At 42.3% G+C, this 61,201-nt stretch overlaps 1 protein-coding gene and 1 pseudogene across 1 annotated transcript; both read right to left on the bottom strand.

Annotated features, from left to right (window-relative positions):
• Positions 1-10,801: 10,801 nt before the first annotated feature.
• On the bottom strand, positions 10,802-34,163 carry LOC120318210 (zinc finger protein 721-like). The gene is made up of 3 exons (XM_039365620.1): positions 33,932-34,163; positions 25,815-28,267; positions 10,802-15,649 (listed from the first exon to the last, which is right to left on the bottom strand). The coding sequence occupies exons 2-3, from the start codon at positions 27,420-27,422 to the stop codon at positions 12,215-12,217; spliced, it is 5,043 nt and encodes a 1,680-aa protein (XP_039221554.1). The 5' UTR covers positions 27,423-28,267; positions 33,932-34,163; the 3' UTR covers positions 10,802-12,214.
• Positions 34,164-37,007: 2,844 nt separating this feature from the next.
• Positions 37,008-56,372, bottom strand: LOC120318209 (annotated as a pseudogene).
• Positions 56,373-61,201: the final 4,829 nt, after the last annotated feature.

Here is a 61,201-nt window from a genome sequence, read left to right as displayed (position 1 = left end):
ATTAGGCCCTGGTACCAACACTGGTCCTGCCTGCCCCCTCTGCTGGAGACCCCAGGATCCCCCCACCCCACCCAAGGGCCCTCTGACATGAGCTGGCCATGCCAAGTTGGCCACATCCACCCGAGCCACGCCCACTCTCCCAGGGCAACCACAATGCTAATGCGGCCCTCAATGAAATCGAGTTTGACACCCCTGTGTTAGAGTCTTCCTGTGTTGTTGATTTCTTCGTCTGGTCTATCAAGTGGGGTTGAGCCTGAGAGATCTTTCATGGCTGAGGAGAGGCTGGAACTTGGGTGTCCCCACTTGTAGCCCAGCAATGGCACTTCACCCCTGCAGCACCCCAGCTCTCTAATAGGAAAACTATCCAGAGAGACCCCCTACTGCACATTGGCTTTTCCCCCATCCACTGCAGGAAGAAGCCTGAAGGGTGGTGATGAACAAACAACGGTAGTCCTCAGTTAGTGAAAAATTGTGACTGCCAATTCTGTTGCTAAGGTTCATGACTGTAAACAGGCTTTTGACCTCATTTGGCCTCTGGACATTAAATGAATCACTGTAGACATTAAGGGAGACATCACCTGACTGCTACGGGTGAGTTTATGTCTACCTTCTCCATGAACTTTGCTTGCCTTCAGCTGGTTGGGAAGCATGCTAATGAACAGCTTGCCTCCAGAAATCGTGGGCGCTCCATCACTGGAGATTTTTAAGAAGAGGCTAGACAGTCACTTGTCTGAGATGGTATAGGTCCTCCTGCTTGAGTGGGGGGGTTGGACTAGAAGACCTCCAAGGTCCCTTCCAGCTCTATTCTATTCGAATATCATATTATTGTCTTAGGACAATTTGATGGTTTAAAATGCAAGGATTGTTCACAAAGCTGGTTTTTTTTTATATCATCATAATCTTTTTTATATCATCATAATCTTACTAAACGAGGGAAATGGTAAGGGAGGACTATCTGACATCCAGAAAAAAAGCCATCTGCCATCTGGATGTCATTTGCTGGAAGCATCACAGGGAGGAAATAATTGTCGTCGTACTCAGCTGATCGATTACCCAGGATATTAAGGATCATGGTGAGAAAAAAACATTTCTGCTCTGGGAGGTCCCCTTCATCTGGGACTGATGAAGGCATTTGGGATTATGAGGACACACAAATGGAAGGCTCCCTCCCAAATGGATGGCTTGGTGAGCTGAGTTCTTCCCAAGAAGCTGCTACGGGGAGCAAAGCCACTTCTTAAAGGCCCCTTCGCCATGATTTGGAAACTGTAGGTTGGTTGTAGAAGGCTAAAGGGGATGTGGGTTCTACAGATTTTGACCGAACAGACTCAATAGGTGATGAACTAGACTTTGATGTGATGAAGTTGATGATAACTGGGGAATGGACTTCTCATATCTAATAGGAAAACCAATTTGGGCTGGACTCTTTTGGGAAAATAAATCAACAAATTTTGGGGAATAAGACACAATTGTTTTCTTATTGTTCTCAACCAAAATCTTATGAAAAAAGTTTTATTAGTAAGAATCAGACAAAGGTATTTCATTCCGGACAAATCCGAGACAACAATTATGGTGACTTATAGTAAATAAAAACCATTCTAGACTTTATAGAAGTTAATTGCAAGACTAGATTATTAACAAAGTGCTTTGATGTTTTTAACCTTGCTGTTGATTCACCCGTTAACTACTTTGCCTCTCTCTATAGTAGATAGATGAAGGTCAGATGGGTTGTAAAGAAGAGGTATAATTTTATAAATTTTGGGCCAGGTTCACAAGTGGAGGAAACTAATATTGCTGCAATATTTTTATGACTACTCAAGCAAAAGGGGGGGATAATATATGTAAATCTGCTTTTGTCTTTTTAATGGCACATTTTTTCTTTCTTTTAAAATGTTTTCTCTATCCTTGTTTTACTTTTGAAAAAATTCTTTTGGGGGGTTTTGTGCTTGATATTAGTTTCCTGAATAAAAAACCTCCACTGATGGAGCAGCCACATTACACAATGCCTGGAGGCAAGCTAGTCTAATGATTAATTGCCCTCACTGACAGAAAATTTCTCCTTACTTCTATGTTGGATCTCATTTTAATAAGCTTCCATCCATTACTATTTCTCCTGCCCTCAGGTGCCCTAGAGAATAAGTGAATCCCCTCTTCTTGGTGACAGCCCCTCAAGTACTGAAAGACAGCTATTATGTCCCTCCTAATGATTCCCTTTGATAGCCTAGATCAGGGGTAGGCAACCTCGGCTCTTTTATGACTCATAAAAGAGCCGAGGTTGCCTACCCCTGGCCTAGATATACATAGATACCACAATTGCGCATCATACGATATAGCATCCAGACCCTTTATCATCTTTGCTGCTCTTCTTTGCACACTTTCCAGGGTCTCAACAACTATTTGTATCATGGTGATCAGAACTGGACACAGTATTCTAAGTGTGGTATCACCAGCACTGTGTAAAGCAATTATCTTTTTGTTGTCTTGACACTATTCCTCTGTTGATGCAGACTACGAATGCACTGGCTTTTTTTTTTTGGCAGCTGCAGAGCAATAAAAGGACAAATTGTACTTGTCCACTTATCAAGCACCCCAGGGATACATGGCCTGCCCTTTTACAGATCTCCCAGAGGCAGCCACTATTTTCAGTACACCCACAATCCCTTAACACGGTCTACAAAATATTAAGCTAGCAAAAGAGAACAGTCTGTCCCACTCCCATGTGACAGTGACTAAGAAGCAGCCACCATTTTGACCCAGAGGCAGGCATGGCAAAATGGCAGCTGCTTCCACAAGTCCACCACAGTGAAAATAACAGTGAAAAAAACAGCCCAGGGATATTTGTCCTGCCATCATTCCCCAACCTGAGGTTGAGAGATCTTCAAAAGGTATGGAGGAGAGGGCTGTGAGGCATAGCGGGGTGAGGTCTAAAGATTTGAAGGGATCCAGTAGGAGTGGAAAAAAGCCTGTGGGAATCTATGGGGAAGGAAAAGGCCTTTGGGGACCTAAAGGTTTCGGTTGGGAGACCTTTAGAAAGGAAGCCTAATTTGTGATTATTAGAATATATATGTTAAATAGAGTAAGAATGTATTTTCTTGAATAATATGTTTATTTGTATGAAAACTATTTCGTAATGGAATGAGAATATGAAAGAGGCTTTTAGAAATTCAGATAGCTTTAACAACTAATTGAGTGTGTTAAGTTAGTAAGACAATGTTTTGTGTAATAATAGGTGTGTTCATTTTTTTTAGATTTGATAATTATTTGAATGAGATTTAAATGCTATTTGAAGTAATAAGAGAGATCTGTGATAAAATCAATGGTTTATGAGATTATGAATTAGAATATATCTGGATTAGTATTTTAAAAGGGATATCCGAAGTGATAATACATTTATCTAAGGTTAAATTGGACTATGGTAATTGTAAATTAATAAAGCTCAAAACAGGATTTATAGATACGTAATGTAGAAATGGATTATGTTAAATAGGTTATATCATTTGAGGGAAATAGAGAGGGAACATTTAATGTATTTACTTGAGTTATTATATGATTTTGTTTTTGGATGATTGACCACCTAACCACCACGGTGTGTCTTGAGCATTCTGTTGTAAAACCAATAAAATTTGTTATAAAAAAAAAAAAGAAGGGAAGCCTGGGTCTAGGCTAGGCCTCCAAGAGTTTCCAGAAACTCTGACGTAGTCACATTTCCACTTAATGAATTGCACATCTATTTAATGGCTTCATGAGGGAGAGAAGGAGGCAGGATAGTTCATGAAGGTAGTCTTACTTAATCCCTTTGCAAGATGCAACCATAATTAGCAGACCGCATTACAGCTGTAACTTGAGGATTATTTGTATGGTGGCTGGGGAATTCTGGCTCTCAAAATCTGGAGGACACCAAGGTAGAAGATTGAAGCTCCACAAGTGGGAATTCCATAATCATTATACAAATAACACTGAATGGGAAGGTTTTAGAAAAGTTTAAAATTTTCTATTCAGCAACAGGCTCACTGAGCATGTGCAAGAAAACATGAGTACGTGCCTGGAACTAAGTAGAGAATGTCCACATGTAGAGAACAAAAGAATACCCATATATGGTAAGGTAGGAGGTAAGGTAGGATAATTGTGTCGTCTGATAGGTTTGTGACCTGCCACGTCAGGAATAGCTGACGTAGGTATAGGAGGAGATAGGGAGGGGTATAACTGCTGTTACGCTTCTGTAGGAGGTGTGGCTTTTCCTTGTAACTCTTGTGAGTACGGGTTAAGTTCCACCACGCTTTGCAAACCGTCTTTTCCTGCTAAACTTGATTTTTGATAATAAAAGAAACTTTATTCTGCTACTCCGAACCTCGTCTCTGAATTTCTTTCAAGGAATTCTACAAACAAATTGGGGGCTCGACCGGGATCCAATCTGCGCTGGGACTCTGAGGGGTCCTCCTTAGGTGCACCCCTTTCCTTTTGAAAGGAGGGGAACCACCCAGAGGACTGCGGAGCTCTTGGAAAACCCGTAAAATTTTAATAAAGACGAGTATTAGGAGAAGGGTGAATAAAGTGCGGAACAGCCTGAAGACAGACCGGGTAACATCTGCGCGCAGACCCTGGTGAGTACTGGTTTGAAAACACCAGAACACAAGAGTCCAGGGCGGTCGGGATAGAGTGTGTGGATGTGAGAACTGGCAACGGGGCCGGGTGGAAGTCCTTTTGAGGGACCTCGGGGAGGTCTGCAGGACGGAGTGAGTGAAGGGGATATTATTGAATATCCGGAGACGGTGACGTGTGGAATTGAGAAGGAGTTGCTGGGAGGGACATAGGCACACATACTCAAGATAGGCTGAGCACCCATAAAAGAAATGGGGGGCAATACAGGGTCGACCAATCCGGGGAAAAAGTGTGTTAAAAGGATCCGTAAAAACCCCAAACTTAAAATCGACCCGAATGGCCCTTTGGGCAAAATATTGGCTGGATGGGGATCCCCGCCCTATAACCGGGAGATTTTGAGGTTGGGGTTGAATAAAGAAGATATGGTCAATTTATGTTGTTTTATTTGGTGGGAGGAATTGGAACCTAGCCCCAACAACAGCCAGAGAAGGAGGAAAGTGTATATTCAGAGAAAGTAAGGCAGAAAGTAAAATGATGGTAGCAACAGTACAGCAAGTGATGAAGCAGGAAAAACCTCCTAGAAGAGAGTTTGGGGATAAGAAGAGTCCCTTTGAGACAAGATATAGGGGGGATGAAAGGAACCAGTATGTTAATGGGAGTAGAGGAAGGGAATTTGGAGGATTTCAAGGTGGATACCAGAATAAGGAGACAACGTGCTTTGGATGTGGAATGAAGGGCCACTTTTAAAAAAAAAAAAAAAAAAAATTGCCCTAAACGCTCGAGAGAACAGCAAGTTTACTCAGTGTGGGAAGAAGAGGATAGTTTTTACTAGGGGAGGGAAAGGAGCTCATTGGCTTTTGAACAGCTCTTTGAAATAATAATAATAGTTATTGATTTGTCAAGAAAAAGTATGAAATGAAATATCCCTATGTGAAAGTGTTTATACAAGCAGTTTGAATGGAAGTGAATGTATGGATATGCTGATCCTGTCTCTCTCTCTCTCTCTGTGTGTGTGTGTGTGAGTGAGTTTCTCCCCCATTTAAACTGCAGGTTTTATTGTTTTAGCAAGTGTTTGCATGAGAAGAGTTCCATGGAGAATGTGAGAGAATTTATGGCAAATTCATGTGAAGGAGAGAAAGCTATTCCTCCCCCTTCGTTTTCAGCTGGCTGTGTTGCTTTAAGAGTGAGAGACAGAAAGAAAAGGGGGGGGGCTGCTCATTTTAACTTTTTTCTCCGCTTGGAATTCTGCTTTGGGAGGAAGGTGGGGTGGATGTGAAATTTAATACCCATTCTTATAGTAATGAAATATGAGAAGAACTTGAATACACCTATACTGTAGTTTTATTTTTATGTTTTTATGTCTGTGTGCAGGACACACTGATAAAAACATAATATCTAGGAGACCTGAAGGAATGGTAATTCAACCCTTGTTTAAAACGAAGGAGTTGAGAAAATGTTGGGATTATAAATGAGCTATGTTTTGAATAAAGATTTGTATGCAAACAAACTCAAGCAGAGTTGGTGAGAGCTCCTTTGTTGGCTCTTTACTAAGCAATGTGTTTGTAAATACGGATAAAAGAAATGGCTAGGGGAGGGATAATTGATACTTTTCTATGGTTAATATATGGTTGGTTATATGATATGTAGACAAATACATAAAATGCTCTATAACATCTAATGGTGAGGCTATTTCAATGCATTCAAATTGATTTTAAATCATCTCAAGTAGGAAATTCCACAATATGAAAACTAATGACATGTTTATAAAGAATTAGATACTGGGGCTGTTTTCTGCTTTGTCTTATCTCAGGAAACAAGGCTTGCTGATCTAAACACCCCCTTTGAAATTTCCTGTCCACAAGTTTGAGGTGGGACAGTGGATCCTGATCCGAACGTGAAAGGAGGAAAAACTGCAACCTAAGTGGGAAGGACCATTCCAGTGTTGCTGACCTCTGAAACGCAGTCTGGACGAAAGAAAAAGGGTGGACCCACTACACACGAGTGAAGGGACCAGTAGCTGAACCAAAAGAACAGTGGACCTGTGTTCCAAATCCAGAACCTTTAAAGCGACAGTAATCGAATGTCCAAACCAGATCTATGACTGGAGAACGATATAGGAGAGCAACAAAAACAGAAGGATGTGAAGCCTGCATTACGAATGCCACCAAAGGAAACGCAAAAAAACTGGCTATTTGATACAAACTCCTCCTCTAAGCTTCAAAGTCCACTCCATAGAAGTCGGAGACCAAGTGTGGATAAAGACGTGGAAAGATGATTCCCTCAAACCGAAGTGGGATGGACCGTTCTTGGTGTTATTGACCACAGACACTGCCATTCGAACACAAGAAAAGGGTTGGACTCATTATACCCGAGTAAAGAAGGCTAATCTTGAGGAGTCGGAAACATGGAAAACTACCAAAGAAGAAACTAGTAGGTTAAATGAAATAAAAGAAAATATTAAACTAGTGACCAAATAAGAAATGGGGGAATTGAATGGGAAGGTTTTAGAAAAGTTTAAAATTTTCTATTCAGCAACAGGCTCACTGAGCATGTGCAAGAAAACATGAGTACGTGCCTGGAACTAAGTAGAGAATGTCCACATGTAGAGAACAAAAGAATACCCATATATGGTAAGGTAGGAGGTAAGGTAGGATAATTGTGTCGTCTGATAGGTTTGTGACCTGCCACGTCAGGAATAGCTGACGTAGGTATAGGAGGAGATAGGGAGGGGTATAACTGCTGTTACGCTTCTGTAGGAGGTGTGGCTTTTCCTTGTGACTCTTGTGAGTACGGGTTAAGTTCCACCACGCTTTGCAAACCGTCTTTTCCTGCTAAACTTGATTTTTGATAATAAAAGAAACTTTATTCTGCTACTCCGAACCTCGTCTCTGAATTTCTTTCAAGGAATTCTACAAACAACACCAACCAAAAGCCTTTCTCATCTACACTCTCAATTGGAGATCAGAAATGAAATTCAAGCCTTCTCTAAATTCATCAATTTTTGCCTCATGTAGATTTTCTTGCGTTCAATAAGGGATGATTTACCCCTGAAGTAACATCTACAGATTGGACATTTGAAAGGGCTCCCCCATGGGAGTCCTCTGGTGTTTCACCAGGTTCGAATTCCGACTGAAACTTTTGCCACAAACAGGACATTCAAAGGCTTTCCCTCCTCTAATAAAACGTTTGGCATAAATATGACACCTCATATGGTTTCTCTCCTTGTGTGTCCTCTGATAACTCATGAATTGGAATTTTATTCTGAAACTATTGCCACAAGCTGGACACTTAATATGGTTTCTCATCTGTGTGAGTCCTCTGGTGGCTCACTAGGCTGGAATTGTAACTGAAACTTTTCCCACAAACTGGACACTTATACGGTTTCTCTCCCATGTGAGTCCTTAGGTAGTTAATCAGGCTGGAATTGTGACTGAATGTTTTCCCACAATCTGGACACTCATAATGGTTTATGATTTTGGGGAATAAGACACAATTGTTCTCTTATTGTGCTCAACCAAAATCTTAAGAAAAAAAATTATTAATAAGAATCAAACAAAAGTAGTTCATCCCGGACAAATCAGAGACAATGAATATGGTGACTTATTATAAATAAGAAGCCGTTTTAGATTTTTTTACAAGTTAAATGCAATATAGATTATTAACAAAGTGCTTTTATGTTTTAACTTTGCTGTTGGTTCACTTGTTAACTATATTGCCTCTCTATATAGTAGATAGATAAAGGTCAAATTGATTGCAAATAGAGGTAGTTTATAAATTTTGAACCTGCTTCACAGGGGGAGGAAAATAATATTGCTCCAATATATTTATGAGTACTTAACTGGGGGGACATAATATATAATAATAATAATAGTAGTAGTAGTAGTAGTAATAATACAGATATCCTGTGACAATATCTGTAATAACATCAAACATCCACATCTGCCTATCCCAGGTCCTTGGTAAGGACTCAATAGGTAGACAAAATGCCAAATCCAGTCTGAACATCTGGCTGATTGTGCGATGATCAATAATAATAATAATAATAATAATAATAATAATAATAATAATAATAATAAAGTTGGAAGGGACCTTGGAGGTCATCTACTCCAACCCCCTGTTCAGGCAGGAAACCCTATATCATTTCGGACAAATGTCTGTCCAGTTTCTTTAAAAAAAACCTTCCAGTGTTGGAGCATTCACCGCTTCTGGAGGCAGGTTATTCCACTGGTTAATTTTTCTAATTGTCAGGAAATTTCTCCTTAGTTCTAGGTTGCTTCTCTCCTTGTTTTTCTGTTTTTGATGCATATGTCAAGATTCCGACTGACAAACCCAACCAAGCAAACACCTTTGAGACATTGCGATCTCTTAATGTAAAATTTTATTGAGTACATCATTTCGGCACACATAAAATCAAAACCAGCTCTGGTAAACCCCAGCCCAAACCCCTATCGGAAAAGAATAGAATTTCCTCTTCCATTAATGGATGGGTCACATTGCCCAATTAGGTGCAATTATATTGTTATGACAAAATATCTCTGAGTCGAATCAGGCACCTTGTGAATAGTCCGTGATTCCCATGGTCTGCTTTCTTTATCTTTGTAGACTGCATTCCAATTTCCCCATCCTCCCCCCAAGTTCATTGGCAAGCTAAGAAGCAATATTTGTTGCACCAGCAAAGTGAGCTTCAAGCTTGACGCCACATTTTTTCTTTCTTTTTCAATGCTGTGTCTATCCTTGTTTTGTTTTTTAAAAAAATTTTCGTTTTGGAGTTCGTAATTTCTATTAATTTTCCAATTTTTTTTTTAAAAAACCACATTACGAGAATCAAGTTCATGGGGCTGCTCTTTACCTATTTTCTAAACTGCCTCTAAATTCATAGAAACATAGTACTATAGGCTTGGAAGAGATCCTTGAGGTCTTCTAGTCCAACCACTGCTTAAGGCAGGAGCCTAATACCATCCCACTCAAATGGTTATCCAGCCTATTCTTGAAAACCTCCAGTGATGGAACACCCACAATGCCTGGAGGCAAGCTATTCCATTGATTAATTGCTTCCACTGACAGAAAATTTCTCCTCCTCATTTTAACAAGCTTCCACTCATTACTACTACTTCTGCCCTCAGGTGCCTTAGAGCAGTGATGGCGAACCCTTAGAGACTGAGTGCCCAAACTGCAACCCAAAACCCACTTATTTATTGCAAAGTGCCAGGGCTGCATCAGCATTGTGGTGCCCTTGGGGGGGGGGAGGCGCCTCTGAGTGCCACCTCTGGCATGCAAAAACTGGGGGTGCAAAAATGGGCCACTGTGCTGCAAGGTGCAAAAATGGCTGCCGCCACACCATGGGGTTCAGATACAAGGCACTACACAACGCAAGAACAGGGCAGGACTAGTGAATATCACGCAGGCCCTAGCCCTGCCCCATTTGCAGTGTGTGCGTGCTCGCGGCTCCATGTGCACATGCACGCATGTAAAATGCTTCCCCCTCCCCTTTCTTCCGGTCCACCAATCGACAATGGTTGGTGACCTCTGCTCTGCCACCTCTACTCGAGCTTGCTAGTCGGCCACCTCACTTCCTTTGTGCTGGGCGGGGCTCCTGCTCCAAGTGACGGTGGCGGCCTGATAGACCTGCTGCTGGTGGCGGTGGCGTGTGTGCCAAGAGAGACAGCTCTGAGTGTCCCCTCTGGCACGCGTGCCAGAGGTTTGCCACCACTGCCCTAGAGAATAAGTCAATCCCCTCTTCTTGGTAACAGCCCCTCAAGTACTGGAAGACAGCTATCATGTCCCTCCTAATGACCCTTTCCCATCTTTGATCTCCCAGACACAGCAACCATTTTCAGTGTACCCACAATTCTTTAACAGTCTACAAAGTGTTTTTTTATTTAAAAAGTTTTTATTTTCCATTTATTCATACAAAATACAATTAAATTCCTAACCATTGGTACCGCCTGCCCATTCCCCCCAGGCTGCGTCCACCCTCTCTAATCCTTCCCCACATCCCTCCTCTTTCTCTCTTCCCTTCCTACTCTCTTCCCCTCCCCTTCTCCTCTAACCATCCTACTTCCTCCCTACTCCTTCCTCCCCTCTCATCCCTCTCACAAACATGAATGCAGCATAAGGGAAATGCCCAAGTGTTTACCATGACTATATTATCATTACCCACCCACTCACCCACCCACCCACCCTCAACCGTCCCCCCCTCGCTTCCCAGAGCAGAGTACAGGGTTATTATTAAGAAAGTTAACAATAATAAAAAAGAAAAAAGAAAAAAAAAAGATAAAAGAAGAAAAAACATCATACTTAACCTTTAACTCCCCTTAAATTAGACACAGTCTATGAAGTGTTAAGGTAGCAAAACAGAACAGTTCATCCCACTCCCAAGCAACAGTGACCCAGAAGCAGACACCAGTTTGACCCAGAGGCAGGCATGGCAAAATGGCAGCTATTTCCACATGTCCATCGCGTGGGCCAGGATTGAATCTCAGGCACAATCACAATTCAGTCATGTAGCCTAGAGATGGGTGTCCTGCCCTCTTTCCCCAACATGAGGGTCAGAGATCTTCAAAAGGTATGGAGGAGGAGACTGTGATACCTGGTGGGGTGGAAGTCAGGCCTAAGGATTGCAGGGATCCAGTGGGAGTGAGAAAAAGCTTGTGAGGACCGTATTGGGGAGGAAAAGACCTATGGGGACGTGTGAGGGAGAGAAAGGCCCGGGAGGATCCAAAGGTTGGGATAGGGGAAGCCTTTGGAAGGCAAGCCTGGATCTGCGCTAGGCCTCCAAGAGCTTCCCCAAACTCTGAGGTAGCACCATTGCACTTAAGAACTTGCACGTTCATTTGATGGCTTCATCAGAGAGAGACTGGGGTGGGGGTAATTTAGCAAGGTAATGTCACTTAACCACCGTTAGAATGTACAACTGAAAGCGGCAGGCCCAATTATAGCTGTATCTCGAGGACTACTTATATGGTCGCTGGGGAATTATGGCGCTCATAATAAAGGACAAGGTAGAAGACAGAAACTCCACATTTTAGAATTCCATAATCAATATAGAAAAAATACCACCCCAAAGCCTTTTTTTACAACTTCTGCAAAAGAAAATATCCAGAAATTTCTGCTGATAACCAGAAACAGGTAGTTAGCCTTTAATCAAACTGTTTCCACTTTTCTCTCTCCACTTACTGGTCTAAACTTGAGATGTGTGGACTAAAAAGAATCAGGCCACAATTCAAAGAGTCAATTTCTCACCTACACTCTCAAAGGGAGATCAGAAAGGAAACTCAAGCCTTCTCTAACCTCATAAACTTTTGCCTCATGTGGATTTTCTTGTATGCAATAAGGAGTGATTTTCCCCCCTAAGTACCATCCACAGACTGGACATTTGAAAGATCTCCTCCATGTGAGTCCTCTGGTGTTTCACCAGGATTGAATTGAAACAGAAATGTTTCCCACAATCAGAAACCTTTTTGCTCTCCTTTGCATATCCTCTGGTGTCTCACAAGATGGACTTTTCTAATGTACTTTTCCCACAGTCAGGGCATTCAAAGTGTTTCTCTCCTATATGAGTCATCTGGTATATCACCATATTGGAATTCTGACTGAAACGTTTGCCACAAACAGGACACTAATATGATTTCTCTCCTGTGTGAGTCCTCTGGTGAATCACCAAGTTGGAACTCCCAATGAAATTTTTACCACAATCAGGACATTCAAAGGGTTTCTCCCCTGTGTGAGTCCTCTGGTGAATCACTAGATGGGATTTCTGACTGAAACATTTCCCACAAACAGGACATTTAAAGGGTCTCTCTCCTGTGTGAGTCCTCTGGTGTATCACTAGACTGGAATTCTCTCTGAAACATTTCCCACAATCAGGACATTTAAAGGGCTTCTCTCTTGTGTGAGTCTTCTGGTGTACCACCAGGTTGGAACTCTGACTGAAATTTTTTCCACAGTCAGGACATTCAAAGGGTTTGTCTCCTGTGTGTGTCCTCTGGTGAATAATGACTTGGGATTTATTAATGAAACTTTTCCCACAATCAGGACATTCAAAGGGTTTCTCTCCTGTGTGAGTCCTCTGGTGACTGATGAGCTGGAATTTTTTAATGAAACTTTCCCCACAATACGGACATTGATATGATTTCTCTCCTGTGTGAGTTCTCTGGTGTTTCACCAGGCTACAGTTCCGACTAAAACTTTTCCTACAAAGAACACATTCAAACCGTTTTTCTCCTGTGTGATTCCTCCGGTGTATCATCAGGTTGGAACTCTGACTGAAATTTTTTCCACGGTCAGGACATTCAAAGGGTTTGTCTTTTGTGTGTGTCCTCTGGTGAATCATGACTTGGGATTTACTAATGAAACTTTTCCCACAATCAGGACATTCAAAAGGTTTTTCTCCTGTGTGAGTCCTCTGGTGAATCACTAGATGGGATTTCTGACTGAAATATTTCCCACAAACAGGACATTTAAAGGGTCTCTCTCCTGTGTGAGTCCTCTGGTGTATCACTAGACTGGAATTCTCTCTGAAACATTTCCCACAATCAGGACATTTAAAGGGTTTCTCTCCTGTGTGAGTCCTCTGGTGTACCACCAGGTTGGAACTCTGACTGAAATTTTTTCCACAGTCAGGACATTCAAAGGGTTTGTCTCCTGTGTGTGTCCTCTGGTGAATCATGACTTGGGATTTACTAATGAAACTTTTCCCACAATCAGGACATTCAAAGGGTTTCTCTCCTGTGTGAGTCCTCTGGTGACTGATGAGCTGGAATTTTTTAATGAAACTTTCCCCACAATACGGACATTGATATGATTTCTCTCCTGTGTGAGTCCTCTTGTGTTTCACCAGGCTACAGTTCCGACTAAAACTTTTCCTACAAAGAACACATTCAAACCATTTTTCTCCTGTATGATTCCTCCGGTGTATCATCAGGTTGGAACTCTGACTGAATTTTTTTCCACGGTCAGGACATTCAAAGGGTTTGTCTCCTGTGTGTGTCCTCTGGTGAATCATGACTTGGGATTTACTAATGAAAGTTTTCCCACAATCAGGACATTCAAAGGGTTTTTCTCCTGTATGAGTTCTCTGGTGAATCACTAGATGAGATTTCTGACTGAAACATTTCCCACAAACAGGACATTTAAAGGGTCTCTCTCCTGTGTGAGTTCTCTGGTGTATTACTAGACTGGAATTCTCACTGAAACATTTCCCACAATCAGGACATTTAAAGGGTTTCTCTCCTGTGTGAGTCCTCTGGTGAATAACCAGGTAGGATTTCTGCCTGAAACATTTTCCACAAACAAGACATTCAAAGGGTTTCTCTCCTGTGTGAGTCCTCCGGTGTATCACTAGGCTGGAATTCTCACTGAAACATTTCGCACAATCAGGACATTTAAAGGGTTTCTCTCCTGTGTGAGTCCTCTGGTGTACCACCATATTGGAATTCTGACTGAAACTTTTGCCACAATCAGGACACTCAAAGGGTTTCTCTCCCGTGTGAGTCCTCTGGTGTACCACCATATTGGAATTCTGACTGAAACTTTTCCCACAAACAGGACATTTAAAGGGTCTCTCCCCTGTGTGAGTCCTCCGGTGTATCACCAGGACAGAATTCTCACTGAAACATTGCCCACAATCAGGACATTTAAAGGGTTTCTCTCCTGTGTGAGTCCTCTGGTGAATAACCAGGTGGGATTTCTGACTGAAACATTTCCCACAAACAGGACATTCAAAGGGTTTCTCTCCTGTGTGAGTCCTCCGGTGTATCACTAGGCTGGAATTCTCACTGAAACATTTCCCACAATCAGGACATTTAAATGGTTTCTCTCCTGTGTGAGTCCTCTGGTGTATCACGAGGTGGTAATTTTTAATGAAACTTTTTCCACAATAAGGACATTCAAGGGGTTTCTCTCTTGTGTGAGTCCTCTGGTGTATCACCAGCTTGTAATTGTAACTAAAACATTTCCCACAATCAAAGCATTCAAAGGGTTTGTCTCCTGTGTGAGTCTTCTGGTGACTCATGAGCTGCAATTTTGTAATGAAACTTTCTCCACAATATGGACACTGATATGATTTCTCTCCTGTGTGAGTCCTCTGGTGTTTCACTAGATTGGAATTGTGACTGAAACGTTTCCCACAAACTGGACACTCATATGATTTCTCTCCTATGTGAGTCCTCTGGTGTTTCACCAGGCTGCAATTCTGACTAAAACTTTTCCCACAAAGACCACATTCAAACGGTTTCTCTCCTGTGTGAGTCCTCCGGTGTATCACCAGGTTGGAACTGTGACTGAAATTTTTTCCACAATCGGGACATTCAAATGCTTTGTCTCCTGTGTGTGTTCTCTGGTGACTCATGAGCTGCGATTTTCTAATGAAACTTTTCACACAATCAGAACATTCAAAGAGTTTCTTTCCTTTGTGAATCCTCTGATGAATCACTAGGCTGGAGCTCCGACTGAAACTTTTCCCACAATCAGGACATTCAAAGGGTCTCTCTCTGGTGTGGGTCCTCTGGTGTATCACCAGGCTGAAACTTTGACTGAAACATTTTTCACAATCAAGACATTCAAAGGGTTTCTCTCCTGTGTGAATTCTCTGGTGTATCACCAGGTGTGAATTGTAACTAAAACATTTCCCACAATCAGAGCATTTAAATGGTTTGTCTCCTGTGTGAATCCTCTGGTGACTCGTGAGCTGGAATTTTGTGATGAAACTTTCCCCACAATATGGACATTGATATTTCTCTCCTGTGTGAGTCCTCCGGTGTTTCACCAGGTTGGAATTGTGACTGAAACCTTCCCCACAAACTGGACACTCATACCATTTCTTTCCTATTTGAGTCCTCTGGTGGTTCACCAAGTAAGAATTCTCACTGAAACGTTTCCCACAATCAGGACATTCAAAGGGTTTCTCTCCTGTATGTGTTCTCTGGTGCATCACAAGGTGGGAATTTGCAATGAAACATTTCCCACAATCACAACACTCATATGATTTTTTTTTTGTTTGTGCATCGTCTAGTGTATCATCAGGCTGGAGTTCTGACTGAAACTTTCCCCCAAATCAGAGCTTTCCAAGGGTAAAATGGTTGCTGAAGATGTGAAAAAGAAAAAGAAAAACACATATATTAAAGATAAAAAGCAAACATCCCACAATGCTAAAATAACATCTTACATTATTTATGATTAATTTGACACATTGCAAAATTACTGAGATTCAAGTTCACATTTGCATTCAACCATGAAATTCTCTTGTTGACTTGGAATTCTTAGTATGGCAAGTATTTGATAGAATCTCTGTAATGAAAATCAATACAACATATAACATAGAATAATAGAGTTGGAAGGGACCTTGAAGGTCTTCTGGTCCAACGCTCTGCTCAAGCAGGAGACACTATACCACAGGGATCTTCAACCTTGGCCCTTTTATGACTCCCAGAATTCCTCAAGATCCTCAGGGATCTTCAACCTTGGCCCTTTTATGACTCCCAGAATTCCTGGCTGAGGAATTCTGGGAATTGAAGTCCACAAGCCATAAAAGGGCCACATTTGAAGACCCCTGCTATATCATATCAGACAAGTGGCCATCAAATCTCTTTTTGAAAGCCTCGACTGATGGAGCATCCAAAATCTCTGAAGAAAAGCTATTCCATTGGTTGATGGCTGTAATCGTTAAGACTTTTCTCTTTAGTTCTAGGTTGCTTTTCTCCTTGGTTAGTTTCCATTGTTTCTTTTGGTGCTTTGGAAAATAGTTCAACTTGTTTTTCTCTTTGTAGGAGCCCTTCCCATTAGAGCCGGCAAAGACTGGGTGAGATCTGCCTCTCTTAAATTTTTCTACCTATGTAAGCTGCTAAATTACTTTCCCCCCCTGAGGAGAGGGAAGGGGGATTTTAGCCCTCCCTCCAGAAACAGCAGAGAACAATTATCCAGGGGAGTTTAAAATGTTGAAAAAATAATTGGATCCCAATCGGAATTTTATTTCCTAAAATTTGTGGACTAAAAGATTTTCTATTACCTATTTTTTACTTTGTATTTTTATTGAAGATCTGGGTTTTTCCTCATAAAACAGAAGAAAAACTGAAAGGATTAAAATAACTTTGAGGCTCAAAGGAAATCTTTAAACGGTGGGGCGACATCTTGTGGCTAAACCTGAAACTGCAATTTATTATTCTCTAAAAGAGACTGGGCTAACAGCCCAGAAAATAAGATTCATTCAGCCTTGAACACCAGCTGTGTGAGACTTAGCTGTGCTTTCTATTTACTGAAAAAACAAACCTGTAAAAGCTTCTAATTTAACTCATCATTATGGAAGAAGACCAGGAACAAACTTTTCTTATGGAGCAAAATCAGGAACAAATTCTTGCTATGTTGAAAGCAATTTATCAAACCCTTCTTATAGCTGGCGACGAAATGAGAGCTTTCAGAAAAAAAGGAGAAAGCAGTTCAGATATGCAAACTCAAACTTTGATTATAACTAAAAAATCAACTAAAGATAAAACCAGATTTGAAAGAGGGGTTTGAAAGAGGGGTCAAAGAGGCCATCTATGTCAAAATTGAACAGCCCTCTTTCAACAGAGGGGGAGGGATCCGACATCATCTATCTCCAGTTTACAACACAGTCCTTTCAACAGTTCCAAGAAGGCTCCACACACATTTGCACTACTCAGGTGACCCTGAAGACACAGATGAGCCTCCAGGGAGCTTTAACAATTTGCTAAAAAAGTGCAAATGAACAGCTATCTGCAAGGAGTACAAATCCTTCAATTCCCCACCATCCAGTCAGAGCTGAGGAAGCTTCTTGGATGAGAAGAAAAGAAAAACAAGAAAGTCCAATTGCCTCATGAAAAAACATATTTGGGATAAAACCAGATAGTTTTCTTTTAGGCTTCCTGGATAAATAACTTGAAAAAAAATAGAACATTGATGTTATATATGTTGATGGTGGCACTTCATGCATAAAAATGGAAGAATATGTTCATTCCCACAGTGATGAATGGTTGCAAAACCTGATGGAGTTAGCAGAGATGGCTAAATTGACTGTCTTTTGTTTCTACATGGAAACTGCTTTTGGACTTTGTTCTTGAGAGAGAAAAGAATGAACATTTGATTTTGGGTTTTGTTGATTAGATAAGTTTGTTGTTATAGAAGTGGCTAGCTTGATATTATCATATAAAAGTAAATAGTTGAGGTTTTATGTTAGTACCTTATTCTACTGTACCAAAATGGATGGCAAAATGGCAGCAGCATAGGAAACAGTATCATATCACGGAGAGAAAAGTTACTAAACTAAGTAGAAGATACAAAGAGAGGGGAAAAAAGGGAGGAAAAAGCAGCAGAAAGTTAGATAAGGAGCACAGAAAGGATAAAGGAAAAGAAGAAACTGGAGTAAGGAGGAAAACACCAGCAAACAGGAGCATAGCGAATGAATGGCTGCACGTGGAGTCGGAGGCAGCCGGCAGCAGAGAATGACAGATTCAGCTCAGGAGCCCTACTCAGCAACCCAATGCTGGAAAAGAGGGAACTGAAAGCAGTGAACCGGCAGCTGAACAGCAGACAAGAAGGGAGACTGATGGAGGCAGCAGTATATTCAGGAACAGCCTAGACCCATACTCCAATCTAGGCAGCCCGGGTCAGAGACCAACTCTGCAGTGAGTGGGAGATCAAACAAATTCCTAACCAACCTACTTGGCAACTTTGTCATCAAAAAGGTAGAGGAGGGAACTAGAAGTAAAGCTATACTGGACCTAATTCTTACCAAAAGAGAAGAAGTGATAGAGGAAGTTACTGGAACCTTGGGTGAAAGTGACCACGTCATACTGAAATTCAATATAATGCAAACACAGGCAATAGAAAATAATCTAACCAGTGTCTTAAAATTCAAAAGAGCTGATTTTAACAACCTAGGAAAGATTCTATGGATGAAAATCCTAAAAGGGAAAACAACCCAAGAAGCATGGGAAACTCTGAAAAATGCGATCATAAAAGCCCAGTCCGGCACAATACCACTGAAAAAGAAAAAAAAATCAAGAAGAAACCAGCACGGCTGCACAAAGATCTCTCTTTGACAAACTGAATGACAAAAAGGACAAGTACAAAAAATGGAAAGTGGGACAAATAACTAAGGCTGATTATCAGCAGACAGCCAAAAAAATGCTAAGATGGTCAGGAAAGCAAAGGCTTAGAATGAACAAATTTCTTGCAACAGAAATCAAGGACAATAAAAAAAGATTCTGTCAACATATTAATAACAAGAAAAAATCAAGAAAATTGTAGATACACTAAAGAGAGAAGGTGCAAGGAAATAAAAGGCAGCAGGGAGAAAGCAGAGCTGCTTAACTCATTCTTTGCAGCAGTCTTCACACAAAAAGAAATTATAGCTCAACATACCAAAAAAACTATGGCAAAAGAGAAACTAGAAACAAAAATTAAAATAAGCAAGAAAATGGTAAGAAAACATCTTGCTGACCTTGACAAATATAAATCACCGGGAAGCGACAGATTACTTCCCTGAGTTCTGAAGAAGCTGGCAGATGTTATCTCAGAATCATTGCACCATTTTTTTAAAAAATCCTGGAGCACTGGGGAAGTACCTGAGGATTGGAAAAGGGCTGATGTGGTTTGCATCTTCAGGAAAGGAAAAAACAGACCCAGGACAGTACAGACCAATCGGTCTAACATCAATACCTGGGAAGATCCTGGAAAAGATAATCAAGAAGCAGATCTGCAAACAACTAGAAGCAAATAAAGTTATAAATAGTAGAGGGACCTTGGAGTCCTAGTGGACAATCACTTGACTATCAGCCAGCAATGTGCAGCAGCTGCCAAAATGAACTTTAATGTGGAGAAAAGAAAAGTTTTACATTTAGGCAGGAAAAATCAAAGATACAAAAACAGATTAGGCGAGACCTGGCTCAAAAACAGTAACTGTAACAGGGACCTTGGAGTCCTAATGGATGATCACTTGAATATGAGCCAGCAGTGTGGTGCAGCAGACAAAAAAGCTAATACAATCCTGGGTTGTATAAACAGAGGCAGAATCAAGATCACATGAAGTATTAGTACCGCTTTATAAAACCCTAGTAAGATCACACCTGGAATACTGCAACCAATTCTGGTCACCATACTACAAAGAAGATGTTAAGCCTTTGGAAAAAATTCAGAGAGGAGCAACTAACATGATCAAAGCCCTGGAGACTAAAACATATGAAGAACGGCTGCAGGACTTTGACTTGACTAGTCTAAAGAAAACAAGAAAAAGGGATGACATGATAGCAATATTCCAGTATTTGAGGGGCTGCAAAAAAAAAAAAAGAGGGGTCAAATTATTCTCCAAAGCGCCAGAAGGCAGGACAAGAAACAATGGTTGGAAAATAATCAAAGAGAGAAGCAACCTGGAATTAAGGAGAAACTTCCTAGCAGTGAGGCCAATTAATTAATGGAACAGCTTGCTTCCAGAAATTGTGGGTACTCCATCACTGGAGATTTTAAAGAAGAGACTGGACAGTCACTTGTTTGAGATGGTTTAGGTTCTCCTACTTGAGCAGAGGGCTGGCCTAGAAGAGCTCCAAGATCCCTTCCAGCTCTATTCTATTCTAATATTTGTTTGTTAAGGGCTATCTAGACATCAACAGAAGACGTTGCTAGATATTTAATTTTTCAGAACAGTCTGCATTTCTGTAAAAATATTTTGGGGGGTTTTCTTTGAATTTTTATCATGAAAGATGATAGAAATGCCATGTGCAGAGTCCCAGCTCTTTTAAGTTCCTATACTGGACTTAATGTGGACTAAGAGAGAAGAAATGAAAGAGCAACAAACATATTTGGGGGCTTCAGGCTAAAACATACAATGATGGTTGCAGGAATTGGGTAAGTCTAGTCTACAGAATAGAAGGATGAGGAGGGACATGAAAGGAATGTTCCAATATTTGAGGGGCTGCCACAAAGAAGAGGGGTCAAATTATTCTCCAAGGCACCTGAAGGCAGAACAAGAGACAATGGATGGAAAATAGTCAAGGATAGGAGCAACCTAGAAACAAGGAGAAATTTCCTGATAGTCAGAACAATTAACCAGCTGGAAAAAAACAGTTTTTGCCTTCGGAAGTTGTGGGTGCTCCGTCACTGGAGGCTTTCAAGAAGAGACTGGACATTTAGCTTTTGAATAATTTATAGTTTAATGTGGCTATGGTTGGATTTGTTGTTTCTATGTATTGGAGCAGGGGTTCTCAACCTTGGCAACTTTAAGACTTGTGGACTTCAACTCCCAGAATTCCTCAGCCAGCTTTACTGGATGAGGAATTCTGGGAGTTGAAGTCCACAAGTCTTAAAGTTGCCAAGGTTGAGAACCCCTGTATTGGAGTTAAAGTACTTTTAATTTTTTGGATGTATGTATAGTTGATTGATGTTCATTTAATTTGTATGGGTTTTTTTGGGTTTTTTTTAACCCTGTATTCAGCTCTGGGAAGGAGGGGCGAGGGTTATGGGGGGTGGGAGGGGGGGAGGTATTTTATTGTAAAAAGTTTATAAAATTTTCAATTAAAAAAAAAAAGAAGAAGAGGAGACTGGACAGCCATTTGCCTGAAATGCATAAGGTCTCCTGCTCGAGCAAGGGATTGGACTAGATGACCTCAAAGTTCTCTTCCAACTGTTATTGCATATCCTAGTTGCTTCTCTGCTTCTTCGCTGTGGAGGAAACCAAACAGCCCGACTTGCTCCCGGCTTCTCCTCCGACCTGCCCTCCACTCACCTGCCAGCTGCTGCTTCCATCCTTGGAAGAGCCAGAGAGCCTCTCTGCACGCCACCCTCCTCCAATGAGTGGCCCGGTAGAGGAAGTTCCTCTATCCTTCGCCTCACTTCCCAGCCTTTCTAGCAATACGGTACTTTGTGGCTTTAACTCCTTTAAAGCCACGCTTTGCAGCAGTAGACTTCCAAACTGAATAGCAAGCTATCAAATGAAATCCTGAGGGCAGGGTGCTTCTCCCAAAGCTTGTCCTTGTGAGACTACAAACATAGGGAGCCTCAGTGCAAAGTCAATTAGCAACCAAGTAGAGATGCCAACAGGTACAGGGATGAAAATGAGTGTAACAGCTGCTTGAAACCTCCCTCAGCACTAAACAGTTAAATGTGTTGCTGCCAATCTAGCAGGAAAAAAGCCCTGTCCCTTGTGGCCTCCCTCGATTGTCAGGATCCCTCTCCGTTTGAAATCTCTGAGTGCAACTGCTGATAGCAGTTAGGAAATACCCTTATTGAGGCTGGCATTTTGCTGTATTGTAGAGCGTTGTTGTGGTATCTGATGGCTCCTGTGCCTAATTTCATTTTATTCTTGGGGAAGATGCAACTCTGTTGGTGGAAAGGAGGAATCAGGTTGTTTTTTTGGGTACAGCTTCATTTTAGAGATGAAAACCCTTAAAACGGGAGAAGGAAGGCAGGAAATGCCCCTCCATCTCCCCTTCCTGGTTTCTCGACGTCTCTTAGGCCAGGGCTGCGGAGATTCCCCTCGCGGGTGGGCAAAAAAGTTGCGAGAAGGGGAGGGGACAGGAGGGGGGAGTCCCCAGGGGCGGGAAGGGGAAGAGGGATTCCTCGCGGGAGGGAGGGAGGGATCAAGATGCTTCTATGATGTATTTAGGAAGATAAAATAATTTTAGGTCAAGTGACAAGCCTGGGAGCTCTAACTGCCTCCACTTGTCCGAGGCTGGCAGATCTTTCTGAAAACAACCCAGGTGCAACTGATTGATGGACAAAGGACAATGGGAGATCCAGGGGAGAAAGGAGGCATTAATCTTATGATTTTCACGTGCAAAATGTTAGAACTGGCTTTTCAGTAAAGTATTCTCTTGGAGGGGAAAAAAAAAAGACTCAGAACTTTCTCTCTCGGCTAGCAGAGTGGGCAGTTGACAGATACAGAAGTGAGCAGGCACTACGTAAGTTACTATAAATAAGAAGCTGTTCTAGACTTTATACAAGTTAAATGCAATATAGATTATTAACAACGGGGTTTGATATTTTAACTTTGCTGTTGGTTCACCTGTTAACTACTTTGCCTCTCTATATACCAGATCGATGAAGGTCAAATTGGTTGTAAATAAGGTAGAACTTCATAAATTTTGGGCCTGCTTCGTAAGGGAAAGAAACTAATATTGCTCCACTATATTTATGAATATTAAAGTGGGGGATAATATTTGTAAATCTGTTTTTGTCCTTTTGAAGCACATTTTTCCTTCTATTTTAATGTTCTGTATATCCTTGTTTTGTTTTTTAATTTTTTTTTCAAGATTGTAATTTAAATTAATTTTTCAAATAAAATATATTTTTTAAAAAAGCCACTTTACAAGAAGCAAATTCACGGGGCTGTTCTTTATTTATTTTCTAAACTGCTTCTGAATTAATGGAAACATAGCATTATAGGCTTGGAAGGGACCCTGGAGGTTTTCTAGTCCAACCCACTGCTCAAGTGAGAAGCATTATACTATTCCCACTCAAATGGTTGTCCAGTCTATTTCTGAAATAGACCTCATTTTAACAAGCTTCCACCCATTACTTCCACCCTTTATTTCTTGTCCTAAAATTCCACCCTTTACTTCTTGTCCTGCCCTCAGGTGCCCTAGAGAATAAGTCAATCTATTCTTCTTTGTGACAGACACTCAAGTACTGGGAGACAGCTATCATGTCCCTCCTAATGACAGTTTATCATCTTTGTTTCTCTTCTCTGTACACTTTCTAGGGTCTCAACAACTTTTTTATACCATGGTGACCAGAACTGGACACTTTATTCTAAGTGTGGTGTCATCAGCCCTGTGTAAAGCAATTCTATCTCTTCTTGCTGTCTCAACACTATTCGTTCTTGATGCAGCTTAGGACTGTATTGGCTTTATTGTGGAGCTGCAGCACAATACTGTCACAAGTGCTACTTGTCCACTTCTCATGCGGCCCAGGGATACATGGCCTGCCCTTTTGGAGATCTCCTGGAGGCAGCCACCATTTTCAAGGCACCAACAAACCCTTAACACAGTCTATAAAGTGTTAAGGTAGCAAACAGAAGAGTCTATCCCACTCCCACGCGACAGTGACCCAGAAGCAGCCACCATTTTGACACAGAGGCAGGCATGGCAAAATGGCAGCTGCTTCCACAACTCCACTGCATGGTCCAGGGATGAATCCAGGGTACAGTTCAAAGTAATGGCTGCTTCCACGATGCAGTCACGCAGCCAAGAGATCCGTCTCCTGCCCGGTGTCCCCACTGAGGTTCAGAGATCTTCAAAAGGGATGGAGGAGGAGGCTGTGATGCCTGATAGGGTGGGAGTCAGGCCTAAGGATTGCAGGGATCCAGTAGAAGTAGGGATCCTGTAAGAAGGGAGATGCCTATGGGGACTATGTGGGGAACCTATGGGGGAGGGAAAGGCCTATGGGGACCTGTGAGGGAGGGAAAGGCCCAGGAGGACCCAAAGGTTAGAAGAGGGGAGGCCTTTGGAAGGCAAATCTGGCCCTGCGCTAGGCCTCCAAGAGCTTCCCCAAACGCTGAGGTAGCCACTGTTGCGCTTAGCAATTTGCACATTCATTTGACTTTTCATCAGAGAGAGAAGGGTGTGTAGGTAGTTCAGTAAGGTAATCTTATTTAACCACCATTAGAACATGCAACCAAAACTGGCAGACCCGATTATATCTCGAGGACTACTTATATGGTGGCAAGGGAATTACGGTGCTCATAATCTGGAGGACAACAAGATAGAAGACAGAAACTCCACATGTTGGAATTCCATAATCAATATATAAAAACCGAAACCCAAGAGCCTTTTTGAGGAATCCCACAACTTCTGCAAAAGAAAATATTCAGTAATTTCTGCTGATTACCAGAAACAAGTAGTTAGCCTTTATCAAAGTAAAAGTTTCCACTTTTCTCTCTCTACCTACTGGTCTAAATCTGAGATGTGTTGAATAAAAAGGATCAGGCCAGAATTCAAAGAGTCAGTTTCTCAGCTACACTCTCAAAGGGAGATCAGGAACAAAATTCAAGCCTTCTCTACACTCATCAATGTTTGCCTCGTGGATTTTCTTGTATGCGATAAAGAGTGATTTAAACCTGAAGTACCATCCAGAGACTGGACATTTGAAAGATCTCCTCCATTAGGCAGTCACACATCCCAACTTGTACAGGAAAGACAAAGCTATTATATATAAAGACATCTTGACAGAAGAAGGTTATTTAAAACAAAAACAAGAGCTAAGACAACAAGGAATAGACATGGAGTGGTGGTCTTATCTCCAGATACAAGCAGGATACATGAAGAATAAGCAAGAATGGGGAATTAACAGACAAGATAAAGGGTTAGATAAAATACTGCTAGGCCCGGAGAAAAAACAAATAAAGAATATTTATAAACACCTGTTGGAACATAAGCTATATGAGGAGCGGGTTAAAGAAACAATGGTCACATGGGCAATAGATCTAGGATATAATATAAATATGGATCAATGGCAGCAAGTATGGGAGCGAAATAACAAAATCACAGTGGCGACATCATGTAAAGAAAACCTGCATAAGATGGTTTGCAGATGGCATCTCCCTCCGGCCAGATTAGCCAAAATGTATAACGGATATTCATCTATGTGTTGGAAATGTAAAAAAGAAAAGGGCACTTTTTTCATGTATGGTGGACATGTAGAGAAGCATAGGTGTATTGGCGTATGGTCTGGGAATGGGCAATAGAAATGACTAGGCAAAACATTCAATACAAACCTAATATACTACTATTAGGAATACTAGAGAAAAATGTAAATAAAGAGGACACATATTTAATTATCCATGTGGTTACAGCAGCAAGGATACTATTTGCTCAAGAGTGGAAAGCAATGGAAGTACCAAGTGGGGAAGTACTAATAAAGAAAATTATGTATTGCGCAGAACTAGATAGGATAACTAAAAGATTAAAAAATCAGGAAGAAACAGAATTTTATCGAATATGGAATAAATTTTATAGATGGAGGGACAAAATGGAGGTCACAGTAAAGAGATAAGTTGAGACAGAGACCAGAAATGTATATAGATATATTATATGTAATTAATATACAACATGGACTAAGATGTCAGTCAAAGACAATTTACCATGTTCAATGTTTTTAATCCTTTTTTTTCTTTGTACTTAATAAAAACTTAAAAAAAAAGAAAGATCTCCTCCATTTGAGTCCTCTGGTGTTTCACCAGGTTTGAATTGAAACAGAAATGTTTCCCACAATCAGAAACCCTTTTTATCTTCTGTGTGAGTCCTCTGGTGTACCAGCATATTGGAATTCTGACTGAAACCTTTGCCACAATCAGGACACTCAAAGGGTTTTTCTCCTGTGTGAGTCCTCTGGTGAATCACCAGATGGGATTTCTGACTGAAACATTTCCCACAAACAGGACATTTAAAGGGTCTCTCTCCTGTATGAGTCCTCCGGTGTATCACCAGGACAGAATTCTCACTGAAACATTGCCCACAATCAGAACATTTAAAGGGTTTCTCTCCTGTGTGAGTCCTCTGGTGAACCACCAGGTGGGAATTCTGACTGAAACGTTTTCCACAAGCAAGACATTTAAAGGGTTTCTCTCCTGTGTGGGTCCTCCGGTGAATCACCAGGTGGGAATTCTCACTGAAACTTTTCCCACAATCAGGACATTTAAAGGGTTTCTCTCCTGTGTGAGTTCTCTGGTGTATCATGAGGGTGTAATTTTTCATGAAACTTTTTCCACAATCAGGACATTCAAAGGGTTTCTCTCTTGTGTGAGTCTTCTGGTGACTCATGAGCTGTAATTTTGTAATGAAACTTTCCCCACAGTATGGACACTGATATGATTTCTCTCCTGTGTGAGTCCTCTGGTGTTCCACAAGATTGGAATTGTGACTGAAACGTTTCCCACAAACCGGACACTCATATGATTTCTCTCCTGTGTGAGTCCTCTGGTGTTTCACCAGACTGCAATTCTGACTAAAACATTTCCCACAAAGAGCACATTCAAACGGTTTCTCTCCTGTGTGAGTCCTCCGGTGTATCACCAGGTTGGAATTGTGACTGAATTTTTTTCCACAGTCAAGACATTCAAATGGTTTGTCTCCTGTGTGTGTCCTCTGGTGACTCATGAGCTGCAATTTTGTAATGAAACTTTTCCCACAATCAGGACATTCAAAGAGTTTCTCTCCTTTGTGAATCCTCTGATGAATCTCTAGGCTGGAGCTCCAACTGAAACTTTTTGCACAATCAGGACATTCAAAGGGTTTTTCTCCTGTGTGAGTCCTTTGGTGTATCACCAGACTGGAACTTCGACTGAAACATTTTTCACAATCAGGACATTCAAAGGGTTTCTCTCCAGTGTGAGTTCTCTGGTGTATCATGAGGCAGTAATTTTTAATGAAAGTTTTTCCACAATCAGGACATTCAAAGGGTTTCTCTCCTGTGTGAATCCTTTGGTGTATCACCAGGTGTGAATTGTAACTAAAACATTTCCCACAATCAGAGCATTCAAAGGGTTTGTCTCCTGTGTGAGTCCTCTGGTGACTCGTGAGCTGGAATTTTGTGATGAAACTTTCCCCACAATATGGACATTGATATTTCTCTCCTGTGTGAGTTCTCTGGTGTTTCATCAGGTTGGAATTGTGACTGAAAGTTTTCCCACAAACTGGACATTTAAAGGGTTTCTCTCCTGTATGTGTTCTCTGGTGCATCACAAGGTGGGAATTTGCAATAAAACATTTCCCACAATCACAACACTCATATTTCTTTTTTGTGTGCCACGTCTGGTGTGTCATCAGATTGGAGTTCTGACTGAAACTTTCCCCCAAATCAGAGCTTTCCAAGGGTTTCTCCATGGTGTGAGTTATTTAATGTATCATCAAGTTACCACGCTCTCTACTTTGGGAGCACTTGTGGTCAAAAATATATGTGATCCCTTGTTTAGTGGTGCTTTGATTCAAGCCGTTTTCTTCCTCCCAGGGCAAGGCTTGTATCGCTGTCTGCCCTGTGTGACTATCCAATTGACCTTTTCCTCCACACTGACTTCCAGACATTTCCTTCTTTTTGTGAATGGAAAAAATAATCTCCTTTGACCTTTTCATGTACAGGTAGTCCTTGATTTACAACCACAATTATGCCCCAAATTGATGTTGCTAAGTGAGGCACTCGTTAAGTGAGCTTTGCCCCATTTTATAGTTTTTCTTGTCAGTTTGTTAACTGAATTACTGCGGTTGTTAAATTAGTTGTTAAGTGAATCTGGCTTCCCCATTGACTTTGCTTGTCAGAAGATTGCAAAAGGGGATCACATGATCCCAAAACACTGCAACCATCATAAATGTGAGTTAGCTGCCAAGCATCCAAATATAAATCACATGACCATGGGAACGCTGCAATAGTTATAAGCTTAAAAAATGAGTCATGTCACTTTTTTCAGTGCTGTTGTAACTTTGAACGGTCATTACATGAAGTGTTCTAAGTCAAGGACTACCTGTAATGTTTCCTTGAGTTCTGCATACTCTACTTTTTCCAGTTTGTAATCTCTTCTTGATCACGTCCTGGAGAAGGAGAAGAATTATGTGGGGTTTTTTTTTTTTTTGAAGGAAATGGAAAATATTTTCATTTCAGGCTTGATTTGCTTTCCTTTTTAACGTAGCTTGTTATTCTCAGTTGTCTGGAGCGCTCTTATTGGCATCCTCTTTGTCTATAAGATTCAAAGAAAAGTGTAACTTATTGTTTATAAAATGGTTGCTGAAGATGTAAAAAATGAGAAAGAAAAAGACATAAAAAACAAACATGCCACAATATTAAAATAACCTCTTACATTAATTATGATTCATTTTACACATTGCAAGATTAGTGAGATTCAAGTTCACATTTGCATTCAACCATGAAATTCTCTTGTTGACTTGGGTCAATCACAACTTTTTAGTACGGCAACTATTTGATAGAATCTCTGTCATTAAGATCAATACAACATATAACATAGAATAATAGAGTTGGAAGGGACCTTGAAGGTCTTCTGGTCCAACCCTCTGCTCAAGCAGGAGACACTATACCACAGGGGTCTTCAACCTTGGCCCTTTTATGACTCACGAACTTCAACTCCCATTATTCCTTAAGCCAGCATTGAAGTCCACAAGTCATAAAAGGGCCATGTTTGAAGACCCCTACTATACTATTTCAGACAACTGGCTGTCAAATCTCTTTTTGAAAGCCTTGAGTGATGGAGCATCCAAAACCTCTGAAGGCAAGCTATTCCACTGGTTGATGGCTGTAATCGTTAAGAATTTTCTCTTTAGTTCTAGGTTGCTTCTCTCCTTGGTTAGTTTCTATTGTTTCTTTTGGTTCTTCAGAAAATTGATTTGTTTTTGTCTTTGTAGCAGCCCTTCGAATATTGGAACACTGCTATCATGTCTCCGTTAGTCCTTCAGATTAGACTAGACATACCCAATTCCTGTAATCATTCTTTGTATGATTTAGCCTTCAGCATCCTAATTACCAAGATGCATTTTCTGTTTCAGACTTTGCCAATATTTGTAACTGATACTCCATTTAAAGAGTGGCAGATAGAGATCTCCAAGTTTATACTGCAAGGGGAAAAAAACCAAGAATTAAATATAAATTATTTTCAAGATGCTAACGAAAGAGGAGGCTTGGGTTTACCAGATTTGAAATTGTCCTTTGATGCTTTTTTGTTTTGTTTGACAAAAAGAGTGGGTGACTCTTCAAAATAAGAGGTTACTTGAGCTAGAGGGCCATGAATTTAGATTTTGATGGCATGACTATTTATGATATGACATGCTTAGGGAATGATATAATAGCAGTGAAGTTTGGAAACACAAAGAAGAGCTTTTTAACATTTATGGTAGACATGTAACAAAGGAAAGAAATATTGGAGTAGGATACACATCTTAATAGAGAAGACTTAAAGAGAATATAAAGATAAAACCAGACTTGGATTTCTGGTTTGCCACCATGGCCACCATGGATGCTTGGAAGCTCTGTCTTCCTCATCCAGTTTCGCATCCCTGGGAGGCCTTAAAAGGGTCAAAAAATCACCCCGTAGACACAACCAAAAAGGAGAGGAATCGCTGAATCGCAGGAGAGCGTTAGCTCTCTTGTTAAAGCCTTAAAGCCGGTGTTCCCTCCAAATGATGGATGAAAGACTGGCTATAGCAATATGGCCGGTCACTAGACTGTGGACAGCCAAAGTCACACTTACAATCTGGCAACATTAAAGCGGACAGCCAAAGTCATACTTACCATCTGGCAACATTAAAGCAGCGGTGGAAGAGACTGCTAAAGTACTTTCCCCCCTGTAGAGAGGGAAGGGGGATTTTAGCCCTCCCTCCAGAAAAAACGGAGACCTATTATCCAGGGGAATTTAAAATGTTGAAAAATAATTGGATCCCAATCGGAATTTTATTTCCTAAAATTTGTGGACTAAAAGATTTTCTATTATTTACTTTCTATTTTTATTGAACATCTGGGTTTTTCCTCATAAAACAGAAGCAAAACGGAAAGGATTAAAATAACTTTGAGACTCAAAGGAAATCTTTAAATGGTGGGGCGACATCTTGTGGCTAAACCTGAAACTGCAATTTATTATTTTCTAAAAGAGACTTGGCTGACAGCCCAGAAAATAAGATTCATGCAACCTTGAACACCAGCTGTGAGAGACTTGGCTGTGCTTTCTATTTATGAAAAAACAAATCTCTAAAAGCTTCTAATTTAACTCATCATTATGGAAGAAGACCAGGAACAGACTTTTCTTATGGAGGAAAACCAGGAACAAATTCTTGCTACGTTGAAAGTAATTTATCAAACCCTTCTTACAGCTGGCGACGAAATGAGAGCTTTCACAAAAAAAACCCCAGAAAGCAGCTTAGATATCCAAACTCAAACTTTGATTATAACTAAAAAATCAACTAAAGATAAAACAAATTTGAAAGAGGGGTTTGAAAGAGGGGTCAAAGAGGCCATCTATGTCAAAATTGAACAGCCCTCTCTCAACAGAGGGGGAGGGATCCGACGTCATCTATCTCCAGTCTACAACATAGTCCTTTCAACAGTTCCAAGAAGGCTCCACATACATTTGCACTACTCAGGTGACCCTGAAGACACAGATGAGCCTCCAGGGAGCTTTAACAACTCGCTAAAAAAATGCAAAGGAACAGCTATCTGCAAGGAGTACAAATCCTTCAATTCCCCACCATCCAGTCAGAACTGAAGAAGCTTCTAGGATGAGAAGAAAAGAAAAACAAGAAAGTCCAATTGTCTCGTGAAAAAGCATATTTGGGATAAAACCAGATAGTTTTCTTTTAGGCTTACTGGACAAATAACTTGGAAAAAAATAGAACATTGATGTTATATATGTTGATGGTGGCACTTTATGCACAAAAATGGAAGAATATGTTCATTCCCACAATAGATGAATAATTGCAAAGCTTGATGGAGTTAGCAGAGATGGCTAAATTGACTACCTTGATTAAAAAAAAGAACAAGATTAATTTTGTTTCTACATGGGAACTGTTTTGTGACTTTATTCTTGAGATAGAAAAGAATGAAAGTTTGATTTGGGGTTTTGTTGATTAGATAAGTTTGTTGTTATAGAAGTGGCTAGCTTATATTATCATATAAAAGTAAATATTTGAGGTTTTATGTTAGTACCTTATTCTACTGCACCAAAATGGATGGCAAGACGGCAGCAGCATAGGAAGCAGTATCAGATCACGGAGAGAGAAGTTACTAAACTAAGTAGAAGGTACAAAGAGAGGGGAAAAAAGGGAGGAAAAAGGAGTAGGAAGTTAGATAAGGAGCATAGAAAGGATAAAGGAAAAGAAGAAAGTGGAGTAAGGAGGAAAACACCAGCAAACAGGAGCACAGTGAATGAATGGCTGCATGTGGAGTCGGAGGCAGCCGGCAGCAGGGAATGACAGATCCTGCTCAGGAGCCCAACTCAGCAGCACAACGCTGGAAAAGAAGCAACTGAAAGCAGTGAACCGGCAGCTGAATAGCAATCAAGAAGGGAGACTGTTAGAGGCAGTGAACCGGTGGGTCACAGTATATTCAGGAATACCCTAGAACCGTGGTGGTGAACCTATGGCACATTGCCACAGGTGACATGCAGAGCCCTCTCTGTGGGTACGTGCGCCATCGCCCCAGTCCTAGGCGTTCAGCTGGGTTTTATAAAACCTTTTTGCTTTAGGCCTCCGCCGCCATGTGCAAAAAAAAAGGTTCACTCTATCAATCAATTTCAACTTCTCGCTGGGAAAAAAAAAGATCTCACAAAGTTGGAATTGATTGAACTTTTTAGTCCCACCCAGTCTGCCATTACCACTGCAGCCATGCCCACCCAATGAGCCACGCCCGCAATGGGCCACACCCATCCGGCACCAGACGATACATAAGTGGGTTTTGGGTTGCAGTTTGGGCACTCGGTCTCTAAAAAGTTCGCCATCACTGGCCTAGACCCATAATCCAATCTAGGCAGCCCGGCTCGGAGACCACTTTGCAGCGAGTGGGAGATCAAACAAATTCCTAATCAACCTAGCTGGCAACTTTGTCATCGAAAAGATAGAGGAGGGAACTAGAAATAAAGCTATACTGGACCTAATTCTTACCAATAGAGAAGAAGTGATAGAAGGAGTTGAAGTTACCGGAACCTTGGGTGAAAGTGACTACGTCATACTGAAATTCAATATAATGCAAACACAGGCAATAGAAAATAATCCAACCAGTGTCTTAAATTTCAAAAGAGCTGATATTAACAACCTAGGAAAGATTCCATGGATGAAATCCTAAAATGGAAAACAACCCAAGAAGCATGGGAAACTCTGAAAAATGCGATCATAAAAGCCCAGTCCGGCACAATACCACTGAAAAAGAAAAAAAATCAAGAAGAAACCAGCATGGCTGCACAAAGATCTCTCTTTGACAAACTGAATGACAAAAAGGACAAGTACAAAAAATGGAAAGAGGGACAAATAACTAAGGCTGATTATCAGCAGACAGCCAAAACATGCTAAGATGGTCAGGAAAGCAAAGGCTCAGAATGAACAAAGGCTTGCAACAGAAATCAAGGACAATTAAAAAAGGTTCTGTCAACATATTAATAACAAGAAAAAAATCAAGGAAACTGTAGATACACTAAAGAGAGAAGGTGCAAGGAAATAAAAGACAGTAGGGAGAAAGCAGAGCTGCTTAACTCATTCTTTGCAGCAGTCTTCACACAAAAAGAAATTATAGCTCAACATACCAAAAAAACTACGGCAAAAGAGAAACTAGAAACAAAAATTAAAATAAGAAAATGGTAAGAAAACATCTTTCTACCTTGACAAATATGAATCACTGGGAAGCGACAGATTACCTCCCAGAGTTCTGAAGAAGCTGGCAGATGTTCTCTCACAACCATTGCACCATTTTTTAAAAAAATCCTGGAGCACTGGGGAAGTACCTGAGAATTGAAAAAGGGCTGATGTGGTTCGCATCTTCAGGAAAGGAAAAAACAGACCCAGGAAAGTACAGACCAATCAGTCTAACATCAATACCTGGGAAGATCCTGGAAAAGATAATTAAGAAGCAGATCTGCGAACAATTAGAAGCAAATAAAGTTATAAATAGTAGAGGGACCTTGGAGTCCTAGTGGACGATCACTTGACTATGAGCCAGCAATGTGCAGCAGCAGCCAAAAAAGCTAATACAATCCTGGGTTGTATAAACAGAGGCAGAATCAAGATCACATGAAGTATTAGTACCATTTTATAAAACCCTAGTAAGACCACACCTGGAATACTGCAACCAATTTTGGTCACCATACTACAAAGAAGATGAGACTTTGGAAAAAAATTCAGAGAAGAGTAACTAAGATGATCAAAGGCCTGGAGACTAAAACATGTGAAGAACAGTTGCAGGACTTTGGCTTTACTAGTCTAAAGAAAAGAAGAAATAGGGGTAACATGATAGCAGTATTCCAGTGTTTGAGGGACTGCCACAAAGAAGAGGGGTCAAATTATTCTCCAAGGCACCGGAAGGCAGAACAAGAGACAATGGATGGAAACTAATCAAGGATAGGAGCAACCTAGAAACAAAGAGAAATATCCTGACAGTGAGAACAATTAACCAGCTGGAAAAAAATAGTTTTCGCCTTTGGAAATTGTGAGTGCTCCATCACTGGAGGCTTTCAAGAAGAAACTAGACAGCCATTTGCCTGAAATATATAAGGTCTCCTGGTCGAGCAGATGACCTCAAAGATCTCTTCCAACTGTTATTGCATATCCTAGTTGCTTCTCTACTTCTTCGCTATGGGGGAAACTAAACAGCCCGACTTGCTCCCGGCTTCTCCTCCGACCTGCCCTCCACTCACCTGCCAGCTGATGCCTCGATCCTTGGAAGGGCCAGAGAGCCTCTCTGCACGCCACCCTCCTCCCATGAGTGATCCGGTAGAGGAAGTTCCGCTGTCCTTCGCCTCACTTCCCAGCCTTTCTAGCAATACGGTAATTTGTGGCTTTAACTCCTTTAAAGCCACGCTTTGCAGCAGTAGAGTTCCAAACTGAATAGCAAGCTGTCAAATGAAATCCTGAGGGCAGGGTGCTTCTCCCAAAGCTTGTCGTTGTGAGACTACAAACATTAGGGAGCTTCAGTGCAGGGACAATTAGCAACCAAATAGAGATGCCAACAGGTACAGAGATGAAAATGAGTGTAACAGCTGCTTGAAACCTCCCTCAGCACTAAACAGTTAAATGTGTTGCTGCCAATCTAGCAGGAAAAAAGCCCTGTCCCTTGTGGCCTCCCTCGATTGTCAGGATCCCTCTCCGTTTGAAATCTCTGAGCGCAACTGCTGATAGCAGTTAGGAAATACCCTCATTGAGGCTGGCCTTTTGCTGTATTGTAGAGCGTTGTTCTGGTGTCTGATGGCTCCTGTGCCTAATTTCATTTTATTCTTGGGGAAGATGCAACTCTATTGGTGGAAAGGGGGAATCAATTGTTTTTTTGGGCAGAGTTTCATTTTAGAGATGAAAACCCTTAAAACGGGAGAAGGAAGGCAGGAAATGGATCATCTATTCTACTCAGAAGAAGGTATTCTCCATATTGTTGGGAGAAGAGACCTGTGACTCCATGGGAGCCCCAAACCGTCGCGTGAACAGTGACTAGCCCTTTTGCAGACTAAGAGTCAGTTATGCATTTTGATGCAATTGGTTAGTCAGAAAAGGTGCTACCAGACTCCTCTTGACAATCATACTGCATAAAGTTAGATATTGTATTCAGCAAATTCCGGCGACTAATGCCAGGGTGAAGAATGGTGGGTGTTGTAGTCCATCAACAGCTGCAGCACTTTCTCGCCCACCTTCAATAGCGATGAATTCCTAATTTGCATTTAGAGGTGCAGATTAGCACATGCAACCATTTTTTTTAACCTGGATCCCTGTTCTGGGTCTTGAGGACTTCCATGAAGGGTGACGGTCCTTTGCTGTTCTCGGTTGGAGGACTTTAGCATTGCTCGGCGGCAATACGCCTAGAGAGGAGGCAGGAAAGGAGAAAAGGGGGCTGGGAATCCAGCTTCCTGCCCCTCCGTCTCCCCTTCCTGGTCTCTCGAAGTCTCTTAGGCCAGGGCTGCGGAGATTCCCCTCGCGGGGGAGGGGCGCCAGGTGGGCAAGGACGCTGCGAGAGTGGGAGGGGACCAGGAGGGGGGGAGGAGTAGGAGGGGGAGTTCCCAGGGACGGGAAGGGGAGGAGGGATTCCTGGAGGGAGGGAGAGCGAGGTGAATTTCCCCTAGTTGCGCCCCCTTCGCTTCCGAGTCTCCGCCTTTCCTTGCGAGCTTTTCTGCTCCGTGGGAACCTCTGAGCTGCCGCTTCTCCTCCTCCTCAGTTGCTGCTTCCGCGAACGGCTCTCCGATCCCCTTCAAATCCCTCCCCCGAGCCCCCTCCTGCCCCACAGCCCAACTTCTTGGTGCAGCCCGGCTCCCAGCTGAAGCCTCCTGGTGTTTTCCGGAAGGTTTGGCACCGCCGTTCCCACGTTCCCCTCTAGCTGCTGAGGAGGATCAGCCTCCCAGTGCCTGGAGGGGAGGAAGGGGACTGGGGCCCAGAGGGAGCGTGGCTGGAGGGGGCTCCCCTCCGAGGGAACCCTGCTAGGAGGCGGCCAGGGGCATCTGGAAGGCGGGTGACTGAGACCCGAGAGGTGTCCAGATGGGCTTTAGGAACTGCAGCATCTGAATCTGCCTCTTACGTGCCCAGATTCCCTCTGTGGTGACTGCTGCATCCCTGTTGCTCTCTGCCCATGTCAGGGAACAGCCCTGTCTGCGGAGGTTTTCAATTTTAATTGCAGCCCTTTTATGGGCTGTATAATCTACACTGAAAAAGAAGCTCTCCAGTGTTTTTACACAAAACTTGCCAAAGAGATCAAGATGCTTCTGTGATGTAGTTAGAAAGATAAAATAATTATAGGTCAAGTGACAAGCCTGGGAGCTCTAACTGCCTCCACTTCTCCGAGGCAGGCAGATCATCCTCAAAACAACCAAGGTGCAACTGATTGATGGACAAAGGACAGTGGGAGATCCAGGGGAGAAAGGAGGCATTTATCTTATGATTTTCACATACAAAATGTTAGAATTGCTTTTCCACTTCTGTACCCACACGGCTTTCCAGTAAAGTATTCTCTTGGAGGGAAAAAAAAAAGACTCAGGACTTTCTCTCCTTGGCTAGCAGAGTAGGACAGTTGACAGATACAAAAATGAGCAGGCACTATGTAACTTACTGTAAATAAGAAGCTGTTTTAGACCTTGATATTTTAACTTTGCTGTTGGTTCACCTGTTAACTACTTTGCCTCTCTATATACCAGATCGATGAAGGTTAAATTGGTTGTAAATAGAGGTAGAACTTCATAAATTTTGGGCCTGCTTCGTAAGGGAAGGAAACTAATATTGCTCCACTATATTTATGAATATTCAAGTGGGGGGGGGATAATATATATAAATCTGTTTTTGTCCTTTTGATGCACATTTTTCCTTCTTTTAAATGTTCTGTATATCCTTGTTTTGTTTTTTAATTTTTTTTTCAAGTTTGTAATTTAAATTAATTTTTCAAATAAAATATTTTTTTTAAAAAAGCCACTTTACGAGAAGCAAATTCATGGGGCTGCTCTTTATCTATTATCTAAACTGCCTCTGAATTCATGGAAACATAGCATTATAGGCTTGGAAGGGGCCCTGGAGGTCTTCTAGTCCAACCCACTGCTTAAGTCAGAAGCATTATACTATTCCCACTCAAATGGTTGTCCAGTCTATTTCTGAAATAGACCTCATTTTAACAAGCTTCCACCCATTACTTCCACCCTTTACTTCTTGTCCTAAAATTCCACCCTTTATTTCTTGTCCTGCCCTCAGGTGCCCTAGAGAATAAGTCAATCTATTCTTCTTTGTGACAGACACTCAAGTACTGGGAGACAGCTATCATGTCCCTCCTAATGACAGTTTATCATCTTTGTTTCTCTTCTCTGTACACTTTCTAGGGTCTCAACAACTTTTTTATACCATGATGACTAGAACTGGACACTTTATTCTAAGTTTGGTGTCATCAGCCCTGTGTAAAGCAATTCTATCTCTTCTTGCTGTCTCAACACTATTCCTTCTTGATGCAGCTTAGGACTGTAATGGCTTTATTGTGGAACTGCAGCACAGTACTGTCACAAGTGCTACTTGTCCACTTATCATGAGGCACAGGGATACACAGGGATACACAGCAGCCACCATTTTCAAGGCACCAACAAACCCTTAACACAGTCTATAAAGTGTTAAGGTAGCAAAACAGAAGAGTCTATCCCACTCCCACGTGACAGTGACCCAGAAGCAGCCACCATTTTGACAGAGAGGGAGGCATGGCAAAATGGCAGCTGCTTCCAGAACTCCACTGCATGGCCCAGGGATGAATCCAGGGTACAGTTCAAAGTAATGGCTGCTTCCACGAAGAAGTCACGCAGCCAAGAGATCCGTCTCCTGCCCGGTGTCCCCGCTGAGGTTCAGAGATCTTCAAAAGGTATGGAGGAGGAGGGTGTGATGCCTGATAGGGTAGGAGTCAGGCCTAAGGATTGCAGGGATCCAATAGAAGTAGGGACCCTGTGAGAAGGGAGACGCCTATGGGGACTATGTGGGGAACCTATGGGGGAGGGAAAGGCCTATGGGGACCTGTGAGGGAGGGAAAGGCTCAAGAGGACCCAAAGGTTAGAAGAGGGGAGGCCTTTGAAAGGCAAATATAGGCCTGTGCTAGGCCTCCAAGAGCTTCTCCAAACTCTGAGGTAGCTAGCCACTGTGGGTAGTTCAGTAAGGTAATCTTATTTAACCACTATTAGAACATGCAACCAAAACTGGCAGACCCGGTTACAGTTATATCTCGAGGACTACTTATGTGGTGGAAAGGGAATTACGGTGCTCATAATCTGGAGGACAACCAGATAGAAGACAGAAACTCCACATCTCTGTTCCCATAATCAGAAACCTTTTTTATCTTCTGTGTGAGTCCTCTGGTGTACCACCATATTGGAATTCTGATTGAAACTTTTGCCACAATCGGGACACTCAAAGGGTTATTCTCTTGTGTGAGTTCTCTGGTGAATCACCAAGTGGGATTTCTGACTGAAACATTTCCCGCAAACAGGACATTGAAAGGGTCTCTCTCCTGTGTGAGTCCTCCGGTGTATCACCAGGACAGAATTATCACGGAAACATTTCCCACAATCGGGACATTTAAAGGGTTTCTCTCCTGTGTGGGTCCTCTGGTGAATAACCAGGTGGGAATTCTGACTGAAACTTTTTCCACAAACAAGACATTTAAAGGGTTTCTCTCCTGTGTGAGTCCTCCGGTGTATCACCAGGATAGAATTCTCACTGAAATTTTTCTCACAATCAGGACATTTAAAGGGTTTCTCTCCTGTGTGGGTCCTCTGGTGAATAACCAGGTGGGATTTCTGACTGAAACATTTCCCACAAACAGGACATTCAAAGGGTTTCTCTCCTGTGTGAGTCCTCTGATGTATCATGAGGTGGTAATTTTTAATGAAACTTTTTCCACAATTAGGACATTCAAAGGGTTTCTCTCTTGTGTGAGTCCTCTGGTGTATCACCAGCTGGTAATTGTAACTAAAACATTTCCCACAATCAAAGCATTCAAAGGGTTTGTCTCCTGTGTGAGTCTTCTGGTGACTCATGAGCTGCAATTTTGTAATGAAACTTTCCCCACAATATGGACACTGATATGATTTCTCTCCTGTGTGAGTCCTCTGATGTTTCACTAGATTGGAATTCTGACTAAAACTTTTCCCACAAAGAGCACATTCAAACGGTTTCTCTCCTGTATGAGTCCTCTGATGTATCACCAGGTTGGAAGCGTGACTGAAATTTTTTCTACAATCGGGACATTCAAATGGTTTTTCTCCTGTGTGTGTTCTCTGGTGACTCATGAGCTGCGATTTTCTAATGAAACTTTTCGCACAATCAGAACATTCAAAGAGTTTCTCTCCTTTGTGAATCCTGTAATGAATCACTAGGCTGGAGCTCCGACTGAAACTTTTCCCGCAATCAGGACATTCAAACGGTTTCTCTCCGGTGTGAGTCCTCTGGTGTATCACCAGGCTGGAACTTTGATTGTAACATTTTTCACAATCAGGACATTCAAAGGGTTTCTCTCCGGTGTGAGTCCTCTGGTGTATCATGAGGCAGTAATTTTTAATGAAAGTTTTTCCACAATCAGGACATTCAAAGGGTTTCTCTCCTGTGTGAATTCTCTGGTGTATCACTAGGTGTGAATTGTAACTAAAACATTTCCCACAATCAGAGCATTTAAAGAGTTTGTCTCCTGTGTGAGTCTTCTGGTGACTCATGAGCTGCAATTTTGTAATGAAACTTTCCCCACAATATGGACACTGATATGATTTCTCTCCTGTGTGAGTCCTCTGATGTTTCACTAGATTGGAATTCTGACTAAAACTTTTCCCACAAAGAGCACATTCAAACGGTTTCTCTCCTGTGTGAGTCCTCTGGTGTTTCACCAGGTTGGAATTGTGACTGAAACCTTCCCCACAAACTGGACACTCATACCATTTCTTTCCTATGTGAGTCCTCTGGTGGTTCACCAAGTAAGAATGCTCACTGAAACGTTTCCCACAATCAGGACATTCAAAGGGTTTCTCTCCTGTATGTGTTCTCTGGTGCATCACAAGGTGGGAATTTGCAATGAAACATTTCCCACAATCACAACACTCATATGATTTCTTTTTTGTGTGCATCGTCTAGTGTATCATCAGGCTGGAGTTCTGACTGAAACTTTCCCCGAAATCAGAGCTTTCCAAGGGTAAAATGGTTGCTGAAGATGTGAAAATGAAGAAGAAAAACACATATATTAAAGATAAAAAGCAAACATGCCACAATGCTAAAATAACATCTTACATTAGTTATGATTAATTTGACACATTGCAAAATTACTGAGATCCAAGTTCACATTTGCATTCAACCATGAAATTCTCTTGTTGACTTGGGTCAATCACAAATTCTTAGTACGGCACGTATTTGACAGAATCTCTGTAATGAAGATCAATACAACATATAACATAGAATAATAGAGTTGGAAGGGACCTTGAAGGTCTTCTGGTCCAACCCTCTGCTCAAGCAGGAGACCCTATACCACAGGGATCTTCAACCTTGGCCCTTTTATGACTCATGGACTTCAACTCCCAGAATTCCTCAGCCAGCATGCGTGGCTGAGGAATTCTGGGAGTTGAAGTCCACAAGCCATAAAAGGGCCACATTTGAAGACCCCTGCTATATCATTTCAAACAAGTGGCCATCAAATCTCTTTTTGAAAGCTTCGACTGATGGAGCATCCAAAATCTCTGAAGAAAAGCTATTCCATTGTTTGATGGCTGTAATCGTTAAGAATTTTATTAAAAATTCTGAAACTGCAATTTATTATTCTCTAAAAGAGACTTGGCTAACAGCCCAGAAAATAAGATTCATTCAGCCTTGAACACCAGCTGTGTGAGACTTAGCTGTGCTTTCTATTTACTGAAAAAACAAACCTGTAAAAGCTTCTAATTTAACTCATCATTATGGAAGAAGACCAGGAACAAACTTTTCTTATGGAGGAAAATCAGGAACAAATTCTTGCTATGTTGAAAGCAATTTATCAAACCCTTCTTACAGCTGGCGACAAAATGAGAGCTTTCAGAAAAAAAAGGAGAAAGCAGTACAGATATGCAAACTCAAACTTTGATTATAACTAAAACATCAACTAAAGATAAAACCAGATTTGAAAGAGGGGTTTGAAAGCGGGTCAAAGAGGCCATCTATGTCATTTTGCACTACTCAGGTGACCCTGAAGACACAGATGAGCCTCCAGGGAGCTTTAACAACTTGCTAAAAATGCAAATGAACAGCTATCTGCAAGGAGTATAAATCCTTCAATTCCCCACCATCCAGTCAGAGCTGAGGAAGCTTCTTGGATGAGAAGAAAAGAAAAACAAGAAAGTCCAATTGCCTCGTGAAAAAGCATATTTGGGATTAAACCAGATAGTTTTCTTTTAGGCTTCCTAGATAAATAACTTGAAAAAAAAATTAGAACATTGATGTTATATATGTTGATGGTGGCAGCAGAAAGTTAGATAAGAAGCATAGAAAGGATAAAGGAAAAGAAGAAACTGGAGTAAGGAGGAAAACACCAGCAAACAGGAGCACAGCGAATGAATGGCTGCACGTGGAGTCGGAGGCAGCCGGCAGCAGAGAATGACAGATCCAGCTCAGGAGCCCTACTCAGCAACCCAATGCTGGAAAAGAGGGAACTGAAAGCAGTGAATCGGCAGCTGAACAGCAGACAAGAAGGGAGACTGATGGAGGCAGCAGTATATTCAGGAATAGCCTAGACCCATACTCCAATCTAGGCAGCCCGGCTCAGAGACCAACTCTGCAGCGAGTGGGAGATCAAACAAATTCCTAATCAACCTAGCTGGCAACTTTGTCATCGAAAAGGTAGAGGAGGGAACTAGAAATAAAGCTATACTGGACCTAATTCTTACCAATAGAGAAGAAGTGATAGAAGGAGTTGAAGTTACCGGAACCTTGGGTGAAAGTGACTACGTCATACTGAAATTCAATATAATGCAAACACAGGCAATAGAAAATAATCCAACCAGTGTCTTAAATTTCAAAAGAGCTGATATTAACAACCTAGGAAAGATTCCATGGATGAAATCCTAAAATGGAAAACAACCCAAGAAGCATGGGAAACTCTGAAAAATGCGATCATAAAAGCCCAGTCCGGCACAATACCACTGAAAAAGAAAAAAAATCAAGAAGAAACCAGCATGGCTGCACAAAGATCTCTCTTTGACAAACTGAATGACAAAAAGGACAAGTACAAAAAATGGAAAGAGGGACAAATAACTAAGGCTGATTATCAGCAGACAGCCAAAACATGCTAAGATGGTCAGGAAAGCAAAGGCTCAGAATGAACAAAGGTTTGCAACAGAAATCAAGGACAATAAAAAAAGATTCTGTCAACATATTAATAACAAGAAAAAATCAAGAAAATTGTAGATCTACTAAAGAGAGAAGGTGCAAGGAAATAAAAGACAGTAGGGAGAAAGCAGAGCTGCTTAACTCATTCTTTGCAGCAGTCTTCACACAAAAAGAAATTATAGCTCAACATACCAAAAAAACTACGGCAAAAGAGAAACTAGAAACAAAAATTAAAATAAGCAAGAAAATGGTAAGAAAACATCTTGCTGACCTTGACGAATATAAATCATCGAGAAGCGACAGATTACTTCCCTGAGTTCTGAAGAAGCTGGCAGATGTTATCTCAGAACCATTGCACTATTTTTTTTTTTCAAAAATCCTGGAGCACCAGGGAAGTACCTGAGGATTGGAAAAGGGATGATGTGGTTTGCATCTTCAGGAAAGGAAAAAACAGACCCAGGAAAGTGCAGACCAATCAGTCTAACATCAATACCTGGGAAGATCCTGGAAAAGATAATGCAGAAGCAGATCTGTGAACAACTAGAAGCAAATAAAGTTATAAATAGTAGAGGGACCTTGGAGTCCTAGTGGACGATCACTTGACTATGAGCCAGCAATGTGCAGCAGCTGCCAAAATGAACTTTAATGTGGAGAAAAGAAAAGTTTTACATTTAGGCAGGAAAAATCAAAGATACAAAAACAGATTAGGCGAGACTTGGCTCAAAAACAGTAACTACAAAAGGGACTTTGGAGTCCTAATGGATGATCACTTGAATATGAGCCAGCAGTGTGCAGCAGCAGCCAAAAAAGCTAATACAATCCTGGGTTGTATAAACAGAGGCAGAATCAAGATCAGGTGAAGTATTAGTACTGCTTTATAAAACCCTAGTAAGATCACACGTGGAATACTGCAACCAATTCTGGTCACCATACTACAAAGAAGATGTTAAGCCTTTGGAAAAAATTCAGAGAGGAGCAACTAACATGATCAAAGCCCTGGAGACTAAAACATATGAAGAACGGCTGCAGGACTTTGACTTGACTAGTCTAAAGAAAACAAGAAATAGGGGTGACATGATAGCAATATTCCAGTATTTGAGGGGCTGCCACAAAGAAGAAGGGACAAATTATTTTCCAAGGCACTTGAAGGCAGAACAAGAAACGACGGATGGAAACTAATCAAGGATAGGAGCAACCTAGAAACAAGGAGAAATTTCCTGACAGTGAGAACAATTAACCAGCTGGAAAAAAATAGTTTTCGCCTTCGGAAGTTGTGGGTGCTCCCTCACTGGAGGCTTTCAAGAACAGCCTTTTGCCTGAAATATATAAAGTCTCCTGCTCGAGCAGGGCATTGGACTAGATGACCTCAAAGATCTCTTCCAACTGTTATTGCATATCTTAGTTGCTTCTCTGCTTCTTCACTGTGGAGGAAACCAAACAGCCCAACTTGCTCCCGGCTTCTCCTCCGACCTGCCCTCCACTCACCTGCCAGCTGATGCTTCGATCCTTGGAAGAGCCAGAGAGCCTCCCTGCACCACACCCTCCTCCAATGAGTGACCCGGTAGAGGAAGTTCCTCTGTCCTTCGCCTCACTTCCCAGCCTTTCTAGCAATACGGTACTTTGTGGCTTTAATTCCTTTAAAGCCACGCTTTGCAGCAGTAGAGTTCCAAACTGAATAGCAAGCTGTCAAATGAAATCCTGAGGGCAGGGTGCTTCTCCCAAAGCTTGTCCTTGTGAGCCTACAAACAGTAGGGAGCTTCAGTGCAGAGTCAATTAGCAACCAAATAGAGATGCCAACAGGTACAGAGATGAAAATGAGTGTAACAGCTGCTTGAAGCCTCCCTCAGCACTAAACAGTTAAATGTGTTGCTGCCAATCTAACAGGAAAAAAGCCCTGTCCCTTGTGGCCTCCCTTGATTGTCAGGATCCCTCTCCTTTTGAAATCTCTGAGCGCAACTGCTGATAGCAGTTAGGAAATACCCTCATTGAGGCTGGCATTTTGCTGTATTGTAGAGCGTTGTTTGGTGTCTGATGGCTCCTGTGCCTAATTTCATTTTATTCTTGGGGAAGATGCAACTCTGTTGGTGGAAAGGGGGAATCAAGTTGTTTTTTGGATACAGCTTCATTTTTCGAGATGAAAACCCCTTAAAACGGGAGAAAGAAGGCAGGAAATGCCCCTCCAGGCGTCTCGACATCTCTTAAGCCAGGGCTGCGGAGATTCCCCTCGCGGGGGAGGGGCGCCAGGTAGGCAAGGACGCTGCGAGAAGGGGAGGGGGGAGGAGGAGAATCCCCAGGGGCGGGAAGGGGAGGAGGGAGGGAGAGGGAGGTGGGCTTCCCCCAGTTGCGCCTCCTCCCCTTCCGAGTCTCCGCCTCTCCTTGCCAGTTTTTCTGCTTCGTGGGAACCGCTGCGGTACAGCTTCTCCTCCTCCTCGGTTGCTGCTTCTGCGAACGGCTCTCCGATCCCCTTCAAATCCCTCCCCCGAGCCCCCTCCTGCCTCGCAGTCCAACCCCTTGGTGCAGCCCGGCTCCCAGCTGAAGCCTCCTGGTGTTTTCCGGAAGGTTGGGCACCGCCGTTCCCACGTTCCCCTCTAGCTGCTGAGGAGGATCAGCCTCCCAGTGCCTGGAGGGGAGGAAGAGGACTGGGGCCCAGAGGGAGCGTGGCTGGAGGGGGCTCCCCTCCGAGGGCGGGAACCCTGCTAGGAGGCGGCCAGGGGCATCTGGAAGGCGGGTGACGGAGACCCGAGAGGTGTCCAGGTGGGCTTTAGGAACTGCAGCACTTGAATCTGCCTCTTACATGCCCAGATTCCCTCTGTGGTGACTGCTGCATCCCTGTTTCTCTCTGCCCACGTCAGGGAACAGCTCTGTCTGTGGAGGTTTTCAATTTTAATTGCAGCCCTTTTATGGGCTGTATAATCTACACCAGTGATGGCGAACCTTTTAGAGACTGAGTGCCCAAACTGCAACCCAAAACCCACCTATGCATCATTGAGTGCCGGATGGGTATGGCCCACTGGGTGGGCGTGGCTGCTATGGTAATGGCAGACTGGGTGGGACTAAAAAGTTCAATCAATCAATTTCAACTTTGCAAGATTTTTTTTTCCTACGAGAAGTTGAAATTGAACCAACCCAGCTGAAGGCCTAGGACTGGGGTGATGGCGCGCGTGCCCACAGAGAGGGCTCTAAGTGCCGCCTTTGGCACCTGTGCCATAGGTTCGCCACCCCTGATCTACACTGAAAAAGAAGCTCTCCAGTGTTTTTTACACACAAGTTGCCAAAGGGATCAAGATGCTTCTGTGATGTATTTAGAAAGATAAAATAATTTTAGGTCAAGTGACAAGCCTGGGAGCTCCAACTGCCTCCACTTCTCCGAGGCAGGCAGATCTTTCTCAAAACAACCCCAAGTGCAACTGATTGACGGACAAAGGACAATGGGAGATCCAGGGGAGAAAGGAGGCATTAATCTTATGATTTTCACATACAAAATGTTAGAACTGCTTTTCCACTTCTGTACCCACACAGCTTTTCAGTAACATATACGCTTGGAGGGAAAAAAAAGACTCAGAACTTTCTCTCTTGGCTAGCAGAGTGGAGCAGTGGACAGATACAGAAATGAGCAGGCACTATGTAACTTACTATAAACAAGAAGCTGTTCTAGACTTTATACAAGTTAAATGCAATATAGATTATTAACAAAGGGCTTTGATATTTTAACTTTGCTGTTGGTTCACTGTTAACTACTTTGCCTCTCTATATACAGATCGATGAAGGTCAAATTGGTTGTAAATAAGATAGAACTTCGTAAATTTTGGCCCTGCTTCATAAGGGAAAGAAACTAATATTGCTCCACTATATTTATGAATTAATTTTTCAAATAAAATATATATTTTTTAAAAGGCCACTTTACGAGAAGCAAATTTATGGGGCTGCTCTTTATCTATTTTCTAAACTGCCTCTGAATTCATGGAAACATAGCATTATAGGCTTGGAAGGGACCCTGGAGGTCTTCTAGTCCAACCCACTGCTCAAGTCAGAAACATTATACTATGCCCACTCAAATGGTTGTCTAGTCTATTTCTGAAATAGACCTCATTTTAACAAGCTTCCACCCATTACTTCCACCCTTTATTTCTTGTCCTAAAATTCCATCCTTTACTTCTTGTCCTGCCCTCAGGTGCCCTAGAGAATAAGTCAATCTATTCTTCTTTGTGACAGACGCTCAAGTAGTGGAAGAACGCTGTCATGTCCCTCCTAATGACAGTTTATCATCTTTGTTTCTCTTCTCTGTACACTTTCCAGGGTCTCAACAGCTTTTTTATACCATGGTGACCAGAACTGGACACTTTATTCCAAGTGTGGTGTCATCAGCCCTGTGTAAAGCAATTTTATCTCTTCTTGCTGTCTCAACACTATTCCTTCTTGATGCAGCTTAGGACTGTATTGGCTTTATTGTGGAGCTGCAGCAGAATACTGTCACAAGTGCTACTTGTCCACTTATCATGCGGACCAGGGATACATGGCCTGCCCTTTTGGAGATCTCCTGGAGGCAGCCACCATTTTCAAGGCACCAACAAACCCTTAACACAGTCTATAAAGTGTTAAGGTAGCAAACAGAAGAGTCTATCCCACTCCCACGCGACAGTGACCCAGACGCAGCCACCATTTTGACACAGAGGCAGGCATGGCAAAATGGCAGCTTTTTCCACAACTCCACTTCATGGCCCAGGGATGAACACAGGGTATAGTTCAAAGTTAATGGCTGCTTCCACAATGCAGTCACGCAGCCAAGAGATCCGTCTCCTGCCCGGTGTCCCCACTGAGGTTCAGAGATCTTCAAAAGGTATGGAGGAGGAGGCTGTGATGCCTGATAGGGTGGGAGTCAGGCCTAAGGATTGCAGGGATCCAGTAGAAGTAGGGATCCTGTGAGAAGGGAGATGCCTATGGGGACTATGTGGGGAACCTATGGGGGAGGGAAAGGCCTATGGGGACCTGTGAGGGAGGGAAAGGCTCAGGAGGACCCAAAGGTTAGAAGAGGGGAGGCCTTTGGAAGGCAAATCTGGCCCTGCGCTAGGCCTCCAAGAGCTTCCCCAAACGCTGAGGTAGCCACTGTTGCGCTTAGCAACTTGCACATTCATTTGACGTTTTCATCAGAAAGAGAAGGGTGTGTGAGTAGTTCAGTAAGGTAATCTTATTTAACCACCATTAGAACATGCAACCAAAACTGGCAGACCCGATTACAGTTATATCTCGAGGACTACTTATGTGGTGGCAAGGGAATTACGGCGCTCATAATCTGGAGGACAACAAGATAGAAGACAGAAACTCCACATGTTGGAATTCCATAATCAATATACAAAAACCAAAACTCAAGAGCCTTTTTGAGGAATCCCACAACTTCTGCAAAAGAAAATATCCAGTAATTTCTGCTGATTACCAGAAACAGGTAGTTAGCCTTTATCAAAGTAAAAGTTTCCACTTTTTTCTCTCCACCTACTGGTCTAAATCTGAGATGTGTTGAATAAAAAGGATCAGGCCAGAATTCAAAGAGTCAGTTTCTTACCTACACTCTCAAAGGGAGATCAGGAACAAAATTCAAGCCTTCTCTACACTCATCAACTTTTGCCTCATGTGGATTTTCTTGTATGCGATAAAGAGTGATTTGCGCCTGCAGTACCACCCCACAGACTGGACATTTGAAAGATCTCCAGACTTCCAGTTCGTCACACAGGCGCCATGGACGGTTGGGAGACTTGTTCTCTCTCCCCCGTTCAGTTTTGCATCGCTGGGGGCCCCTGAAAAGTTGCTCCGAAGAGGCGACCAGCAAGGAGGGGCTTTCGTTGGATCCCGAGAGAGCAGCAACTTTCCCGTCAGACCAGGCAATTCCTCCAAACCAGCGGACGAAAGGACCGGCCATAGAAATATGGCTCGTCCCTAGGCTGCAAACAGCTGAAGTCACACTACCATCTGGCAACTTCAAAGCAGCATGGACAGGACTGGGTGAGGTTTGCCTCTCTTACATCCTAACTACTTAATTACCTGCATAAGCTGCTAAAGTACTTTCCCCCCTATGGTGAGGGAAGGGGGATTCTAGCCCTCCCTCCAGAAACAGCAGCTATCAACCACTTTGGAGTTTAAAATGTTGGAAAAATACTGAGATTTTAATTGGAACCTATTTCCTAAAATTGGTGGATTATAAGATTTGCAACTTTTTGCTCTCTCTCTATATATTTCTTCCTTGATTTTTATTCTAATTACTATTGAAGATTTGTGGTTTTTTCTGCTTAAAATAGAGGGGGGGGGGGAAAAACTAAAAAGATCCAACTAACTCTAAGATGTAAACCAGAAGGAATTTGAAGATAAACAAGAAAAACAGATGAAAGAGAAGATAAATACTTCGGGACAACTGCATCAAACTGGAAAAATAAAGAGACTACTGGCTAAATCAACTAGTCCTCTTAAGAAAACATCAACTGGACGTTCTTATCAATATCAAACAATAGCCACAACAATACAAGATATTTTTGATAATTTAAAGGCAAAAATATGAAAAATGACCTGGCAGAGGAAAAAAGCTAGAATAAGATTGAAAAAGATTGGGGTTCTGATCTATATATGAGATCTAAAACAGAATATATCTAAATAGATAGAATATGTATTCTGAACACAAGACATTGTAACAATTTGAGATAAAGAAAGTTTTGGTCATATAAAATCTAGAAATATGTTGAAATAAGAATATTATATTATATTAAATGGGTAAGATAGATGGTAGAATTTATATATAAGGTGTGTATTTAAAATATTAGAATGTATGAACAAATTGGAATAAAGGAATTGTGCTTAATTAAAAATTTGGAAAATTAAATATTAAATGTAATCTGAATATCTACAAATAATTAAGATTTGAATTTAAGATATTGTTATGAGTTGAGACAAAGGTTAAGTAAAACTTAAAAGTATAAGTACTAATAATTAAATTTGTATATGGATTTGTGGTATAAATGTTGGTGATTTATTTTTATTTTTTATTTTCTCTTTCTGGAAAGGAAGAAAGGAAGGAAGTAGAAGGAAGAAAAGAAAAGAAAATTATTAGCTCCAAATGTGAGATAGGAGACTTAGAAATTGGGATCATTTAAAACTTGGAAATGATAAATATTAAATGTTAAACTTAAAGATCAATGCGAAATTAAAGTTAAGAAAAACTTACTAGGTTATTGTCTAAAAGGTGGAATGTCAAATTAATTAAGATATGTATAGACTGAAGATTATTGATGAATACTAGAAAAGTATTTTTTGTTTGATTAATAGAATAAGAACCGTATTGGTTTGAACATGACAGTAGATATCATGGGGGAAAGAGAGAGAATTAGTTTGTTGTAATAATTTGAGATTTGTACTGATGATATTCAAATGTAACAGAATTACTGTGCTCAGCCGCCACGCTACTTTTCAAATATGTACATGTAATATTGTAAAATCAATAAAAAACTTGAAACATCAGAAACCCTTTTTATCTTCTGTGTGAGTCCTCTGGTGTACCACCATATTAGAATTCTGACTGAAACTTCTGCCACAATCAGGACACTCAAAGGGTTTTTCTCCTGTGTGAGTTCTCTGGTGAATCACCAAGTGGGATTTCTGACTGAAACATTTCCCACAAAAAGGACATTTAAAGGGTCTCTCTCCTGTGTGAGTCCTCCGGTGTATCACCAGGACAGAATTCTCACTGAAACATTTCCCACAATCGGGACATTTAAAGGGTTTCTCTCCTGTGTGAGTCCTCTGGTGAATCACCAGGTGGGAATTCTGACTGAAACTTTTTCCACAAACAAGACATTTAAAGGGTTTCTCTCCTGTGTGAGTCCTCCGGTGTATCACCAGGTTGGAATTCTCACTGAAACTTTTCCCACAATCAGGACATTTAAAGGGTTTCTCTCCTGTGTGAGTCCTCTGGTGTATCATGAGGTGGTAATTTTTCATGAAACTTTTTCCACAATCAGGACATTCAAATGGTTTCTCTCTTGTGTGAGTCTTCTGATGACTCATGAGCTGGAATTTTGTAAGGGAACTTTCCCCACAATATGGACACTGATATGACTTTTCTCCTGTGTGAGTCCTCTGGTGTTCCACAAGATTGGAATTGTGACTGAAACGTTTCCCACAAACCGGACACTCATATGATTTCTCTCCTGTGTGAGTCCTCTGGTGTTTCACCAGACTGCAATTCTGACTAAAACATTTCCCACAAAGAGCACATTCAAACGGTTTCTCTCCTGTGTGAGTCCTCCGATGTATCACCAGGTTCGAACTGTGACTGAATTTTTTTCCACAGTCAAGACATTCAAATGGTTTGTCTCCTGTGTGTGTCCTCTGGTGAATCATGAGCTGGAATTTCGTAATGAAACTTTTCCCACAATCAGGACATTCAAAGAGTTTCTCTCCTTTATGAATCCTCTGATGAATCACTAGGCTGGAGCTCCGACTGAAACTTTTCCCACAATCAGGACATTCAAAGGGTTTCTCTCCTGTGTGAGTCCTCTGGTGTATCACCAGGCTGGAACTTCGACTGAAACATTTTTCACAATCAGGACATTCAAAGGGTTTCTCTCCGGTGTGAGTCCTCTGGTGTATCATGAGGTAGCAATTTTTAATGAAAGTTTTTCCACAATCAGGACATTCAAAGGGTTTTTCTCCTGTGTGAATCCTCTGGTGTATCACCAGGTGTGAATTGTAACTAAAACATTTCCCACAATCAGAGCATTCAAAGGGTTTGTCTCCTGTGTGAGTCCTCTGGTGACTCGTGAGCTGGACTTTTGTGATGAAACTTTCCCCACAATATGGACATTGATATGATTTCTCTCCTGTGTGAGTCCTCTGGTGTTTCACCAGATTGGAATTGTGACTGAAATTTTTCCCACAAACTGGACATTGATACGATTTCTTTCCTATGTGAGTCCTCTGGTGTTTCACCAAGTAAGAATTCTCACTGAAACGTTTCCCACAATCAGGACATTCAAAGGGTTTCTCTCCTGTATGTGTTCTCTGGTGCATCACAAGGTGGGAATGTGTGATGAAACATTTCCCACAATAACAACATTCATATGATTTCTTTTTTGTGTGCCGTGTCTGGTGTATCATCAGGCTGGAGTTCTGACTGAAACTTTCCCCCAAATCAGAGCTTTCCAAGGGTTTCTCCATGGTGTGAGTTATTTAATGTATCGTCAAGTTACCACGCTCCCTACTTTGGGTGCACTTGTGATCAAAAATATGTGTGATCCCTTGTTTAGAGGTGCTTTGATTCAAGCCGTTTTCTTCCTCCCAGGGCAAGGCTTGTATTGCTGTCTGCCCTGTGTGACTATCCAATTGACCTTTTCCTCCCCACTGGCTTCCAGATACTTCCCTCTTTTTGTGAATGGAAAAAATAATCTCCTTTGATCTTTTCATATACAGGTAGTCCTTGACTTACAACCACAATTATGCCCAAATTTATGTTGCTAAGTGAGGCACTTGTTAAGTGAGCTTTGCCCCATTTTACAATTTTTCTTGTCAATTTATCAATTTGCTGCAATAGTCATAAGTTTGTAAAATGAGTCGTAAGTCACTTTTTTCAGTGCCATTGTAACTTTGAACAGTCACTATATGGACAGTTCTAAGTCAAGGACTACCTGTAATGTTTCCTTGAGTTCTGCATACTCTACTTTTTCCAGTTTGTAATCTCTTCTTGATCACGTCCTGGAGAAGGAGAAGAATTATGTGGGGTTTTTTTTTTTTTTGAAGGAAATGGAAAATATTTTCATTTCAGGCTTGATTTGCTTTCCTTTTTAACGTTGCTTGTTATTCTCAGTTGTCTGGAGTGCTCTTATTGGCATCCTCTTTGTCTATAAGATTCAAAGAAAAGTATAACTTATTGTTTTTAAAATGGTTGCTGAAGATGTGAAAAGGGAAAAGGAAAAACACATACATTAAAGATAAAAAGCAAAGATCCCACAATGCTAAAATAATGTCTTACATTAATTATGATTCATTTGACACACTGAAAATTGCCAAGATACAAGTTCACATTTGCATTCAACCATAAAATTATCTTGTTGACTTGGGTCAATCACAAATTCTTAGTACGGCAATTATTTGATAGAATCTCTGTCATTAAGATCAATACATCATATAATATAGAATAATAAAGTTGGGAGGGACCTTGAAGGTCTTCTGGTCCAACCCTCTGCTCAAGCAGGAGACACTATACCACAGGGGTCTTCAATCTTGGCACTTTTATGACTTGTGGACTTCAACTCCCAGAATTCCTTAGCCAGCATGCCTGGCTGAGGAATTCTGGGAGTTGAAGTCCACAAGTCATAAAAGGGCCAACTTTAAAGACCCCTGCTATACCATTTCAGACAAGTGGCCGTCAAATCTCTTTTTGAAAGCCTCGCGTAATTAAGATTTTGATGGCATGACTATTTATGATATGACATGCTTAGGGAATGATATAATAGCAGTGATTTTTGGAAATACAAAGAAGAGCTTTTTAACATTTATGGTGGACATGTAATAAAGGAAATATTGGAGTAGGATACACATCTTAATAGAGAAGACTCTTAAAGAGAATATAAAGATAAAACCAGATTTGAAAGACGGGTTTGAAAGAGGGGTCAAAGAGGCCATCTATGTCAAAACTGAACAGCCCTCTCTCAACAGAGGGGAGGGATCCGACATCATCTATCTCCAGTCTACAACACAGTCCTTTCAACAGTTCCAAGAAGGCTCCACACACATTTGCACTACTCAGGTGACCCTGAAGACACAAATGAGCATCCAGGGAGCTTTAACTCACTAAAAAATGTAAACAAACAGCTGCCTGCAAGGAGTATAAATCCTTCCATTCCCCACCATCCAGTCAGATTACCCAATTTTGATGCTTGTCTGAACTCAAAAGGTTTCGTTAATGTATCAGCCAAATTATTTTCAGAGGTGCAATGCTTTAACTCTATTTTATTCTTTACTGCCTCTCTTACATTGCAATATTTGATATCTATATGTTTACTCTTACTTCCGACGCGTCCTCCTATTGCCCTTGTTATACATGCTATGTTATTTTCCCATACTGGCATAGCCCTTTTTTTGTGTCAATATTTACATCTTTTAGTAGTTGTACATACCAAGTTAATGCCAAACAAATCTCTGACAATGCTATAAATTCAGCCTCTGCAGTTGAAAACGCCACTGAGGATTGTTTTCTAGATTTCCATCCGATTACATTGCCGGCAAACAATATTATACAACCTGTGTTTGATTTTCTATTATTTATATCACTTGCCCAGTCACGGTCTACATAGCATTGTATAGATAGGTTACTGGATGGTCTTATCCATAACCCTAGGTCCATTGTTCCTTTTAAATATCGTAATACTCTTTTTATCCCTATCCAGTGTTGTTGTTGTTTTGGTGCTGATGTGTGTCTACTCAATACGCTAACTGCATTGGTTATATCAGGCCGTGTCCACTGGGATAAATATAATAAACTATGGATCACTGATTTATATTTCTCTTTATCATATTCTGTGTCATTTTTCATCTCCACATTATTCTGGAAACCTAAAACCATAGAAGTAGATACAGTGTTACATTCAAGTATGTCATGCTTCTCCAATAGCTTTTTTATCTTTTTTTTGTTTGGCTTATTATAAATCCTCCATTGTTTTTAGTTTTTGTATCTCTGCACCCAGGTAATACTTTATCTCTCTTAGGCAGTGGTTCTCAACCTGTGGGTCGGGACCCCACTTGGGGTCGAACGACCATTTCACGGGGGTCGCCAAAAAACGCAGTCCGCCATTTTTTCCCCTTTTCCTTAGCTGTGCTACTCCCTTTTATTCTATTGGCTTTTGAAAGCCAATAGAATAGACTCTCTTGAATAGAGTCTAATCCTATTGGCTTTCAAAAGCCAATAGGAATTGTCCAGGCTGTCTCTGCCCTGCTGAGCCCGCCAAAAGTCCCATTCTGCAAACGGTGCTGCACCAGTTGAGTAGTCTTCGACTTACGACCGGTTGAGTAGTCTTTGACTTACGACCGGTTGGGGGTCGTGGCATTAAAAAGGTTGAGAACCACTGCTCTTAGGCTTTTTAATTTAAACGTCTTTTCCAGTTGTTTGTGAATGATGTTTTGTAACTAAACATATATTATGTACATAGGCCAACAGCAAGTATTCTGCGCCCTTATATAGCGCAGTGTATAAACAGGGATCTGCTTTACTGCTTTTAAATCCTAATTTCTTTAGAGCAGCATCTAAGCATTGATTTCAGTTCCTAGCTGACTGTTTTAACCCATAGATGGCTTTCTTCAATTTGTATACATATCCAGTTTGCTTTGTTTCATAACCTGGAGCTTGTGTCATATATATATCTCCTCTTCCAATTCAGCGTTTAAATATGCAGTGGAGATATCATAATGATATATGACATAATCACGTGCAGCAGCTAAACCTAACGCTAGCCTTATTGTTTCACTCTTAACTGTTGGTGCAAACACCTCATCATAATGAACATTTTTTCTTTGTGTGAATCCCTATGCTACTAGTCTTGCCTTCTGTTGCAGTTCATTATTTTGTAACACCTTCTTTTTATATACCCACTTACATCCTACGGCCTTTTTTCCTTCTGGTAATCTCATGGGCGAGAACACTTGATGCACATCCATAAATTCCTGTCCATTGTTTTCTTCCATTTTTCTCGTTCTGGTTTCGGTAAGGACATCATCATTGTGAGGTTTATAACACACACTACATACTATAACCTCATTTGCCTTATAATCTATCTTGTATTTATTAATTCGTTCCTATACTGGACTTAATGCAGACTAAGAGAGAAGAAATGAAAGAGCAACAAGTATATTTGGGGGCTTCAGGCAAAAACATACAAAGATGGTTGCAGGAATTGGGTAAGTCTAGTCTACAGAATAGAAGGATGAGGAAGGACATGAAAGGAATGTTCCAATACTTTAGGGTCTGCCACAAAGAAGAAGGGGGCCAGCCTATTCTCCAAGGCACCTGAAGGCAGAACAAGAGACAATGGATGGAAACTAATCAAGGATAGGAGCAACCTAGAAACAAGGAGAAATTTCCTGACAGTGAGAACAATTAACCAGCGGGGAAAAAATAGTTTTCGCCTTCGGAAGTTGTGGGTGCTCCGTCAATGGAGGCTTTCAAGAAGAAACTAGACAGCCATTTGGCTGAAATATATAAGGTCTCCTGGTCGAGCAGATGACCTCAAAGATCTCTTTCAACTGTTATTGCATATCCTAGTTGCTTCTCTACTTCTTCGCTATGGGGGAAACTGAACAGCGCGACTTGCTCCAGGCTTCTCCTCCGACCTGCCCTCCACTCACCTGCCAGCTGATGCTTCGATCCTTGGAAGAGCCAGAGATCCTCTCTACACGCCACCCTCCTCCCATGAGTGATCCGGTAGAGGAAGTTCCGCTGTCCTTCGCCTCACTTCCCAGCCTTTCTAGCAATACAGTACTTTGTGGCTTTAACTCCTTTAAAGCCACGCTTTGCAGCAGTAGAGTTCCAAACTGAACAGCAAGCTGTCAAATGAAATCCTGAGGGCAGGGTGCTTCTCCCAAAGCTTGTCGTTGTGAGACTACAAACAGTAGGGAGCCTCAGTGCAGGGTCAATTAGCAACCAAATAGAGATGCCATTTTAGAGATGAAAACCCTTAAAACGGAGGAAGGAAGGCAGGAAATGGAGCATCTATTCTACTCGGAACAAGGGATTCTCCATATTTTTGGGAGGAGAGCCGTGTGAGTCTATGGGAGCCCAAAACCGTAGGAGCGAAAAGTGATTAGCCCTTTTGCAGACTAAGAGTCAGTTACGCATTTTAATGCAATTGGTTAGTCAGAAAAGGTGCTACCGGACTCCTCTTGACATACTGTATAAGGTTAGATGTTGTATCCAGCAAATTCCGGCGTCTAATGCCAGGGTGAAGTGCATCAACAGCTGCAGCACTTTCTCGCCCAACTTCAATAGCGATGAATTCCTAATTTGCATTTAGAGATGCAGATTAGCACATGCAACCATCTTTTTTAACCTGGATCCCTGTTTTGGGTCTTGGGGCTTTCCATGAAGGGTGACGGTCCTTTGCTGTTCCCGGTTGGAGGTCTTTAGCATTGCTCGGCGGCGCCTAGTCGCCCCCTCCCCGCAGCGCTTCAGCGAAGGAGTTAAAAGCAGAGAGTTTTGCGCCTAGAGAGGAGGCAGGAAAGGAGAACAGGGGCTGGGAATCCAGCTGGTCTCTCGACGTCTCTTAGGCCAGGGCTGCGGAGATTCCCCTCGCGGGGGAGGGGCGCCAGGTGGGCAAGGACGCTGCAAGAGTAGGAGGGGATCAGGAGGGGGGGGAGGAGTAGGAGGGGGAGTCCCCAGGGGCGGGAAGGGGAGGAGGGATTACTCGGGGGAGGGAGGGAGGGAGGGAGGCAGAGCGAGCGAGGTGGGTTTCCCCCAGCTGCGCTCCCTCCCCTTCCGAATCTCCGCCTTTCCTTGCGAGATTTTCTTCTCCGTGGGAGCCGCTGAGCCGCCGCTTCTCCTCGTCCTCGGTTGCTGCTTCCGCGAACGGCTCTCCGATCCCCTTCAATTCCTTCCCGCAATCTCCCCTCCTGCCCCGCAGCCCAACCTCTTGGTGCAGCCCGGCTCCCAGCGTGGTGCCTGCTGGTGTTTCCCGGAAGGTTGGGCACCGCCGTTCCCACGTCGCTGCTAGGGAGGATCAGCCTCCCAGTATCTGGAGGGGAGGAAGAGGCTTAGAGGGATCGTGGCTGAAGGGGGATCCCTCCCGTGCTAGAAGAGGCCAGGGACATCTGGAAGGCGGGTGACGGAGACCTGAGAGGCGTCCAGGTGGGCTTGGCCAATGGGAACTCTGTCCGGGTGGTTTGCTTTGAGATGCATCACCTGAATCTGCCTCTCTTACATGCCCAGATTCCCTTTGTGGTGACTGCTGCATTCCTGTTTCTCTCTGCCCACGTAAGGGAACAGCCCTGTCTGCAGAGGTTTTCAATTTTAATTGCAGCTCTTTTATGGGCTGTACAATCTTCGCTGAAAAAGAAGCTCTCCAGTGTTTTCTTACACACAACTTGCCAAAGAGATTGAGATGCTTCTGTGATGTATTTAGAAAGATAAAATAATTTTAGGTCAAGTGACAAGCCTGGTGGCTCTAATTGCCTGCAGAACATTATGGGGAAGAGAGACTGGCATGCACCAGAGGCAGGTTAGTTGAGCTCAAATGAGGCTGGAGTTGTTGGAATAAAATCCCTTTTGGAGAGTTTTGTTTATGTTCTATTGAGCTAATCCTCCTCCTAGTTGTTCCATTACAAGCTTTCCTTTCCAATTTTCAGTTTTTCTCCAAATTTCATGTCTATAGAAGGTGCAGAATTTCTCGGAGTCTCTCCACTTTCACTTTCCCCTTCTGTAAAGATTTCTGAAAATATTTTAATGCAATGTAAAACTTTGGAGGTTTTCCCAGTTGCAATCTATGGCTGTGAAAGTTGGACCATAAGAAAGGCTGAGCGTAAAAGAATTGAGGCCTTTGAACTATGGTGCTGGAGAAGACTCCTGCGAGTCCCTTGGACTGCAAGGTGTTCAAACCGGTCAGTCCTAGAAGAGATCAACCCCGACTGCTCTTTAGAAGGCCAGATCCTGAAGTTGAAACTCAAGTACTTTGGCCACCTGATGAGAAGGAAGGATTCACTGGAAAAGGGCCTAATGCTGGGAAAGATTGAGGGCAATAGAAGAAGGGGATAACAGAGAATGAGGTGGCTGGATGGAGTCACTGAAGCAGTAGGTGTGAATTTAAATGGACTCCAGAAGGTGGTAGAGGACAGGAAGACCTGGAGGAACGTTGTCCATGGGGTCGCGATGGGTCGGACACGACTTCGCAATTAACAACAACAAAACCTTGGAGCACTTTAGAACCTATTAATTCCAGCCTGGCGCAGGGATGATGGTATTTTGAAAGGGCTTTTTTAAAGTTGAGGGCAGAGGTCCATTTTCTCCAAGTACTTTGAAGGGATAAATCACTGTCTAGACCAGTGGTTCTTAACCTTTTTGAATGAATCGCCCCCTTGAGCCAATGAGGAAGATGTCTCGCCCCCCTCCCCCAACATAACCTCTCAATCACAACATAGGAAATAATTCTTCAATTTATGCAAACACTTGTTTTGTTTTCTTTAAAATTGTCATCAGGACACATCGATGCAAATAATTTATTTCCAGTCTTCTTCCCATATCTCAACTGTGTGAAAAATTTTGATGCCACCCATCACTTTATTCCCAAACTTCGTGATACATGTATATTTCATTATTATCTTATTTATTCAAGACACTTAAATGTAATGACCACTGAAAACAAAATTCAATTGTAAGAAAGTAAAATGCCCGAAAAGAAAAACAGTAACATTTAATGATTGAATTACAAGTGAAATTTAAGACGCAAAAAGAAATATAAAAAGGGTAGAGGCTGCTGCGCAACGTGCATGAAGATAAGCAATGCGTATTCACATATGTACGGCGTTTTGTACTGAAGCTAGCTGGAGGAACATTTGAAAACAATTCAATCCATTAATTGCGAGTGATCTGATGTTTTTGTACAACAGATATACAGCAATTCACTGTATGAAAAAGTATCAAAAGTGTCCCCAAAACTTCTCGCTCCATCGCCCCCATATCACCCCCTTTTTGATCCTTCACCCCCACGTCGCCCCTTTTTGTTCCATTACCCCCCTGAAAAATCAAATTGCCCCATGGGGGGGTGATATCGCCCAGGTTAAGAACCACTGGTCTAGATACGGGATTCCCAACCCTTGGTCCGTGGACTGATACTGGGCTGTGGCATTCCCGCAACTGGGCCACAGAAACAAGCGAAGCCCCATCCTTGTACTAAAGTTTCTTTTATTGAAAAGATTTTGGCTTCAGTAAAGTCAGGCTGGCTCTGGATTTTGTACTCATAAAAAGAATCCAATTATATTTCATCTTTAATTATCAAACATAGAAAACCCCAATTCTGCCTTCTCTGGATTCTGCCATAAGAGGGAGAGAAGGGGGAGAACAAAGGGGCTTTATGGCCCTCACGTCCTTCAGTACACTTCAAAGAGCTGAATGCTGAATGTGTGTTTATTATAACCTCAAAGTGTTAGCACCCAAGAACATTACCATAACAAAGAAGGGTATTTGCCTTTCATGTAGTTATCTGAAGTCTCCATCCAGACGGAAGAAAGAAGAAAGGGGGTGGAATTGTGATACTTGAAACTATCACTGGAAGGGGGGTTGATTGGGTGGGACTACTGGGGAACCCCTTAAAACCTTGAATGGGAGAGCTTGAACCCCAAGTCCTGTCTAGCATGCCTGCAACCATTTTCTCTTAATAAAGGATTCCTGTTGGAAGAATTATTCCAAGAGTTCTGTCTTCTTAAGATGCAAAGTGGGGTGGGTCCTTACATTAGACAGGACTTGCAAAATTAATCCACCTGGAAAGGAGACCCTTGCCGGGGGATTTTGCAAAAATTTACCATGTCAGACAATGGAGCAAGAGAGGGGGAAAACTCCCTGGAAAGAGAGCCGCTGACCCAGTTGGAACCTTGCCAGATGTTGGGATCCGAGAGGCCAGATTCCTCAGGAGAAGAAGTGGTGGAGACACAGGACCACAAGCCTCGCTGGTCGATGGGCGTTGGAAAGAAAAGTGAGTGGGGAAAGGAATCAAGAAAGGTGACCCTGAGACGGGGGACCAAGCAACCAGAATGGAAGCAGGAGATGGAGAAATCCCTGCACGCAAGTGAAGAGGGAGAAAGCTGGGCACCGTACTCAGACTGGATCCTAGAGAAAGCTATTGACTTGATGAAGAGAACTCTCAGCTCCCTAGGAGAGGAGAATCCTGAGCCCTACGGCCGCCCCAGCTCCTGGAGCCAAAAGGAGAGACACCGAGGGGGACGTGGAACCTGCAACCCCAGGGACATTTACTGATCCAGGAGCTCCCACCCCCTACCGGACCACAGATGGAAATCTGGACGGAAGACACTACCACCCACAATGGAGGCACCGATCCATTCCAAGACGTCCCCCGTTGGAGGTGAAATTCAAAGGGGAGCCAACACGCTTGGGGTTTTTCCTAACCCAAGTCCTCAGCTACATGGAGGAATATGGGCAGGACATCCCCAGCGACAAAGCCCCGCATCCGGATCGTGCAATCGCCCTGGATGGACCAGCTGCGGATTTGGGTATTGAACTTGCATGCTCCATGCCCCGAATCAGTAACTTCACCGTTTCATTCCTCTTGAGAAGACGATTTAAACCCCCTGGCCGTCGCAAAGCCGTGAAAGAATCCAACGATGAGGCAGGGCAAACGCCCAGTGGCTGAGTATACACAAGAATTTCGGGCCATTGCCAGCAAACTGAATTGTCCAGAAGACATCCTCCTTGGCCATTTCAAAGACGGACTAAACTATGATCTATATGATGCTTGCCTGCCCCGAGGGGACCCACATCGACTTGAGGAATGGTACGTCTTGGCAGAGGAAGCAGAGATCGACATATTGAAGAGGCATCGCCGAGGAAAACAATGGAGCCGGCCCCCGCCTGAGCTGACACACCAACCGGTGAAATCATCGGATACAGCCAAGAAGCAGAAGCAAATGGGGTGTTTCAAGTGCGGAAGAGAAGGGCATCGAGCTGTAGAATGCCGCCCAAAGGCCCCCCCAGCACAACCCAGACAGATCCCCAATCAACAAACCCGGAAAGTATTCAGCTAAGCCAAAAGAAACAGCCATGAAAATGATGGAAATTGCAGAAACCCCCACCTCTGCTCACCAAGGGGAAAGAACTCCAGCCTACACCACAGGGACGGTGGATGCCTCAGATGACAGCTCGGAGGGCGACCCCCTGGTAAGTGGATGCATCACACCCATCTTCAAAACAGTGACTATATTAATCCCCCCCATGCCCGAAGCTGTGAAGGTGAAAGCCTGAATAGACTCTGGCTGCACCCGCTGCCTCATTAGCCCAACACTAGTGGGGAATCTGGGCATCCCATCCAGGAGACTGGAACAACCAAGCTCATTTGGCCAGCTAGATGGATCCATAGCAGGGGGGGTGCCAGCTACCCTAGCCACTCTGC

This window comes from Crotalus tigris, unplaced genomic scaffold, assembly GCF_016545835.1.
Source record: "Crotalus tigris isolate CLP2741 ecotype Arizona unplaced genomic scaffold, ASM1654583v1 scf7180000020145.1122116, whole genome shotgun sequence".
NCBI classification, from domain to species: domain Eukaryota; kingdom Metazoa; phylum Chordata; class Lepidosauria; order Squamata; family Viperidae; genus Crotalus; species Crotalus tigris.
Note: the sequence above shows the minus strand (reverse complement) of the source record. Positions and strands in the feature narration are given on the sequence as shown.

What these genes read in the sequence shown, in the direction of transcription:
- LOC120318210 (XM_039365620.1), bottom strand. Translation starts at nt 27,422, where the DNA reads ATGGAGAAACCCTTGGAAAGCTCTGATTTGGGGGAAAGTTTCAGTCAG. An exon ending in CAGAAGATAAAAAGGGTTTC is followed by an intron (nt 15,650 to 25,814) that starts TGATTGTGGGAA and finishes GGAAAGCTCTGA; the next exon opens with TTTGGGGGAAAGTTTCAGTC.